The sequence below is a fragment of the Mirounga angustirostris genome, unplaced genomic scaffold, assembly GCF_029215605.1.
Source record: "Mirounga angustirostris isolate CCGP_5_RB_7025 unplaced genomic scaffold, mMirAng1.0.hap1 SCAF_8, whole genome shotgun sequence".
Taxonomy (NCBI): Eukaryota; Metazoa; Chordata; class Mammalia; order Carnivora; family Phocidae; genus Mirounga; species Mirounga angustirostris.
The window spans coordinates 24,613,909-24,685,997 of NW_026991716.1; the positions used below are offsets into that span (position 1 = coordinate 24,613,909).

General features: G+C 41.3%; 1 protein-coding gene across 11 annotated transcripts; it reads left to right on the top strand.

Moving 5' to 3' along the window:
- Nucleotides 1-3,584: 3,584 nt before the first annotated feature.
- SERPINB1 (serpin family B member 1) lies at nt 3,585-46,245 on the top strand. Of its 11 annotated transcripts, XM_064597274.1 has the most exons (11): nt 3,585-3,826; nt 24,513-24,559; nt 32,349-32,461; nt 32,848-32,889; nt 35,488-35,528; nt 38,650-38,825; nt 40,887-41,024; nt 41,667-41,784; nt 42,783-42,925; nt 43,031-43,198; nt 44,900-46,245. In XM_064597274.1, the coding sequence occupies exons 4-11, from the start codon at nt 32,861-32,863 to the stop codon at nt 45,299-45,301; spliced, it is 1,215 nt and encodes a 404-aa protein (XP_064453344.1). In that variant the 5' UTR covers nt 3,585-3,826; nt 24,513-24,559; nt 32,349-32,461; nt 32,848-32,860; the 3' UTR covers nt 45,302-46,245. The 11 variants fall into 11 exon arrangements, with proteins under 11 accessions (XP_064453344.1, XP_064453343.1, XP_064453345.1 ...); XM_064597273.1 differs by lacking the exons at nt 32,349-32,461; nt 32,848-32,889; XM_064597275.1 differs by lacking the exons at nt 24,513-24,559; nt 32,848-32,889.
- The last annotated feature ends 25,844 nt before the right edge of the window (nt 46,246-72,089 follow it).

Genomic DNA, 72,089 nt, shown 5'->3' on the forward strand with positions numbered 1-72,089 from the left:
GAAAAGATACACAAAATAAACAATTTCTGGAACTTTATGAATTTAGCCCCTAAATCAGCTAGTGATGTCCTACTTACACATTTCACTTAACTAAATATCACATACGCTTTGTTCAATGTCCATAAATACATTTCTATGGCAGCTTTTTATTTTCACAGTCAGTCTTAATCACCTTTTCTTTATACCTTCTCCCTCTCTTATACTGTCATGCATAGAAAGCCTTCTTGGCGCTAAAATTATATAAATATTCACCTATATTTTTCTTTAGAGTTTTAATAGTTTATTTTTTTTTAAAGAGTTTTTATTTTTTGACAGAGACATAGCGAGAGAGGGAACACAAGCAGGGGGGGTGGGAGAGGGAGAAGCAGGCTCCCCGCGGAGCAGGGAGCCAGATGCGGGGCTCGATCCCAGGACCCTGGGATCATGACCTGAGCCGAAGGCAGACGCTTAACGACTGAGTCACCCAGGTGCCCCATTAATAGTTTTATTTTTTATATTAATCTATTTTGGAATTTATTTCAGACTAACATGAGGAACCAAATTTTTAAGCTAATAGGTTTTTGTGTTTATTAAAAATAGTGACGATATTAGTTAATCCAGTTTTATTGGACAAAGACATGGTAGGAGTCCTCCAAAACACCTGCATCTGTAACTCTGTCTTGAGGAACAAGTCAATGTGCATGGCTAGAGCAAGGCGACCAGAAAGTGCTCCATATGTCCTTTTATTAATTAACCACAAAGGATTAATCCCAATATGTGAACATAACAGCTTTGATGATAGCTTGGGCTCAGAGCACTTCTGTCCACATGCAGATCAGATGTTGGAATCGTCATATTTGTTCACTGGTGATGAGTCAGTTACAGAACAAGTTTCAGCCCACGAAATATTAACACTGCTGCTTGGTCCCTTTCTAATTTTATACATGATTGTTCCCCGAATGTGTGAACCTCCCAGACAACGTCACCCCACCTTTCTGTTAAGACAGGAAAAGACCCAGTGGAGCTTAGTAGAAAGATTTTCCTTGAACACCCACTGTTCTTGGAAACAGAAGCGTAACACCTAAGGTAATTTATTTATTTATTTTTTGAAAAGTACTTTCTGTAAATAGAGGTAAAGACATTCGTCAAGGTTTGCATGTTAACCTTACTTCTCATTAACATCAACAAACTGGAAACTGAGTACTTGCTTAGAATGGCCAATAGGCTCGTTGGAGAGAAGACATGATTTCCTCTAAGTCATACCTAACGAGATCATGACTGACAAGGAAAAAATGGTTAGGAATTTAGCAACACTATTAGTAAGTAGGAGTCCTTGAGAGGTTTTTTCTCATATGACATTCTGTGACACCAACTGGCTGTCCAAAAATTCAGTTCAATTTTGTACACTAGCTACCCAGAGTTAGTGCAGACGTGACAAGTTGAAGAGCTTAGCCCCACCAGACTCCTCCCTGAAGTGGGGATGCTAGCTGCAAATGGGGTGCCCAGGAGACTTCTCTTTCTGCCCAGATTACTACAAATTGGAAGTTCACATGACCAACCCCTACATTCAATAATTTGACAGAATGTCTCACAGAACTCAGGAAGGCACTTACAGTTACTGGTTTCTTATAAGGGATGTCACTGCATAGGGCAATGTATGTGGGGAGGGGCACAGAATTTTCTGGGCACGCCACCGTCCCAAGCACTTTCATGTGTTTGTCAACCTGGAAGCTCTCCAAACCCCATTGTTTAGGGATTTCTATGTAAGTCCGACTGATTCATCATTGGCTTCATTACTGAACTCAATCTGTAGCACCTCTCCTTTCCCCAGAGGTCAGAGGGTGGAGCTGAGACTTCCTATCCTCTACTTGCCTGTTTTAGGAGCTCTGTGCTGGGAACTGGGAATGACGACTACTATTTTTTTTATTATGCTCCACCCCAAATGAAACTAATTTACTAGGAAGCCTGAAAAAGAATAGAATGACTGGTTATGAGTCAACTGCTGAGTGACATCTGCTAGATGTTGGAGAGCAGAGGAAGGGGTCACAAAAGTGTACAATAAAATGCCATCTTTAAGGACCTTAAAATTCAGCCATGAAACAAGATGGCAAATGGGCTGATTGTTGTAGGATTGAGCCTCTCTGCAACAGGCTGCCCCTCTCTCCATCTGTGCCTGGCTGGTTGTCGGGGTTAATGTAGAGCATGAAATCGGCCATAATACCTGGCTTGCTAAAATGTCACACGGAGGCCGCTGGGGACGAGGTACAGTTTCTGAGAAGGGCATAGACCTTTGGAATGCCAGGGCCCACGTGACCAATCTGCCGTTGGAATGCCTTGGGGAGTTGCCTTCTCCGAAGCTCTCTTAGCCCAAACAGCTGCCCTGTGATCTAAGAGATGTGTGCATTGTCCCTTAGGCTGTGTTTAGCAGAACACGCAGATTAGCATATCTTTTCTTTCCCGTAAATCCTCCCAGTTCCAGTAAGACCCTTTGTCACACATCATGTGCTTGAGAGACAGTGATAAGGATTTGTGATTATCCTGAAGGACCAATAAAAGCGGGAGCAAAGATGAGCAAAGGGTCTTCATCTCTGAGTGTGGACCGCCCTGTCTCCTCTTCTGTGTCATGGCGGAGTTTGGAGTCATCATTCATCCATCGGTGCAGGGTTTGCTGGCCATTCCCAGCAGCTGGTCAGTTACAGATCTCACTCTCTGTCCTCTGCCATGTAGTCCTGTATACATGGCCCCCTGGGGTTGTTGGGAGGAAGCTATCTCATCAGCATAATTTTTAGGATTTTCTTTTTTTTTTCTTTTTTTTTAAAGATTTTATTTATTTGACAGAGAGAGACACAGCAAGAGAGGGAACACAAGTAGGGGGAGTGGGAGAGGGATAAGCAGGCTTCCCACAGAGCAGGGAGCCCGATGTGGGACTCGATCCCAGGACCCTGGGATCATGACCTGAGCCAAAGGCAGTCGCTTAACCAACTGAGCCACCCAGGCGCCCAGGATTTTCATTTCTCAGAAAAGTTACTGGATATTTAGCAATGAGAAGAATTTAATTCTGGAATTTCCAGTAGGACTTTATCTTGCCAGCAGTGTTATGAGGCAGAACCAGAGGGGCTGACCTTTGCTGGGGCTGTCAGCGTATCCAGGCAACACATTGGCATGCCTGGGGGGCGGGGGGCCCACAAAGCACCTAAGGGGAGAGCTTGAATCGTTGTGGTCTTACTAGGATTTTCCATGGATATTTCTGCTACGTATAAATGGGTAACATTTTTACATTAAGGAAAAGTGCTCTACTTTTAATTATTCCGGAAGACTTATAAAAACAAACTTCATCACAATAGTCATCAGCAAATAATTTGTCCCTTTAGTTATCTCTGCACTTGGCACTCGAGCTACGGTATACCTCATAGCTCAGTAATGTGCTCATGGCAGCCAAAAAATGCAAGGTATCCGAGGCAGCTTCCTTTGGTTTGGCTTTGTTTAAGGAACACATATGAATGCTGACTTTGGCCCAGAAGCTGCGGAAACAACAGAGCACCCCTCCCCCCCAAACCCCACCTTGCCTGTGGGCTTTGGCATTACGAGTGGGAATGATTCCTGCATTCCTCAGCTCAACCCTACCTTCCATCGGGTGCTCTGCGAAGTCCCATTACTCTTAGCGTCCTGTGGGGGTCATGTTAGGACCTTCCTCCCAGGGATTATGCTGTGAGGATGAACCACTTTTATGTTTCTCATGTCCTTGGGGCAATGCCTGGGACATGATCGGTCCCAGTGAGGACGCCGGTGTCTCATCCCAGACACCCCCCTTCCACCACCGGCCACACTGCCATTCCAGTCAGACAAGGTACGTTTTCCTCATGCCGCCCTCCAATCCCACTCTGGATTTCTCCACACCCAGAGCAGCAGAATTCCCTTCACTCTTTCAGTTCTTCTTTCTTCACAAAGCCAGATACAGCTACAACTTCACTATCTTCAATCTGCTCATTTATTTTAGAACCATATCTCTGTTTATAAACGACTCAATATTGCTCTTCTGTTTCTTCCTCACGCCTTAAGAGAATTATAATTTGCCCTCTGGCAGAGACAACAGTCAGCACAAACTCTCTGCACTCCATTTTGTCCGGAATAGTTTCAGACACCCTGTGAAAAGTGCAGATTACTGTTTGATTAATTTGATTTCTAGGCATGATAACCATAACGCAGTTTGAGAAGTTGGTCCTCAGCTTATGATATATCCTTTATGTGCGTTATCATAGCATTACTTAGACCTGTCGTCTTCCTTTTTAAAAAAGACAAAATTGTAGACATATTGCCTGCCAATTCAACTGGTTTATTGACAAAACTGGCCCCTAATCAGTGCTGCATACTTCAAAGGAAAGCAGTCTTAGGCAGTTTGATGAAAAAATACACAGAAGAAACCTTTTTAAAATTAGCACGCTAAGCCTACGTCTACCTGTGCAGAAACTTGTCTGGAAACATTGGGATATTGCTACGAGTGGAATTGTGTCCCCTTGAATTCACGTGTTGAAGTCTTACCCCCCAACACCTGAGAGTATGTACTATATTTGGAGGTGGGATTTAGAGAGACCTTTCGAGAGGAATTAAATGAGGTCACGTGGGTGGGCCCTAACTCAGTAGGAAATTTGGCCACAGACACCGTGGGAAGATGATGTGTAGGCACGTGTACAAGTCAAGAAGAGGCAAAACTACTGACACCTTGATATTGGGCTTCCCGCCTGCGGCACTGGGAACTGATAAACTTCGGTTGTGTAAGCCCCCTCATCTATAGTAGTGGATTAAAGCAGCCACAAGAAAGTAATTCAGATTTTAAGAATCACTACGATTTCTTTTGGGTTGTTAAATGCAAATGAGTGCCTAAACGCCAGAGGTGGTTTTCTTTTGGTCTACGGTCATGTGAGTATTCTGAGTCAGTTTTTATGTTGAGTAAGACCTTTGGCCTTCCCCTTCAGTCCCCTGGTTGTGATTACCTAGTTAACACCTGCTTTGTTTTAGAATGAGAACAGATGGGGCACAGGGTGGACCAGCTGCTGGAGCTGCCCCACGTCCCTGGGGGGCTGAGCATGGCCATTCTGCTCCCTGATGTCAATGTCAACGGGGATCTAAATGCCGTGAGTCTTTGCTTGTTGTTGTGCTCTCTACACCCACTTCTAAAATATACCCTTTCCAGCACTGGTTCTTGGGTAAGAAATGGTTTAAAAATATCAATGCAACTTAAATTGTGGCAGAGCAAGGACAACTCATTTTCTGAGATGTTAGGATCCTCTCCTGGTTGGGGGTGGGGAGGGGAAGGGCCTCATTTGTTTGCAAAGCTCCAGAGCAAGGCATCCATGTTGAGTGTGACAGGTATGTTATCCCTGGAGCTGGGCAACCCTGTGGCCTGGACCTCTGGCAGAGGGCTGAAGCATTGTTGAAATGTGCTAGAAACTGTGAGAAACCTGGAGAGAATTCTGACATGGTCCTGTTCTGCAAGGGGTTAACCACATATGAAAGAAAAGCAAGTCTACATGTAATACAAGGTAGCACGTGATAATAGGATAGGTGTAGAGTACTTTAACAATTTAGACAACACTTTCGATCTATTTGTGTATTCGATTTTTACAACAGCTCTAGGCCACAGGCAAAGCCAGAAGCGAATGAAGAATTTAGGACAAAAAGGTTTAGAAACTTGGCTAAGATCTCACAGACAGTCAGTGGCAGAACTGGGACAGAGAGAGACAAACAAGAGAGGAGGAAAACCACAGGCCCCAGTGTCATCACTTAGCCTGAGTCCCCAAATTGAGGCTTAATACCTAATTTAGTTGCGGTCTCAACCTTCACCAGAAGTCTTACCAGGCTGGTCAGAAATTTTCCATCACCAGTGAGTCTGGCACAGGGGGCTCTCCATCCCCAAAGGAGGATGAGGTCATCTGCATGATAAAGACTTCTTGCTTTTCCCTCGAAGGGAAAGAGGCCTTGCCCAGAACAACCTTTTTCTTTTGCTAGTACTTTCTTGCCCCACCCTCTTTCTATAAAGACCTTCCATTTTGTAGAACTTCTCAGAGCACCTCTCTACATGCTAAATGGGGTGCTACTGATTCAGGAATTGTTTCATAAGGCCAATTAGATCTTCAAATTTCCTTGGTTGAATTTTTGTTATTTGACAAAGTTAAACTCAAAAACTCAAGGAAAAGGCTGATGAGCTGAACAGATAGGGCATTCTAAGCTACTTGATCAGCAGGGACAAAGGTGAGGAGAGAGAAAACCCATCCAATGGTCACAGAAGGGACGGACAGAGAAGAGACAGGGAATAGAGCGGTAAGGGCTGGAGCCATCTTTAACCTGTGCTTAATTCTAGGCCCTTGTTTAGGATCAGTGGAGTAACATAATCTTGAAGGCTTCTTCAAGTCTTCAAGTCTATGGACTCTGAGAAACAAACTGAAGGTTCTAGAGGGGAGGGGGGAGGGGGATGGGTTAGCCTGGTGATGGGTATTAAAGAGGGCATGTATTGAATGGAGCACTGGGTGTTACACGCAAACAATCATGGATCACTACATCAAAAACTAACTATGTAATGTATGGTGATTAACATAATAAAATAAAATAAAATAAAATTAGGTTCTTTCTTCCCTTCTAACCTGATCCCTGGCACTTTACTCAAAACTGCACTGTAAACCTTTATGGTAAAAATAACTGAAGGCCTAGGTCAGAGGATGATCTGGCAGCCAGACAGTGGCTAGTTGGGTTGTGGGAGGAGAGGCGGGGAGGCCTGAACCAGAGGTGGGCATGAGAAAGGGGGACTCCTGACAGGGAGCTGGACTGGGCTCTGTTTGTTCAAGAAGACAGTGTATTTTGATGTGTATTTTGAAGGTGCCTGCCGTCAATTGGAGAAAATGAAATGAAACCAAACTATTTTTTGCATACCTTGAGTGAGAACTCTCTCTTTTTCTAGCTGCATAATAAAAGAAAGGGAGGGAGGGAGAGTATACAGTTTGGTATCATTGAATACATCCACCCTGTTGTGCAACCATTACCACTATCCACCCATAGAACTTTCTCATTTTCCCAGAGACTCATTAAGCATTGTCCCCATTGAACACTCACTCTCCCTCCCCCACTGGCCCAGCCCCTGGCAGCCCCCATCCCACTTTCATTTCTCCATTCTACTGTTAATATGAATTTGACTACTCTAGGTCCCTCATATAAGTGGAATCATGCAGTCTTTGTCCTTTTGTGACTGGCTTTTTTCACTTATCATAATGTCCTCAAGGTCCAATCCATGTGATAGCATCTGTCAGAACTTCCTTCCTTTTTAAGCCTGAATAATATTCCACGGTTTATACACACCATATTTTGTCCAGTCCAAGGACACATGGGGTGCTTCCACTTTTTGGCTGGTGTGAATAATGCTGCTGTGAACATGGGTGTACAAATACCTTTTCAAGAGTCTGTTTTCAATTCTTGGGGTATGTACACAGATGTGAAATTCCTGGATCATAGGATAATTCTATATTGAATTTTTTGAGGAACCATCATACTGTTCCTCACAGTGTTGTACCAAAAGTGTACAAGGGTTCAACTTTCTCCACATCCTCACTCAGGAACCTTTTTTGAAAAGGCATTTGTGCTTCTCCTTTGCTCATTTTTTCAGTGATCACGGGTCCCTCCAGTCTGACTCAGGCTGCCTATCAGCAGACCCTCTCCATACCACCTTCCAGTCTCCTGCTTCCAGCAAGACAATTCCTCTCTTCTGCCTCCCCAAACATACCTCAGACCCTGCAATCCTCTCCCTTTGGTCAAATCATGGAGGCAGCACAACCCATGCCCTTTTCAGTGACATCCTGGGACCTGCCTTATGCCTCCTCTAGCCTGTCTTCCTCTGGTCCCACTGTCTGAGTTCTTTGAAGTACCTCTGTGCCCCAAGGGGGATTTCTTGCTTTCTGTCACAGGCTAATAGACACTGCTCAAGAACATCCTACTGCTTGTATTTTTTTGGTTTTAAAGTAGGCTCCATGCCCAGCATGGAGCCCAATTGCAGGGCTTGAACTCACGACCCTGAGATCAAAACCTGAGCTGAGATCAAGAGTTGATGCTTAACCTACTGAGCCACCCAGATGTCCCTCCTACTGCTTGTTTTATCCAAACCAGCTGGCCTCCCCACTAAGAGTACCCATGTAAGTAAAGTGAAAATAAGGCTTCTTACCCCTACTTCCATGGAAATGCCTTATGGGTTTAATTCATAACGGTTGGTTGCTCTTTTTCTGAAAATCCAATAGTACACAATTAGCTCTCTCCTTGTGGAAATTATTTGACTATTTTATCAAAGTACAAACTTTCTGGATCAAGTTTCATTTGCATTTTGAGATGAAAGAAAACAATACTTAGAACAAAATCTCTTAGCACTTCAAAATTACTCAAATAGACGCAAAACTGCAGACAGGTTCAAAGGGTTCAAAGGAATATATGCACCCTTTGCACGCTTATGCTTATTGCAGCATTATTTACAATAGCCAAACTACGGAAGCAACCCAAGTGTCCATCCATAGATGAGTGGATAAAGAGGAGGTGGCGTGTATATATATATATATATATATATTACACACACACATATTTACATTTATATTTATATATATTATATATATAAAGTGGCATTTTATTAAACCATAAAAAGAATGAAATCTTGCCATTTGCAACAACATGGATGGATCTAGAGAGTATAATGCTAAGTGAAATAAGCCAGTCAGAGAAAGACAAATACCATATGATTTTACTAATATATCAATTTAAAAAACAAATGAATAAAGGAGAAAAAAAGAAGAGACAAACCAAAACAGACTCCTAACTTTAGAGAACAAAGTGATGGTTCCTAGAGGGGAGATGGGTAGGGGGATGGTCGAAATAGGTGATGGGGATTAAGGACTGCGCTTGTCTTCATCATGAGCACTGGGTGACATATAGAAATGTTGAATCACTATATTGTACACCTGAAGCTAATACTATTTTAACTATACTAGAACTAAAATTAAAAAAAAATAACTGCAGGGGCGCCTGCGTGGCACAGCTGGTTAAGCGTCAGACTCTTGGTTTTGGCTCAGGTCATGATCGCGGGGTCCTGGGATTGAGCCCTGCTCAGCAGGGAGCCTACTTCTCCTTCTCCCTCTGCTGCTCCCCCTGCTTGTGCGCACACACTCTCTTTCTCCCTCTCTGTCAAATAAATAAATAAAATACTTAAAAAAAAAAAAAAACAACAACTGCAGATAGGCTCAAAGATGTAGGCTAAATTCTTTGCCAAGGAGATGAGAAACTCTTTACTGTCAGCTCTATAGCAATTCATGAATAGATTCGGAGTAGCCAATAAAACATAAAAATACAACCAATTAGTAATTAGTAACTAATCAGTCATTTGAAATCAACTTGACCAGCATCTTAAACCAGCTGTCGGGGATGGGAAACTCAAATATTTTTGAACTTTAACTCCAGTTTGACCTGTTGCACACAAACACCTCCCTCCAGGGCCCAGGTGACCGATCAGAGCTAATGTCAGGGTACTTGGGGATCTGGTACAGTTTCCAGGCCTTGGGATGCCAGGCAGCAGAGCCTGTGACTTACCTCAAAGTTCAACTGTTGACATTATTTTCTAATGTCAATTTATGTAGAGTCTAGAGATAGATACTGAAAAGATGGACAGACAATACTTTAATTATAAAATTTAGGCTCATGTCCCATAAAAGAAACCATGTAACAGTATCTTATTTATAAATCCTATAGTTAACTTGGGGATAGCACAACTATATTGCATTGCATTTTTAAAAACATCCATTTGTTAAATACAAAATTTTAAAACATACCATAATGCTTGCATTTCTTAATTTTTTTTTTTATTAAACTAGGAGACTCAAATCAAAAAGTGATACTGGTCTGGGCCTTGTCTGAATCTCCATGAAGCCCTACCTCATGGACAGAGGGCTTTGTGATGCCATGGTCCTGGGTAATTCCACGGGAAAGCAGTGTAGACCCAAGTGACTGGCCCACCATCTGAACCTTAGGGCTCTTTCCTCTTTTCTTCCAGGTGAAAAACGAGCTTACACATGGCCAACTCAGTGAGTGGACAAAGCCAGTAGCAATGGACAACAAAAAAAACTGCAGTGTGGAGTTTGTTCTTGGCAGTTAGGGAATTACCAATGCTTTTGATGATACCAAACCTGACTTTTCTGGAATGTTCTCCAAGACAGCGCTGTCTCTATCCAAGTTTGTGCACAGGTCCCCTGTGGAGGCCAATCAGGGAGGCACAGGAGTGGCTGTTGTGAGCACTGTTGTGGTTGAGGTGGCAAAATGCACAAACCCCAAACGTTGAATACAGATCACCCATTCTTTTCTTCATCTAGCACCACAGAACAAAGAGCATTCTGTGGAAGGTTCTCCTCTCCCTAAGCTGATTCCTGCTGGCTGCTGTGCTGCATGCTTCTCTTTCCCATTACAATATCTGTGTAGCTGACCTCAACCCCAGAGCAGGGAGAACACCCTAATAAAGGAGCTCATTTGAAATTCTGAGCTCAGAGCTTAATGATATGTGCACTTAAGCTTTATGCTGTGATTTTCAAACAACTTTAGAATGTCCTGAAGCTACATTGGAAATTAGAGCAGGAGTGGAATGAATGTTAATTTGGGTTTAGAAAGAAAATGCTTATCCTTGATTTAGAGGAGCAAATAGCTATTTGCAGTTTTCTCCACAAAGGGTACATCTCCAATCCCTGGATGTCTGTCTGTCTGTCCGCATTCACACCTTGACCCTTACAAAGGCTTCCAGTGCTTCAAGCCACCTACTCTCGTCTCAGTAGTGACAAATTTCTGTCCTCCGCTTTCAGGATAAAGATCCCAGATAAAGATGCCTCTGTTGTTCGACGCTTTTAAATAGCTTGAAAGTGCACTTGAAACATCTCTCCTTCTGAGAGATGATGTGGAAAGATAAAAGGGCTGATCTACTTGTGTGTTTTTTTTTTAAGATTTTATTTATTCATTCATGAGAGACAGAGAGAGAGAGAGGGGCAGAGGGAGAAGCAAGCTCCTCAAGGAGTAGGGAGCCCGATGCGGGACTCGATCCCAGGATGCCAGGATCATGACCTGAGCCAAAGGCAGACGCTCAACCATCTGAGCCACCCAGGCGCCCCTGATTTACTTGTTTTTGAGAATACTCTTACCTAAGAGAACTGTAAGAGCTAACAGAACTTCCTGACCTGTTGGTTCACTTGACTGGGCTCAGATTCTTCTCTCAGGAGTAGTTGTTAGAATCTGTCCCATGGGTATGCCTTATTTACCATCCTGGTTGGCAATGTGGTCATGCTGCATTACATTCTCAAGAGGGAAGCCCTTGGCCAAGATTCCTGTTTGGCATTGGTTATCTGTTCTGGTTCTCTTTAAGGCACAGGATCTTCAAACACAGCCTTACACAGAATAAGAAATAAGGGAATTTTAGGCCGTTTGGACACCCACATAAACACAATTGACTGTAAGTTTTAAGGAGAAACCACAAAGGTGATTTTACCCAGGGAGAGTAGCAGTTTGATTTCTTTTTTTTTTCTTTTTAAAGATTTTATTTATTTATTTGAGACAGAGAGAATGAGAGACAGAGAGCATGAGAGGGAGGAGGGTCAGAGGGAGAAGCAGACTCTCTGCCGAGCAGGGAGCCCGATGCGGGACTCGATCCCGGGACTCCAGGATCATGACCTGAGCCGAAGGCAGTCGCTTAACCAACTGAGCCCCAGGTGCCCGCAATTTGATTTCTTTAGAGTAAGTTTCAGACCAACTTTTATAACTGAACAGGAAATTGTGTGAATTTTTTGGAAATGTCAAAAATTTTTAATGTTGACCTCCACACAAACTTTCCAATTTCAACATTAGCTGTAAGTATGCTTACTCCCAAGGTTACTAAGCAGCCTCAGTTATTAGGCAGATTGAAGATAAAGAAATGAAACTGTGAGAAAATCAAGGGGGTTTCATTTGAGGAATTGTAACTAGACATTTCTTGCCTGGTTTTGTATCAAGGGGTCTGAGGGACTTTCTCCATGCTTCTCTTGATTAAAAATAATATTACTAATGAACAATTAAGTAGATGGATGGTGGGAACAGGTTTCTCATTGTTGGAGTGGGAGAGTTACAGCACAGTAACCTGACAAACATTACCTCGGTCAGGTGACCAAGGTCAACAACAACAGTAAATAATCATGTTGATATAGCCTGTATCTTTGATATGATTTGATGAGAATGGCAATTTACCTCTGTGATCTTTCTTCCAAAGCCCACAACCCCTGTTTAACCATGAGAAAAATGTCATACAAATCCCAATTGAGAGGTGTTCTACAAAATACCTGAACAGTACTCTTCCAGACTCTTATGGTCATCAAAAGCAAAGAAAGTCTGAAAAACTGTCACAGCTAAGATAAACCTGAGGACTACATGTGAGGACTGAATATAATGTTTTGTCCTGACTGGGATCCTGGAATAGAAAGAGAACGCTGGGTAAAAACTAAGAAAACATGAATCAATTATGGACTTTAATGGTGTATCAGTATCGATTCATTAGTTGTGACAAATGTACCACATTAATGTAAGATGTTAACAATAGGGGAAACTGTACTATCTCTGCAACTTTTCTTTAAATCTAAAACTATGCTAAAAAAAGTTTACTTTTCAAAAAAAAAGAGATGTAGGAGACATATCAACTACAAACAGTGATACTAGTTCTAGCTAGTGTAATAAGGAAAGAAAAAATAAAAGGCATATAGATTCGACTTGAGGGAATAAAACTGTTCTTTTTCAAAGATGACATGATTGTCTATGTAATAACTCTAAAGGAATCCACAAAAGAAAGCCCTCTTTGAATTAATAAATGAATTCAGTCACTTAAAGGTGAGTTAGAATCACTCCAAAGAAAATAATATATTTAGGTACAAGTGTAGTAAAACATGTACAGGATCTGTATGTTGAAAATTACAAAATGCTGATGAAAGAAAGAAGATCTAAATAGAGAGACATACCATGTTCATGAATTGGAAGACTCAACATAGTAAAGACTGAGTTCTCCTCAATGATCTATAGGTTTTGGATGATTCCTATCAAAATCCCAGCAGGGTTTTTTGTAGACACAGACAAGCTTATTTTAAAATTTGTATGGAAAGGCAAAGGACAGAGAATAACTTAAAAAGTTTTTGAAAAAGATTAAACTGGGAGGAATTACTCTATCCAGTGTTGAGGCTTACTGTCTAGCTACAATAATCAAGACAGCATGGTATCAGTGGGGGGTTAGATACATAGATCAATGGCACAGAATAGAGAACTAGAGAACTCAGAAATAGACCCACACAAATATGCCCAGATGATTTTTGACAAATATGCAAGAGCAATTTAATGGAGGAAGGATAGCCTTTTCAAGAAATGGTGCTGGAACAACCAGACATCCATAGTAAAAAAGAAAAAAAGGAACTTTGACTTAACTCTCACATCTCATACAAAAATTAACTCAAAATGGATTATGGACTAACACGTAAAATATAAAACTATAAAACTTTAGACCAAAAAAAAAAAAAAAAGGAAAAATCTTAAGGACCTAGGGTTAGATGAAGAGTTCTTAGACTTGACACTAAAAGCACAATCCATAAAAGGAAAACAATTGATAAATTGGATTTCACCAAAGGTAAAATGTTTTTCTCTGCAAAAGACTCTGGGAAAAGAATGAAAAGACAAGATACAGACTGGGAGAAAATATTTGCAAACTGTATATCTGAAATATGACTTGTATCTAGAATGTATAAAGAGCTCTGAAAATCCCACGCAAAACAAAAAGTCTAGTTAGAAAATGGGCAAAAGTCATGCTCAGCATTACAGTGGAGAGGATTAATAGATGGCAAATAAACACATGAAAAGATATTTAGTATCATTAGCCATTAGGAAAATGCTACCTAAAATCACAATGTGGTATCACTCCACACCTATTGGAATGACTAAAACAAAAAATTGTGGTAGCACCAAATGCTGGCAAGGATTTGGAGAAACTGGATCACTCAGACTTCATCGCTGGTAGGGTACAGACACTCTGGAAATAGTTGGTAGTTTCTTTAAAAAACGAGACCTGTACTTAGTATATGCCCCAACAACTGTGTCTTGGACATTTGTCCCAGAGTAAAGAAAACTTTTGTTCACAAATAAACATGAATACAAATGTTTGTAGTGGCTGTATTCATTATAGTCCCAGACTGGAAACCACCCAAATGTCCTCAATATATGAATTGTTTAAAAAGCCATTTACGGGCACCTGGGTGGCTCAGTTGTTAAGCATCTGCCTTCGGCTCCGGTCATGATCCCAGGGTCCTGGGATCGAGCCCCTCATCGGGCTCCTTGCTCAGCGGGAAGCCTGTTTCTCCCTCTCCCTCAACTTGCCGAACCCCCTGCTTGTGCTCTCTCTGTCTGTCAAATAAATAAAATCTTAAAAAAAAATAAAATAAAAAGCCATTTACCATGGGATACTTCTCAGCAATAAAAAGGAATGAACAATTGATACAATTTGGATGGATCTCAGAAGTATGCTGAGTGAGAAAAAGCCAATCTCTAAATGTTACATACTTTATAATATAATTCTATTTATATAATTTTCTTGAAATTATTTTCTTGAATATATTGGTGGTTGCCAGGGACTGGGGGAAGGGGACGGGTAGATTGGTGTAGCTAGAAAGGGGTGGCAAGAGGGAACTTTGTGGTGAAGGAGTGGTCACGTATCTTGATTGTGGTGATTAAACAAATCTGCACATGTGATCAAATTGCACAGAACCATACATTGTTAAAATCTCCTGTCAACACAGAAAACCTCTCTACAAAGGTAGAAGAGAAAACAATTTATGATTGAACCAGAATGTGATGTGCATCCCAGGCAATGCACTAAAACATTGCAAAGATAGAAAGAACTGTTAGCCTTTTATATCACCAGGCAGGTACAATCCATTACACACATGTTCTTGAGATAAACAATAACCAGCACTCAAATAAAAGGACCTGACAGTGCCATTTATTACACATAGTTCATTCTAAATTCATCTGATAGTTGAGGTGACCATCTGTGTTAGCTACAACCAGAGATAGGTTTGCAACTTGGAAGGAGATGCCCACTGAAGTTAGGCTTCTACTCTCCCATAGGGACTAGGAGACAGGAATGCTGTCTTCCTTGATGATTGCATTTCAAAGAGATGGTTCCCAAGTCCTTGAGAGAAATTTCATTTAGATTTCAAAAAGGTTTACAAGTGACTCAAAGGGATAGTGAAAGAATGTATAATTACATCTTTTCTTAAAAAGTGCTCTGAAAGAGAAGGGGGTGGGGGAAGAGTTTCTTTTCCTTTTTGTACCATGCAAAATTAATGTTTTGATTCTATTTGTATTTGCCCTTACAACAACAATAACAGCAAATGCATGCATGCATGAAATGGGTGAAATATGAATAAATCCTGAAGATTGTACCAATGTCAATTTCCTGGCCTTCCTATTGTACCTCAGTTGTGCAAGATGGGACCACAGTACCAGGAAGAAGCCTGGTGAAGGGTGCACAGGACATTCTTGTACATTTCTTACAACTTCCTATACATCTGTAGTCATTTCAAATAAAAGGCTTTTCAAAAACATGGTATTAGACTGGCATTGAGAGAACTGGACAGCAACATGCAAAAGAATGAAACTGGACCACTGGCTTACACCATACACAGAGAAAATAAAAATGGATTAAGCACCTAAATGTAAGACCTGAAACTATAAGAATCTTAGGAGAGAGCACAGGCAGTAATTTCTCCCACACTGGGTGTAGGAACTTCTTTCTAGGTATGTCTCCTGAGGCAAGGGAAACAAAAGCAAAAATAAACTATTGAGGCTACATCAAAATAAAAAGCTAATGCACAACGAGGAAACAATCAAAACTAAAAGACAACTTGGTGAATGGGAGAAGATATTTGCAAATAATATCTCTGATAAAGAGTATCTAAAATATATAAAGAACTTAAAAAACTCAACACCCCAAAAACAAATGATCCAGTTAAAAAATGAGCAGAAGACATGAACAGACATTTCTCCAAAGAAGACATACAAATGGCCAACAGACACATGAAAAGATGCTCAGCATCACTCATCATCAGGGAAATGTAAATCAAAACTACAATGAGATATCACCTAACACCTGTCAAATGGCTAAGATAAAAAACATAAACAATAAGTATTGGAGAAGATATTCTCCACATCCTCATGCACTGTTGGTGGGAGTGCAGACTGGTGCAGCCATTGTGAAAAACAGTATGAAGTTTCTTCAAAAAGTTAAAAATGGAACTACCCTATGATCCAGTAATCGCACTACTGGGTATTTACCCAAAGAATACAAAAACACTAATTCAAAGGGATACATCTACCCCTATGTTATATATATAACAAGATATTATTCAGCCATAAAAAAAGAATGAAATCTTGTCATTTGCAACAACAGGGATGGAGCTAGAGAGTATAATGCTAAGCAAAATAAGCCAATCAAAGACAAAAACCATATGATTTCACTCATATGTAGAATTTAAGAAACAAAACAAATGAAAAAGGGGGAAAAAGGAGAGAAAGACAAACCAAGAAACAGACTCTTAAGAGAACGAACTGATGATTACCAAGAGAACAAACTGAGGTGGTTGGGGGTTGGGTGAAATAGGTGATGGAGATTAAAGAGTACACTCATCATGATAAGCACTGAGTAATGTATAGAATTGTTGAATAATAAATAAAATCTTTAAAAAAATGTCAGCAATGTAGATGGAGATTTTTAAAATTATGTTCAATTAGCCACTGTATAGTACATCATTAGTTTTTTGTTTGTTTGTTTTTAAGATTTTATTTATTTATTTGTCAGAGAGAGACAGAGCACAAGCAGGGAGAGAGGCAGGCAGAGGGAGAAGCAGGCTTCCCGCTGAGCAAGGAGCCCGATGTGGGACTCGATCCCAGGACCCTGGGATCATGACCTGAGCCGAAGGCAGACGCTTAACCGACTGAGCCACCCAGGCATCCACATCATTAGTTTTTGATGTAGTGTTCAGTGATTCATTAGTTGCATATAACACCAAGTGCTCATCACAACATGTGCCCTCCTTAAGCACAGCAGTGGATTGAATCACCTAAGGAAGATAATAAAATGAGAAAATGCAAAGTCTAGGACAGAACCAGGAGAGACAAAGCATAAAATTAACTCTCAAAGACCTCTGACACCATTGGTTTACACTACCCTGTATTTAATGACCTCAACACAAAACTACCATAGATAAGATGAAATCTATCAGCAGTAGTTGAGCCATACACAAGATGAAAGTAGTATGCCAACAAAGATTTCTCAGAATGTGAAATGCAGATTTCAAGTCAGAATCACTGCCATTCTAAGATATATTACAATTAATATTCATGTATCTGTGTTCATGATATCTACTCAGCCAATGTAATGTCATTCATTCACATCTTTCGAGAAGATTACTCTTGTGTTAAATATGATATGCTGCAATTTGTTCTGTATAAACCGCGTGATTGGAAATAAACTACAAGGTTATGTATTTAAAAAAATTATTTACTTTTTGCACCTTAATAATAATATATATGAAAAAAAAAAAAACTATGCCAAGCCCACTGAAATATGCTGAGATGCTTGCTACAGGGCATATAGCCATTCCACCAAAATTAACCCAAAACTCTGTTAAGGTGAATGTGACAGCATGAAAGCCTCAGGGCAGAACTTCTACCTGATCTGGGGGAAATACAAGGGATAGTTTTATTCCAGAAAATGTGCTTATGTTCCAATATGTACGAGTTGATAGGTAATTCTACATTCTTTGTAACCTGACTTCATTTGTAAAATAATTTCAAAGTCAATAACATCTCATGTGCAGACAACATTATTGCAAAGGTATTCTTCAGGAGGATGATCGTCTTATTTACCTTCTGTTTGTAATTTAGTTGAGGATATTTTACTTCCATATATTTTCTTGTGGTTATCATTTGCTTTATATATCCTTGAACTTTTTATTGAAATATAAATTACATGCAGAAAATAATAGCATTCATAAGTATACAGTGCAATGAATTTTCACTTATTGAACTAACTCATATAAAAAAATACTCAGATCAAGTAATAGAACATTAACCACACCACAGAATTATCCTTCCAATCATTGTTACTCTTCCTTTCAGGGTTATGCTGATTTTGAACATTGTAAGTTAGCTTAGTCTGTTTGGGGACTTTTTATTTAAATGTAATCTTACTTTTTCACAAATTCATGGTTGGCTTTTCCCCTAAATATATTACACAAGAAATTCCTCTGTATTTTTTAGTTCAGTTGTAGTTTATTCTCATTGCAGCATGCCATTGTATTGTGTAAATATACCATTGTATTTGTCCATTCTACTGCTGATAGAAATTTGCATTGTTTCCCTTTGGGTCCATTATGAACAGGGATGTTACAAACACTCATTTAGTGAAACTATGAGAGGATTTTTATTAGAGACATCACCATTAAACATCCTGTAATTTCAAGGAATTACAGTACCCCCTCTGTGGCACATGAGGGCTTGCATTATCTTCAGGTGGTAGATTAAGAACCTGAGATTGCCTTTTGGTTTCACTGATTGTTTCCTTTGCTGTGCAGAAGCTTTTTATCCTGATGAAGTCCCAATAGTTCATTTTTGCTTTTGTTTCCCTTGCCTCCAGAGACATGTCTAGTAAGAAGTTGCTGTGGCCGATGTCAAAGAGGTTGCTGCCTGTGTTCTCCTCTAGGATTTTGATGGTTTCCTGTCTCACATTTAGCTCTTTCATCCATTTTGAATTTATTTTTATGTATGGTGTAGGAAAGTGGTCCAGTTTCATTCTTCTGTGTGTGGCTGTCCAGTTTTCCAGCACAATTTGTTGAAGAGACTGTTTTTTTTTTTTTCCATTGGACATTCTTTCCTGCTTTGTGGAAGATTAGTGGACCATAGAGTTGAGGGTCCATTTCTGGGTTCTCTGTTGTGTTCCATTGATCTATGTCTGTTTTTGTGCCAGTACCATGCTGTCTTGATGATGACAGCTTTGTAATACAGCTTGAAGTCCGGCATTCTGATGCCTCCAGCTTTGGTTTTCTTTTTCAAGATTACTTTGGCTATTTGGGGTCTTTTCTGGTTCCAAACAAATTTTAGAATTGTTTCTTCCAGCTCTGTGAAAAATGCTGGTGGTATTTTGATAGGGATTGCTCTTACACTGTTGGTGGGAATGCAAGCTGGTGCAACCACTCTGGAAAAGAGTATGGAGGTTCCTCAAAATGTTGAAAATAGAGCTACCCTATGACCCAGCAGTTACACTACTGGGTATTTACCCCAAAGATACGAATGTAGTTATCTGAAGGGGCACCTGCACCCCAATGTTTATAGCAGCAATGTCCACAATAGCCAAACTATGAAAAGAGCCCAGATGTCCACTGACAGATGAATGGATAAAGAAGATGTGGTATATATATATATATACACACAGTGGAAGAACTGTGAAACTGTTACCAACTGTGGACAGAGTTCCTATGCTGTGTTATTATGCTGTGTTATTAGCCAACTTGGCAACTTTGGGCAAGAGTCTCTGAGCTTCTCTGTTCACCTGGTGTCTCAAAAAAATGAGCTGAACTGGATGATGGGGAAGGACCTCTGCAATTCTATGATGGACCTGCAAGTCTCTGCTTTCCTGAGTTCTCAGCCCCTTCCCCAGACAGCGCCAGTCTGACACAGAAGATTAGTGCCTGGAAGAGCTATCTGTGAGTTTAGGTGTGATATAGCAAAACATATTTGGCCTACGTCCAGTTCCTGCCATAGAACTTCAAAAACCTGTGGAATTTCCTGGGTGTTAGGGGGTGTCTTTGGTTATTCAAAATAGTGTCTTTTTTATTCTAACGAGGTGATTCCTAATGGACTCTGGGTTGTTACTGTCAGAATGAAGTGAGGTGCAGGACCCCAGCTGGTGTTGGAGAGTTGTGTTGGAAGTTAATAGGTGGCAGGATGCCTCCATAGCTGGAAGAAGACGGAAGAAGCTTCCTCTGTGTAGATGACCTGTGGGCTGCAAAAAACTTTAAAATGATATCTTTCCTTTTTTTTGTTTTAAAGATTTATCTACTTATTTTAGAGAGAGAGAGAGAGAGAGTGGGAGGGGCAGAGGGGGAGGGAGAGAGAATTTCAAGCAGACTCCATGCTAAGTACAGAACCCCACTTGGGGCTCCATCCCAGGACCCTGAGATCATGACCTGAGCTGAATTCAAGAGTCTTAATCAACTGAGTCACCCAGATGCCCCTAAAATGATATCTTTCTGAGCACTGTAGGAAATACGGAAGTATGCTAAAAAGAGAGTGCTTAAGAAGATGAAAGGAGTTACATACTTTCCTCTACTTTTCCTGTGAAGGAAATGTCAGGAGAGGTGGGGGGAAGGGTGCCAAGGGCGTCAAGCTACAGGAAGGCAGGGAAGCCACCCTTCCAAGGCAACTCTCACAGAGAGCCCTACATGGCTGCTGATGTGGGAAACAAAGGAAAAAGAAAAATTAAATTTCCTTACTACTTAGAGCCCTCTGACAAGTCCTTGAAACTGGTGGAGTGACATTCCTCTAGGGATTCAGCTGCTTCCATGTAAATACTTCCCTAAGGGCAAAAGGCAGTCTTAGCCCGACCCCCAGGACCCTGTAAGTCAACTTTCACATATAAAAATTCCTTTGGAAACTTCCTTTATCTCTACCCCACAAGATACATGTTGGCAATCAACCCGCAAGCATACGACCCACCGATATACATCTGAAGGGTCTCATGACTGAGTTTTTGCTAAACAGTAATAAACAACTTTTTTCTAACAATAACTGGCCCCCTCAGGATCCTGGAAACCTTGTTTCCAAAAGACCTTGGAGGTTGTGATTCCTGGGACAGGCTCTCATCAGTGTTAAACTTCCTGTCAACACACCCTAAACACCCGTACACAGTCTTAGGTATCCTAACTCTTTTTTTTTTTTTTTAGATTTATTTATTTTATAGAGCGAGCGAGAGAGCACATGAGCGAGGGGGTGGGGGGGGAGGGGGAGGGGCAGAGGGAGAATTTTCAAGCAGATTCCACTCCGAGCCTGGAGCCTGATGCGGGGCTCGATCTATGAACCCTAAGATCATGACCTGAGCCGAAATCAAGAGCCAACCAGCTGAGCCACCGAGGCACCCCAGGTGTCCTAACTCTTAACAGTGATATCCAGTTATTATGCTGGCACAGTGGCACCACTCAGCCACCTTCCAGACCGTATCTGAATTGCTTCTAACATTTAGAGATGTTTCCCTGAATCCACCCCAAAACCTTAGGAGGTTGCGATGATTAATCTCAGTGTGTAGATGGCGCAGCTGGGACCCGGACAGTATGAGATATTGGCCTCAAGGACTCAGCCACAAAGGGGCAGTGTTGGCCCTCTTACCAGCGGGCTTCCTTCAAAGATGTCCTACTGAATTGCCTACAACACCATAATGGTTTCCTTCCTGCCCATTTCCTCTTTGAATTAAGCAAATCTAATTCCTTCCAAAATTCCTAGCAGAGCATCACCCTCGCCTTCCTCTGGATATCTGTGGCACCCACATCTGAAGGCTATTCTCTAGATAGATCAGGCCAGAGCATGAGGCAGGGGAGCTCCCCCCGACCCCCGGGCTGTGGACTATATGCTTCTACTAAGGCCCTCCTAACCATGTTGGTGAATACGGAGTTTGTGGTCAGTTCCAATTTCAGAATTTTCTTTCACATGAACTGCTACCACAACAGGCCTCCCACCTCTGGTATTTGCAAAAATTGTTTCTTAAAATCTAAATTTAAAACATCTATGTTCTCCTTATTACACTTTCATATTGGTTTGGGATGACTTATCAGTCATGGGAGTTCCTTTGAACCCACAATAGGTTTGTGCTTTTTTTAAAAAAATTTTTTATTGTTATGTTAATCCCCATACATTACATCATTAGTTTTAGATGTAGTGTTCCATAATTCATTGTTTGTGCATAACACCCAGTGCTCCATGCAGAATGTGCTCTCCTCAATACCCATCAGCAGGCTAACCCATCCTCCCACCCCCTCCCCTCTAGAACCCTCAGTTTGTTTTTCAGAGTCCATCATCTCTCAGAGGGGGTTCGTCTCCCCCTCCGATTTCCCCCCTTCATTCTTCCCCTCCTGCTATCTTCTTTTTTTTTTTTTCTTAACATATATTGCATTATTTGTTTCAGAGGTACAGATCTGAAATTCAACAGTCTCGCACAATTCACAGCGCTTACCAGAGCACATACCCTCCCCAGTGTCTATCACCCAGTCACCCCATCCCTCCCACCACAGCCCCCAACCAGCAACCCTCAGTTTGTTTCCTGAGATGAAGAATTCCTCATATCAGTGAGGTCATATGATACATGTCTTTCTCTGTTTGATTTATTTCGCTCAGCATAATATTCTCCAGTTCCATCCATGTCGTTGCAAATGGCAAGATCTCATTCCTTTTGATGGCTGCATAATATTCCATTGTAAATATATACCACATATCTTTATCCATTCATCTGTCGATGGACATCTTGGCTCTTTCCACAGTTTGGCTATTGCGGACATTGCTGCTATAAACATCGGGGTGCATGTACCCCTTCGGATCCCTACATTTGTATCTTTGGGGTAAATACCCAGTAGTGCAATTGCTGGATTGTATGGTAGCTCTATTTTCAACTTTTTGAGGAACCTCCATACTGTTTTCCAGAGTGGCTGCACCAGCTTGCATTCCCATCAACAGTGGAGGAGGGTTCCCCTTTCTCCGCATCCCCGCCAACATCTGTCATTTCCTGACTTGTGAATTCTAGCCATTCTGACTGGTGTGAGGTGGTAACTCATTGAGGTATTGATTTGGATTTCCCTGATGCCGAGTGATGTTGAGCACTTTTTCATGTGTCTGTTGGCCATTTGGATGTCTTCTTTGGAAAAATGTCTGTTCATGTCTTCTGTCCATTTCTTGATTGGATTCTTTGTTCTTTGGGTGTTGAGTTTGATGAGTTCTTTATAGATTTTGGATACTAGCCCTTTATCTGATATGTCATTTGCAAATATCTTCTCCCATTCTGTCGGTTGTCTTTTGGTTTTGTTGACTGTTTCCTTTGCTGTGCAAAAGCTTTTTATCTTGATGAAGTCCCAATAGTTCATTTTTGCCCTTGCTTCCCTTGCCTTTGGCGATGTTTCTAGGAAGAAGTTGCTTCGGCTGAGGTCGAAGAGGTTGCTGCCTGTGTTCTCCTTTAGGAGTTTGATGGACTCCTGTCTCACATTGAAGTCTTTCAACCATTTGGAGTCTATTTTTGTGTGTGGTGTAAGGAAATGGTCCAGTTTCATTCTTCTGCATGTGGCTGTCCAATTTTCCCAACACCATTTGTTGAAGAGACTGTCTTTTTTCCATTGGACATTCTTTCCTGCTTTGTCAAAGATGAGTTGACCATAGAGTTGAAGGTCCATTTCTGGGCTCTCTATTCTGTTCCACTGATCTATGTGTCTGTTTTTGTGCCAGTACCATACTGTCTTGATGATGACAGCTTTGTAATAGAGCTGGAAGTCCAGAATTGTGATGCCACCAGCTTTGCTTTTCTTTTTCAACATTCCTCTGGCTATGCGGGGTCTTTTCTGGTTCCATACAAATTTTAGGATTATTTGTTCCATTTCTTTGAAAAAAGTGGATGGTATTTTGATGGGGATTGCATTGAATGTGTAGATTGCTCTAGGTAGCATTGACATCTTCACAATATTTGTTCTTCCAATCCATGAGCATGGAACATTTTTCCATTTCTTTGTGTCTTCCTCAATTTCTTTCATGAATATTTTATAGTTTTCTGAGTACAGATCCTTTGCCTCTTTGGTTAGATTTATTCCTAGGTATCTTATGGTTTTGGATGCGATTGTAAATGGGATCGACTCCTTAATTTCTCTTTCTTCTGTCTTGTTGTTGGTGTATAGGAAAGCCACTAATTACTGTGCATTGATTTTATATCCTGCCACTTTACTGAATTCCTGTATGAGTTCTAGCAGTTTTGGGGTGGAGTCTTTTGGGTTTTCCACATAAAGTATCATATCATCTGCAAAGAGTGAGAGTTTGACTTCTTCTTTTCCAATTTGGATGCCTTTTATTTCTTTTTGTTGTCTGATTGCTGTGGCTAGGACTTCTAATACTATGTTGAATAGTAGTGGTGATAGTGGACGTCCCTCCTGCGTTCCCGACCTTAGGGGGAAAGCTCTCACTTTTTCCCCATTGAGAATGATATTCGCTGTGGGTTTTTCATAGATGGCTTTTATGATATTGAGGTATGTACCCTGTATCCTTATACTCTGAAGAGTTTTGATCAAGAAAGTTGTTGTACTTTGTCAAATGCTTTTTCTGCATCTATTGAGAGGATCATATGGTTCTTGTTCTTTCTTTTGTTAATGCATTGTATCACGTTGATTGATTTGCAGATGTTGAACCAACCTTGCAGCCCAGGGATAAATCGCACTTGGTCATGGTGAGTAATCCTTTTAATGTACTGTTGGATCCTATGGGCTAGTATTTTGGTGAGAATTTTTGCATCCATGTTCATCAGGGATATTGGTCTGTAATTCTCCTTTTTGATGGGGTCTTTGTCTGGTTTTGGGATCAAGGTAATGCTGGCCTCATAAAATGAGTTTGGAAGTTTTCCTTCCATTTCTATTTTTTGGAACAGTTTCAGAAGAATGGGTATTAATTCTTCTTGAAATGTTTGGTAGAATTCCCCTGGGAAGCCATCTGGCCCTGGGCAGTTGTTTTTTGGGAGATTTTTGATGACTGCTTCAATTTCCTTAGTGGTTATAGGTCTGTTCAGGTTTTCTATTTCTTCCTGGTTCAGTTTTGGTAGTTGATACATCTCTAGGAATGCATCCATTTCTCCCAGATTATCAAATTTGTTGGCATATATTTGCTCATAATATGTTCTTAGAATTGTTTGTATTTCTTTGGTGTTGGTTGTGATCTCTCCTCTTTCATTCATGATTTTATTTATTTAGGTTCTTTCTCTTTTCTTTTTAATAAGTCTGGCCAGGGGTTTATCAATCTTGTTAATTCTTTCGAAGAACCAGTCCTAGTTTCGTTGATCTGTTCTACTGTTCTTTTGGTTTCTATTTCATTGACTTCTGCTCTGATCTTTATTATTTCTCTTCTCCTGATGGGCTTAGGCTTTATTTGCTGTTCTTTCTCCAGCTCCTTTAGGTGTAGGGTTAGGTTGTGTATTTGAGACCTTTCTTGTTTCTTGAGAAAGGCTTGTATTGCTCTATACTTTCCTCTTAGGACTGCCTTTGCTGCATCCCAAAGATTTTGAACAGTTGTGTTTTCATTTTCATTGGTTTCCATGAATTTTTTAAATTCTTCTTTAATTTCCTGGTTGATCCATTCATTCTTTAGTAGGATGATCTTTAGCCTCCATGTATTTGAGTTCTTTCTGACTTTCCTCTTGTGACTGACTTCTAGTTTCAAAGCATTGTGGTCTGAAACTATGCAGGGAATGATCCCAATCTTTTGGTACCAGTTGAGACCTGATTTGTGACCTAGGATGTGATCTATTCTGGAGAATGCTCCATGGACACTAGAGAAGAATGTGTATTCTGTTGCTTTGGGATGGAATGTTCTGAATATATCTGTGAAGTCCATTTGGTCCAGTGTGTCATTTAAAGTCTTTATTTCCTTGTTGATCTTTTGCTTAGATGATCTGTCCATTTCTGTGAGGGGGGTGTTAAAGTCCCCCATTATTATTATATTGTTGTCGATGTGTTTCTTTGCTTTTGTTATTAACTGCCTTATATAATTGGCTGCTCCCATATTAGGGGCATAGATATTTACAATTGTTAGATCTTCTTGTTGGATAGACCCTTTAAGTAGGATATAGTGTCCTTCTTCATCTCTTATTACAGTCTTTGGTTTAAAATCTAATTTATCTGATATAAGGATTGCCACCCCAGCTTTCTTTTAGTGTCCATTAACATGGTAAATGGTTTTCCAACCCCTCACTTTCAATCTGGGGGTGTCTTTAGGTCTAAAATGAGTCTCTTGCAGACAGCATATCGATGGGTCTTGTTTTTTTTTTTTTTTTTTTTTTTTTTTTTTAAAGATTTTATTTATTTATTTGACAGAGAGACACAGCGAAAGAGGGAACACAAGCAGAGGGAGTGGGAGAGGGAGAAGCAGGCTCCCCGCAGAGCAGGGAGCCCGATGTGGGACTCGATCCCAGGACCCTGGGATCATGACCTGAGCCGAAGGCAGACGCTTAACGACTGAGCCACTCAGGCGCCCCGATGGGTCTTGTTTTTTAATCCAATCTGATAGCCTTTGTCTTTTGATTGGGGCATTGAGCCCATTTACATTCAGGGTAACGATTGAAAGATATGAATTTAGTGCCATTGTATTGCCTGTGAGGTGACTGTTACTGTATATTGTCTGTGTTCCTTTCTGGTCTATGTTGCTTTTAGGCTCTCTCTTTGCTTAGAGGACCCCTTTCAAGATTTCCTGTAGGGCTGGTTTCGTGTTTGCAAATTCCTTTAGTTTTTGTTTGTCCTGGAAGCTTTTTATCTCCCCTTCTATTTTCAATGACAGCCTAACTGGATATAGTATTCTTGGCTGCATATTTTTCTCATTTAGTGCTCTGAATATATCCTGCCAGTCCTTCCTGGCCTGCCAGGTCTCTGTGGATAGGTCTGTTGCCAATCTAATGTTTCTACCATTGTAGGTTACAGATCTCTTCTCCTGATCTGCTTTCAGGATTTTCTCTTTGTCTCTGAGACTCGTAAGTTTTACTATTAGATGTCGGGGTGTTGACCTATTTTTATTGGTTTTGAGAGGGGTTCTCTGTGCTTCCTGGATTTTGATGCCTGTTTCCTTCCCCAAATTAGGGAAGTTCTCTGCTATAATTTGCTCTATTATACCTTCTGCCCCTCTCTCTCTTTCTTCTTCTTCTGGGATCCCAATTATTCTAATGTTGTTTTGTCTTATGGTATCGCTTATCTCTCGAATTCTGCCCTCGTGATCCAGTAGTTGTTTATCTCTCTTTTTCTCAGCTTCTTTATTTTCCATCATTTGGTCTTCTGTATCACTGATTATCTCTTCTGCCTTATTTATCCTAGCAGTTAGTGCCCCCATATTTGATTGCACCTCATTAATAGCCTTTTTGATTTCGACTTGGTTAGATTTTAGTTCTTTTTTTTCTCCAGAAAGGGTTTCTCTAATAACTTCCATGCTTTTTTCAAGCCCACCTAGTATCTTTAAAGTGATGATTCTGAACTCTAGATCCGACATCATACTAATGTCCGTATTGAGTAGGTCCCTGGCAGTTGGTACTACCTCCTATTCTTTTTGTTGAGGTGATTTTTTCCATCTTGTCATTTTGTCCAGAGGAGAATAGATGAATGAGAGAACAAAATGCTAACAGGGTAACAACGTCCCCAGAAAATATACTCTAAACAAATCAGAAAAGACCTTCCAGAAGTGGTCGCTTTTCTGTTCAGAGAGTTGTTGCTATTCTTTTCTTCGATCTCCTGTTGAGTTTGTAGGTGTTCAGAATGGTTTGATCCCTATCCAGCTGAATTCCTGAGACCAGACGAAATCCAGGTCTCCTACTCCTCCCAGGTTTGTGCTTTTTGTGAACTTATTCTTTGTGCTCTTTGATGACTCCATCTAAGTTGTTTGTGAGGAGGTAAGACAGGACCACACCAAAGGCAGAGCCCTGCAGCATGCCTCGGGAGACCTCTGACCTCAAGTGAGCCACACTTCAGTCATTTCCATAAACAGCTAGCACTCCTTCGCTGTGCTCTCATCTTGCCCTTGGTGTGACAATGACAGGCTTTGGTAAATGCCTCTTTCTCAGTTGTGAGTTCCCAAGGCCAACTTCCTTGCACCATCCTATAGGCCATGTATATCATTTCCCTTCTGTGTTCCAGTTCATTGAGCTGGGACTTAAACTCCTTTGGTTTGGGCTCTGCTTCCACTTAAATTAGAGTTCCTCTAACTTTCAGTGTGAAAAGACTTTTCTTCCACTTACCATTCACCAAGAAACTTTACTAAATATCACATCACCTGTTCACACAGCTCAATTTGTCCTGGGCTTTAACTTTCATTCATTTATTGAGGCATTTTTTAAAAAAGATTTATTCATTTGAGAGAGAGAGAGCACGTGCACTCACACGTGGTGGCGGAGGGGCGGAGGGAGAGAGAGAATCTCAAGCAGACTCCCCGCTGAGCGTGGGGCCCCACAGGACTCGATCTCATGACCCTGAGATCATGACCTGAGCCAAAACCAAGGGTGGGACGCTTAACCGACCTAGCCACCCAGGCACCCCCAGGCATTTTTCAACAATACTTACTAAACATCTACTATGTGTTAGGTGTTGTTCTGGATACTGGGGATATGGCAGTGAAAAGCCCCATTGTTGCGATGGGATAGTTTGTTGAAAGAGACAGACGACACATTCATAAGCAGGATAATTTCTGCTGGTGACAGGTGCTGGAAAGCAAATAGAAAGTAACTTGGAACAAGAACAGAGGCCTAGTGGCCAGGGTCGGTCTCAGCAGAGGCGGCATCGAGCAAAGGCCAGACTTGTAAGGAGTCAGTCATTCCAGGGCCAGACAGTAGCAGGGACAAAGATCTGGAAGAAAGTGGGCCTTCTAATTTGAGATACTGAAAAAAGACCTATCAAATCAGGGAGAAAGAGAAGGAGGTGAGGTCAAAGAAAAATCCTGATTGACATGTACATATGTAAGAAGAAATTAATTTTCTGGAAATTTCAGGTATCCTAGAAAGGGGACTGGTCTTTTTGAAGAACTACAGGAGGGTTCCTGGTATTTGGACATCAGATCCCTGGTTATTTTACAATGAAGACATTTGGCCCTCTAGTGGATGAAACTGTGTTACGCAGCTGAAATTTTAATACTGGGTTTGTCCCATTTTTTTTGGTAGAAAATAAAGGGACTAGAAGAAACTTTGAGGGGTTATTTTATCCATTTCTATAACCTCAGTCATTAAGCTGCCCAAGATATGAGAATGTAACTGGTTTAGAATTTACCAGGACTGTCTAGTCACCTGCAGCTACCGACCAGGGCCAAAATTATTCATTGTCATGAAATTACTGTGTCTCACCTTAAACTCTCACACTATTGATAGGAAAACATTATTTGCAGAGTGATTTGAGTCATTTTTCTTGTTTTAACAAGCTAAAAATAAGTTATTGAAATAAGTTGAACAATTATTTACATAAATAGCAAGTAATTGTCAAATTTCTCTTTTAACTACAGGAAATACTGCTCTCGGTTTACAAAAATCACTTTTTAAGCTGAAAATATTTCCATGCTCATGGAATATTGTACATTTTGTTTATGTCTTGAGAGATTATCTAAAATAAAATATCTAGAGAGCACAATAACATGGAAATAAGTTACTCATAAGAACCACATTTAACATATTTACAAAACAGTATTGTGAAGCTTTTAACTCTGCCAAGCTTCAAGTTAATTAAAAGTATAACAGTTTGCTTAATAACAGTGTCTTAAACTGAATGGCAAAACAAACCAATTCAAAATGACTTTTGAAAAGAGAGGGAAGAAAAATGAAGATTTTTGTAGGGGTTCTGGATGATCAGTGATCAGCTTGTTTTGAAGGTCAAGGCAAATCTAAGAGTAACTCCCTCCTACCTTCAGGATGTAGGGCAGGAGGAATAATTCAAGTCCAGATGGAGGGTCACGAGGAAAACCCCGTGGAGGACTGATCCTCCTTATTGTTGGAGGTTGAGCTGGGCCAGGAAGACTAGGTGGGAAGTTACGTTGGTAGTGCCCAAGAAGAGAGGGATGAAGAGGAGGTCTTAGGAAGAGCTCTACCCACCAGCAATGAGTCCTCAGACTGGGAGAAAGGAGGGTGCACACAGCATTGCAGAGAGTCTGTGTGAACACGGGGGGAAGCTCTCCTTTCCAACCCAAACAAACCGATGAGGGAGTGGATGGGAATGTTTGCCGTCCCTTGCATTCTGTGTGGAAAAGGCACGTGTGGTTTGATGGACTTTGATTCCGTCTCAATGACGGTGTCCTTCTTACAATGCCTTTAATCAGTTCATATCATTTTGAACATCTGATTTTCACTTTTTTCAGTTCCTTTTTTAGAACTGAACTGCACGAACTGAGATAAGTACAAACGGAGTTTGGCGGAGTTAAAAGCTTCACAATACTGTTTTGTAAATATGTTAAATGTGGTTCTTAGGAGTAACTTATTTCCATGTTATTGTGCTCTCTAGATATTTTATTTTAGATAATCTCTCAAGACATAAACAAAATGTACAATATTCCATGAGCATGGAAATATTTTCAGCTTAAAAAGTGGTTTTTGTAAACCGAGAGCAGTATTTCCTGTAGTTAAAAGAGAAATATGATGGCTTTGCTTCAGAGCATCAAGTTGGGCGCACTCAGCTTTTCATATAGTGACTTGGCCTTTCAGATGACTTGACTCTAGTCTGGCAGTCTTGACACATGAGTCTTCATACTCTTTATAAGAATGCCAAGTTTGGGGATTCGTTTGTACTTATCTCAGTTCGTGCAGTAAGTGCCTAGCAAGCTCTTTCCCCCTGCGTAAGCCTGGCTTTCATCTGACTGGAAACTTCTGAACAAAATCAAAAGGTTTGTAAAAAATTCAGCTACTGCTGCATAGTACTTACCAACCCTGGAAGACAGCTCAGAGGGAGGGTCTGGTCTTGTCTTCAGGCGACGTGGCCACAGCCTGGCAAAGCCCCTCCATGTCTCGTCCAGCAGGCTGGGGATGCACTCCTTACAGCCCTCTGTTGTCAGTGCCACATCCCTCACGGAGCATTCCAGCAGGGGGCCACGCAGCACTGAGCACAGGGAGGAATCTCACCAGAGGGCTGTCAAGGGAGGTAGGGTTGGTACAGGAACCAGCTCACCTGCTCACGCACCTGCCCAATACTCCTTTATCTCTGGCTCCTATGTTCTACTCATTTCTTTTTCTTTTTTTTTAAAGATTTTATTTATTCATTTGAGAGACAATGAGAGAGAGAGCAAGAGAGGGGGGAAGGTCAGAGGGAGAAGCAGACTCCCTGCCGAGGAGGGAGCCCGATGCGGGACTCGATCCAGGGACTCCAGGATCATGACCTGAGCCGAAGGCAGTCGCCCAACCAACTGAGCCACCCAGGCGCCCCTGTTCTACTCATTTCTTAATTTAACTTGACAAGGTGCTGTATCTGTAATTACAAAGTTAAATTAAGAAATGTTCTACTCATTTCTTAATTTAACTTTGTAATTACAGATACAGCACCTTGTCAGGCATTTGGTTCTATGTCAGTCTGTTAGATCACTTGGTATGATTTTATCTCATTTATCGTAAAATGTACTGCACAGGTCATAAAAGTAATGGAACAGCTAATTATAAAGCATGCACTCAAGTAACCCAAGTCAAAAAAATCAAATACTCTTCCCTCCACGTGACCCCTCCAGATCACAGCCCCCACATCCCCCAACGGGTAACAACTCTTCTGACTTTTGCAATCATTTCCTTGCTTTCTCTAAAGCAGTACAGTTTGCTTTAGCTTGATTTTGAGATCTGTATAAATGAAATAAAGTTGAAATGTAGTTGTTGGAATGTAGCTTCTTTTGCTCAACTTATGTTTTGGAATTTCATCCATGTTGTGAATGCAGCAATAATTTGTGTCTTTTCATTTCTACCTAGTATTCCACTGAATGGATATATCACAGTTCATGTATCCATTCTTCTACTATTGACCTTTGCAGTTCACCAATAAAGCTACCTTGAACATTCTTGTACATGTCTTTTTTTTTTTTAAAGATTTTATTTATTTATTTGGCAGAGAGAAAGAAGAGCACAAGCAGAGGGAGTGGCAGAGGGAGAGGGAGAAGCAGGCTCTGCACTGAGCAGGGAACCCGATGCGGGACTCGATCCCAGGACCCTGAGATCATGACCTGAGCCGAAGGCAGACGCTTAACCATCTGAGCCACCCAGGCGCCCACATGTCTTTTTTTTTTTTTTTTAAGATTTTATTTATGCCAGAGAGAGAGAGAGAGAGAGTGAGAGCTCACCAGCAGGGGAAGAGGGAGAAGCAGGCTCCCCACTGAGCTGGGAACCCAATGCAGGGCTCAATCCCAGGATCTCAAGATCATGACCTGAGCCACCCAGGCGCCCCTCTTGTCTTTGTCTTTGATGTAAATGTGAACATATTTCTCTAGGAGAAGGAAGAATTGCTGGGCAACATTCTTAAATAACACTGAACTATTTTCCAAAGTGGTTTTACCAGTTCATAATCCTCCCAAGGAGTGAGAGAATGCCAGCGGCTCTGCATCTTTGTCCACACTTGGAATTGCCAGAATTTTAAGTTTTTGCCGGTGTGAGTATAAGGTATCTCATTAAAATTTGTACTTAACACCTTTTCATACATTATAAGCCATTTGGATTTTCTCTTTTGAAGTGTTTATTCAAATTGTTTGCCCTTTTTTAAGTTTTTAATGTGATGTGTGTAAGTTATATACATGCACGTACATGTGATAACAGTCTTTGTCCATCATATGCCATTCAGTTCTCATCTAACTGTGTGACTCATGTTTTTAACTCTTAATGGTGTCTTTGTAATAAACAGAAATTCTTATTTTTAAAGTAATCAGATTTATTAATTGCTTCCTTTATACCAAATGCTTTCTTTGTCTTCTTTGAAAACTCATGGAAATAGCTCCTACATTTTCTTCTAAAAGTTTATTTAGCTTTATTTTTCACATTGCTTTTCATAGATCTTAAATATCCATGGAATTGCTATTTTGGTATAATGTAAGGTAAGGATTTTTTCATCTTTCTCTCTCTCTTTTAAGATTTTTATTTTTATGTAATCTTGATACCCAACATGGGGCTTGAATTCACAACCCCAAGATCAAGAATTTCATGCTCTACTGACTGAGCCAGCCAGGCACCCTGCTCCCCCACCTCTCTCGTTACTTTTTGCATATAGATATTCAATTGTCTCTACCACTTATTAAGTATTCTATCCTCTCTCCGTTGGCATCTTGCCACTTTTGTCATATATCAAGGGTCAGTATATGCAAAGGTCTGTTCCTGGACCCTCCATTCTATTTCATTGACTTGTCGTCTCTCCCTGCACCAACACCATGCTATTTTAATTACTGCAGCTTTATAAGTTTTGATAGATAGCAGAACATGTCCTTTTGCTTTGTTCTCCTTTAAGAGTGTTTTGATCAATAATAAATAACAACAATAAAAAAGAGTGTTTTGATCATTTTCAACACCATGTAAATTCTATAATCAGCTTGCCTAGTTTCATGTGCGCGCGTGCACACACACACACATCCTTTGCAATACTGATTGGGATTGGGATTGATTTAAAAAATCAATTAGAGGTAAACAGCCATCTTTACAATAGTGACTTCCACTCAATGAACATGATATATTCCTTCATTTAGTTAGATTTCTAAAAAATTCTCTTGATGTTTAAGAGCTTGCTGTAGAGAGGTTTTTTTATTTATCTTGCTGGATATATTTCCACTTGCTTGATTTTCTTGATGCTCCTTTAAGTGGCATCTTTCTTTTCATTTTCCATCTGTTGCTAGTCAATGGAAATACTGATGTTTAGTTATTGTCTTGCTACATATGCTTGGTAGATCTAAGCAGAGAGCTGAGTAAAATGATTAATTGCCCTTATCCGAATGGCCACATATATAGAACACTGCCCCTAATGGATTTCGGATATATCTTTTCTTCTGATACACAGGAGTATTTACAAAAATTGACCATAAGGTGGACCATAAAGCAAATCTGAAAACACTTCTAAAGATGACAGCAATATAGAGTTCACGTTCTCTAACCACAGTACAGTTAACCCAGAAATCAATAACAAACGCAATTATTTCTCAAACACCTACTGGTGCTGCTTTGAGATTTTTCTCCTGGGTTTTATAAATCTGGCTGTGGGTCTTTGAAAAAATTATACTGCATCTCCTTTATTGTGCCCCTTGAGCCAGTGGTTGGTGTGTGCTCACATGCAGGGATAGATGGGAAGGGCTTCTCGCCTGGATTCGGAGTTGTGAGTTGCTGGATGTGGGGGAGCAGGAAGGGCATGGGACTCACCAGCTCATCTGGGTCCCTTGGGCACAAGCTGCTGACACGGTTAGGGGGTGGACATGCTGGATGACATGCCAGCCGGCTTCAAGCTGATTGATCCTGTGGCAGGAGAGAAAGGGGAGACAGGAAAAAAGATAATCACTAGCATTCAACATTTTTTTTGCTACTTTTTAATAACTTTTATTAATTTTTTTCAAAGATCCACAGCCAGATTTATAAAACCCAGGAGAAAAATCTCAAAGCAGCACCAGTAGGTGTTTGAGAACTAATTGTGTTTGTTAACATAACATAACATACACACAGAAAAGTACAAAAGTTATGTGTACAACTCAGTGCATTATCACAAAATGAATACATCTGTGTAACCACTACCCATGTCAAGAAATGCCACATTATCAGTACCCCAGAGCCCTCCCCACCCCATGCTGCTCCCACTTACGCCCCCTGTGTTAAAAATGAAACAGGGATGTGTTTTTGTCAGTTATGGTAGGACTGCTGACATGGACATGATAGTCATGAAGGAGGTTTATACTCACAGATCCCTAGAAGTAAAAGGCAAACCACGCCACACCATGCCAGACCATGCAGAACCTGGGGAGCACCCCAGGCAGAAGGCAAGAGGGCGGAGCATGGCCCAGAGCCTTTACTGGGGTTCTTGCAGGAAGACATGGGCAAGGCAAGGTAGGCACACTAAGAAAACTTACGATTGGGTAGTTGAAATAATTTTGCTGGGCTCTTCAGGTGGTCTCTAGCTGTTTGGTACCTGGCCCTGGGGTGATTTAGGGCAGGGGGAGTACTGGCTTGAGGTGTGAGAGTTTGATAAAAAAGATAGTCGAGAGTACAGTCACCGAGCTGGTTGGTTTGTATGCCACAGTTTCGTTATCAGGGGAATCACTATCTCTAGGAATTAGCTAGCCCTGGTAGGGGCAGTCTCTCCAGGATCAGGGCCCCAAATGCCAGAGCACCAAGAATACAGAAAACAAGAAAATTGAGTCAGTACAGTACTCCTTCCTCCCCAGAGAGAATGTCTTTCCTGACTTCAAACACCATGAATTAATTTTGTTTTTGAACTTTCCATAACTAGAACACTCTTTTGTGTCTGTGTTCTTTTGTTCAGCAGTGTGTTGGTGAGATTCAGCCATGTTGTTGCGTGTTGCCGTAGTGAGTTCATCTCCACTGTTGTATATTATTCTGTTGTATTAATTTATCTGTTCTTCTGTTGATGTGCATTTAGGTGGTTTCCAGTTTGGGTCTCATGTAAATAACGTTGTTGGAAACATTCTTTTACATATATCCAGGTGCACAATTCCTTGGGTGAAATTGCTGGATCACAGTGAGGGTAAGCATGCGTTTGAGTTCAGTAGATATGCCAAACATTGTCCAAGCTGACTGTGCGGTCACCAGTGTAAGAGGGTATCTCTGTATGACCTTTGATGTGGCCATGCACAGTTTAAAGCCACAAGTAGGACACTCCAGTGTCATTCAGCAGAACAGTTACTTTGTCTTGACTTGGCCACAAGTAGGACACTCCAGTGTCATTCAGCAAGCAGAACAGTTACTTTGTCTTGACAGTAAATGTATTGATTTAAGAAATGGTTTCATTTTATATTCGACTCAGATTACTAACTCCAGGTAAGCACAAATGCAAAATGTCAGGAGAAAAAAAGAAAAAGTCAGAACACTTTTCTTTTTTCGGTTTATGTGTCTCAGATTTTAACTTAACACATTTTCAGCACAGCTTTGTACCCTTGACTTTCTCACGTTGACCTCTTAGCAGAAGCTACCAACTAGTTCTCTAGCTCTATGAGAAGTGGTGGAGAGTTTACCAGATTTGATCAAACCGCTTCAAGTTAATTGTGATTGGCTTTCCGTAAGTGTTGATTTCTTTATTTTAATAAACTGTAAAGCCCTCTACAATCCTAGTTATTAAAACCTTGCTGCCTTTTTTTTTATAACTATGGAGAGTATTTTTATTACTCATTACTGTGATCTTTTTTGCTCCTTTTCATTATAAATAAGTAATCACAGTTGAAAGAAATCTACTAATCTATTCACACTATATTATCCATACTAATAAAACAATAGGATTTTTTCCTTTGTCCCCATTGCATGTTGAGATTTAAAAAAAAAAAACAAACAGGGGACAAGTTTTATGGACTAAGAATTATTTCATACCCTCGAACACCATAAATTTTGGTGAAATTACATACCTGGACCTTTAAAGGGAGAAACAGACAAAAAACCCACAGAAATAGTTATTGCCTTTATTATTCAACCACAGTCATTCTATTTCAAGAGTACAGGAAGAAAAACTGGTGAGTCTACATTTTTGTCTAGTGGGTAAGCAATTCTTCCTGGCTCACAGATGTGAGTTATCATGGTGTGTGGTGCGTGATTCTACTCAGCTGGTGGGGTCATCACCTGTGAGGGAGGTACTGGAGCGGAGTCCACTTTGGCACCTGAAAGACAGTGACGGCAAGGATGTGGTTTGGGACGGACTTTGTTTTCTCTTATTCTGGAGGCCCCTTTTGTGCCCTATGCAAGAGGTCCCAAATTAGTTTCCCCCACCAAAAGATAAACAAATAACCTCCGAGTTTGGAGTATATCATACATAGATGGGACTCGAAGGGGCTAGTTTGCCCTGTAAGAGGTGACACTATAATCATCGCAGTCATTCACATCTTAGTAAGAAATATTCCATCAGATCCTTGCCAGGGATCTGACTTTGCCTAGAACTCAAAAAGGGGCTGAAAGGAGGACGCTGCGCGGAGCCCCCATTCACCTCGGCTTCTACGAGGCCAAGCCTCCAAGCCCAGACTCCCAGGAAGTCCTGGGGGGAAGGGCCAAGGCCCTGCCCGCCGCCCGCCGGCGGCCTGCCTGGGCGACACTCCCCTTTCGCAGCTATAAGGGCCTCGGGCCGCAGCGCTTCTTCCCACACCTCGCGCCGCCCGGAGCCCGTCCAAGCGCGGAGCCGGTAAGGCGGGGCCCGGGCGCCGTGGGGAGGTGGGCCGGGCGGGACAGGCCAGCCGGGGCTCCATCGGCGGCGCCGAGCCCCGGGTGCCGAGAGATCACCGCAGCCCCGGCCGGTGCGCGCGGACTGCTGCCTGCGCGGCCCCCCTACCCTGCACAGCGCCCCCGCCGCCCCGCCCCGCGCCCCGGACGCCGCCGCCCCCGCCGTGCGCCCCGCGCCCCTGGGAGCCCCGGATCCCCCGGCACGGCGTCCGGGGCGCTAGGCCGGGCGGGCCTGCGCGGGAGCTAGGTTCCTCGGGGCGTGGAGCCTGGAATCGGTATGGCCCGGGATCAGAATGTTTTTCTTCCTGTTCTCCCTTCTTGCCTGAGCTGTTCGTGGCAGTTTCCAGGCATCCCAGGCCCGGGCCGGAGGAGCCCGCTTCTCCTTTCTGCGATTGGAGGAAGGGAAAGGAGGCCAGATGAGAGAGAGATTTATCAGCAACAATAATGTAGCTTATTCCTTACCCACTAGGCAGCCAGCCCAGCTAGTCGTCTTCCTGGCCTCTCTGTGGGGACATTAATTAAGGCTCTGGGAGAAGTCACGAGGGGTAAGTGGGTGGCTAAGCTGAGATCGAAGGCCAGGTGCACCCAACTGTTGCAGGGGTGACCGAGAGGATGCTGTCACCTTCTCCCTGTCGGGCTGCCCGGGCCTAACCCTGGGACCTGCGGTGGGTTCTTAAGCTCTCACATCCAACACTAGCTAGAGAGACTTGGGACTCTCAACCTCGGGAAGCGTTAGACTGAATCTCAATAATGAGGACAACTGCATTTACTTAAGTGGAATTTGCTTTAGTGCCTAGGTAGGTAGTTAGGATTTTCTAGTAGCAACATTTTTTTAAAATTTTTTTTAAAGATTTTATTTATTTATTTGAGAGAGAGAATGAGAGAGAGAGAGCACATGAGAGGGGAGAGGGTCAGAGGGAGAAGCAGACCCCCCGCCAAGCAAGGAGCCGGATATGGGACTCGATCCCGGGACTCCAGGATCATGACCTGAGCTGAAGGCAGTCGCTTAACCAACTGAGCCACCTAGGCGCCCCTAGAAACATTATTATTTCAGGTAAATATGGACAATGGATTCATTGCCCAGATGAATCAGAGACTTGAACCCAAGGCACACAGAAAGTCGTGTGCCCCTAAATTTAGCAGGAGAGGCTCAGTGTGGACTCCTCCTCAGACTCACCTGTCTGCGAGGTCAGAGCCCTTTAGGATGCCCTAGGTCCTGTGTCCCTGCTAAACCCCTGGCTGGTCATTCCCAGTCCCACATTCGTGTGCATGGGAAGTGTCTTGGCCCCCTGAAAAGAGAGAGAGAGAGAGAGACAGTACAAGTTCTAGGATGTTTCAGGGTGTTCCAGGGTGGCTGGCACCAGCTGAGGAAGAGATGGGGACATGCGGGTTGCCTCATTTGCTGGTGCGGGCGGTGGGCAGCTCAGGGCCTCTGTTCTGTGTTGTAGCCTTCACCATGGAGCAGCTGAGCACAGCCAACACCCATTTCGCCTTGGACCTGTTCCGCGCTTTGAGTAAGGACAATCCTACTGGGAACATCTTCATCTCTCCCTTCAGCATTTCATCAGCGCTGGCCATGATCTTTCTGGGGACTCGAGGCAATACTGCAGCGCAGGTGTCCAGGGTCAGTAGAAACGAACAAAAACAGCCTGCCTTCCCTTGCGTCTCCTTGCTAATGTCAAGTCTGTACTGAGAACTTGTGCCTTTGAGATTACAGTGTGTGTGTGTGTTTAAGATTTTATTTGAGAGAGAGTGAGTGAGGTTTGGGGGAGGGCAGAGGGAGAAGCAGGCTCCCCGCTGAGCAGGGAGCCGATGAACAATCCATTGGTATGCAGGCTTTCCTTCATGATCAAGTCTTTACTGAGCACCTGCTATGTGCCAGGCAGTTTTTTGTGTGGCTGAGGGTAGGGCAGTGAGGAAAGCTGACGAAACCCCTGGGTGTGCCTGTCGCTTGACAGCTTTCCTGTAAGCCATAGCATCTCCTTCCTGGACGAGGATTTTCCAGTATCTGCTTTGCATGTGATGACCCGCCGCTGGTAAATAAAGCCTGTCTATGGAATGCTACTTTTGAGCATAATGACACATAGGAAACGCACCACCGCGGAGAAGTTGGCGATGGCGCCCTTTGGAGGGGACAAAGCGGGTGTGTGATTGCGAATTGCCTCCGCCTAGCCCTGGGCCTGGCACTGAGTGTGGTTGTGAGGGCTGTGACACGGCGTGCCAGTGTGAGCGGGAGGGCCCCGCCAGGAGGGAGGGGTGAAGCCCGGCCGCTGCGGGGGCGGGGCCAGGCCCTTGGGGGTGTGGCGGCAGGAGGAGAAGCGGGATGCCCAGCCTTCCTCCTGTCCTTAGCGGGGGTGCAGGGCACTTCTGTGCTAGGTATTCTTTCCTTCTGAGAGGAGAACTCTGGCTTTCCTTGGAATCTAGGGAAAAGGAGTGCCAAGAGTGAAGGGCTTCCTAAGGTGCCAGTCATAAAGTACATGGCACCTGCCGCTAGGGAAGATCCAGCCCTGGATTCTAGTTTATGGACTGTTCCAGCTGCAGAGCTTCTATTACTGTACTTGGTGGAGAACCAGCCCTCTTCATCATTGCAGATATGAAAGCATTTTAAAATTTTCAAAAATCTACATTTTTTTTTTTTTTTTTTTTTTTTTTACCCCCTGGTACTAATTGTTAGTTGCTCCCTGCAGGGTAATACCAGCTTCTATTTATTTATTTATTTATTTATTTATTTATTTATTTATTTATTTATTTATTTATTTAAGAGAGAGAACGTGCAGGAGCAGGGGGAGATGCAGAGGGAGAGGGAGAAGCAGACCCCCGCTGAACAGGGAGCCCTACTCAGGGCTCAATCCCAGGACTCCAGGATCAGGGCCCAAGCCGAAAGCGGACACTTAACTGACTGAGCCACTCAGGGACCCCCTATCAGCTCCTATCTTGAGGCTTTCTTTATGCCTTCAGCAAAGAATAGTTTTAAGGTCCTCCCCCACCCCTATTTCCATTGAAGCAGATCGATCATGGCAACTAGGCAAACATTCCATATCTTGGTGAGTAACTGAACTTTGTACACGTATAGGTTTGTTTTTTGTGTCTTAAAAGCAAAGAACCAGCCCAGGCCTCATAAAACCATAAAGGGACTCTTGGTTTGTAACTGATACATGAGGAATTAAACTTTTGCCATATGTTAACTTTAAAGAAGTTATTTTCAAATAAGTGAGTTACTGATGCTAATAGTATAATAAAAAATCCCTCTACCTGTAATATCTTTGTGTTCCTGCATAGCTCATGATTCTTATTTTTACTGTTTATTTCTGAGAACTTTCAGTGAAATTATATTAGATGCAAGATAAGCCCACGAACATACCATTTATGATTTTCTGTGGGACAAAAGCAGACTTGTATAAACATTTAGTTTATTAACCACTCATACTGTAGAACTAGAATTATAACAAAAAGTGGTGTAAAAGCAGTTTCTAATGTTGTAATTATAGTGTCTCACAATGCTACACATTTTGGATTCTCTATTATTTGTTCACCCATGAGAAATTAATAAAATATTTGGCTATGGATCATGAATAATCGGTAAAAAAAAAAACACATTAGCTTAATTTGATGGAAGCAAATGCCAAGGAATCACCTTATAATTTCAAAGTAAGTGGTTATAGAAAGAATGTTTTCTTTATTTTAGACTCTTCATTTTGATATGGTTGAGGAGATTCATTCAAGATTTCAGAGTCTGAATGCTGATATCAACAAACATGGAGCTTCCTATATCCTGAAACTTGCTAATAGGTTATATGGAGAGAAGACGTATAATTTCCTCCCTGTAAGTACTTTGCACTTCCTGTTCAAAAACTCACTAGACAGCGCAGATTTTTTTTCTAGCATAACCAAGTCATAGAAATCAGTTTTAATTTTTATAGAAATTCAGAAAAATGTTACAGAATGAAAACATAAGACAGACAGGACTTCCATTAATTGACCTGGCTTCATTTTATAGTCTTCACAGTGAAAAGATCGATCCTGGCTGTTTTACCAAAGCAAGACTGAATTCCATAGTTCATTTCCAAGTACAATCAGTATTTGCTTATTTATGAAAATGTTAGCCAAACGTTGGAAAAGAATTGGTAAATTTTACACAAACACCCAAACTACTGAACTATACATTAAAAAATGGTTAGGATGGTAAATTTAATGTTATGTGGCTTTTTTACCATAATAAAAAAGCATAAAGTTAGAATTTTTTTTGTTATAGTGCAATTTGTACCTTTTAGGACCATTTCTGCTTTAAAAAAACTATCTCTGTGTGTAATAGGAGTTATTCATGATATTCCCCCCTTTTAAAAAAATTTTTATTGTTATGTTAATCACCATACATTACATCATTAATTTTTGATGTAGTGTTCCATGATTCATTGTTTGTACATAACACCCAGTGCTCCATCCCTCCCCCCTTTTTTTTAAACAGGAGTTCCTAACTTCAACTCAGAAAATGTATGGTGCTGAACTGGCCAGTGTGGATTTTCAGCAAGCCTCTGAAGATGCGAGGAAGGTGATTAATGAGTGGGTCAAAGGGCAGACGGAAGGTAAGAGACCAGGCAGAAAGTAATTATTACACACTGATGTTCGCCTGCCAGGTGCCCCACCTGCATCTGATTGCCTCTCCCTTTTTCCTGTTTCCTCATCCTGACCCTGGGAATCCTGGAGTTCACCCTGGGAATGAACTCTGCACCACCCAGTTGGACAGTGTTCACATGTAGAAATTCTTCACAGAGGAAACGTCCGCATGATTTAACTGAAGCAGCTAAATACATTTCCCCCCATAAGTTCCCAAAACTACATTGTAAAATGAAAGCTCACCTTGAATGTAGAATAAAAGGGATAAAAAATTTGAGGGAAATCCAGCCTGGCCCCGATTATTTCACATGCTCATGGAAAGAAAGACCCTAATACTTGCGAATGAATACTCATGAATCGCTGTGGTCATAAATAACTTTTGTCCACTTCTCGTCTAAGAAATCAGGGATGGTAGCTGGGACTGTCGAGCACAACTGTCTCTAACCTAGTCGTGGGAGGAGTCAGGGCAGCTGCAGAACATCTGTCTTCTCCACAAAGAATTGTTCATGGCCATGCTCTGGTCAAGGGTGGATCCCGTATTTCAGGGGAGTACTTGTCCTACCTTTTGCATATTTACTAAAATCTTTTTTTTTTTTTTTTTTTTTTTTGTGAGAGTAGGCTTCTACTTAGAGGATTTGAAAAAGTGATTTACTAGTGAGTAAAAATATTTTGTATTTTTACAGGATATTTTTTTTTCCTGAAAAAGAATGGTCATTCACAAAGTAAAGCTCATTGTTTACCATACACTCCAGAAAAGGAGAAATTTCCTGTTTTAGCCTGTTAGCCCTTTACTTGGATTATTTAAAGTAGAAACATGCTGATAGGGCTTTCCTAACTTAATACTATGTGAAAGGAAAATCAAGTACAGAATATGCTTTTGGATTGCATTTCAGTGCTAATCAAATGTCAGTTCCAATTTGGAATTCTGATGTGTGGATTTTTAAAAAAGCTAACTTTATCATTTTAGGGAAAATTCCAGAACTGTTGGCTGCGGGTACGGTTGACAGCATGACTAAACTCGTGCTGGTGAATGCCATCTATTTCAAAGGCAGCTGGGAGGATGAGTTCATAAAGGAAGCTACTGCCGATACACCATTCCGGTTGAATAAGGTAAGGTGAGGTAAATGCCTAAACTTACTCTTCGCTCGAAGAGAACGCAGATAAAAACGTGAGTGATTTGTTTTTTGTTTTGTTTTGTTTTTTTCAACTGTTCAGAAAAACAAAAAAACCGTGCAAATGATGTATCAGAAGACGAAATTCCCATTTGGCTACATCCAGGACCTTAAGTGCCGGGTGCTGGAACTGCCTTACCGGGGCAAGGAGCTCAGCATGATCATCCTGCTGCCAGATGACATTGAGGATGAGTCCACGGGTCTCAAGAAGGTAACAGCTCCCAGCTTCACGCTTCATGTCTCCTCCTGCTGTACCCATTCTGCCTTGCGTGGCAGTGGTTGGTGGTGCTGGCGGTCGGTGCTTCGTATGTGTTTACGGATGTTACCTCCCTTTCCAGTGCTCTGTCATTCTTTTGTCAAGTAGCTCATGGGCATTACTACTCCAAAGCCCTAAGTTTACATTTTCAGCTACTGTCAGGGAACAGTTGTGGTGGAGAACGTCTAAAGATGTGTGCTCCATGTAACATGGGTCAGTGGCAGCTCATGGACACTCTCTTAGAAGAACTTTAGGGGAAAGTGCAATAAAATGAAGCTGTTTTATTAAAACGAATTTTTTCAAAATTAAAAATCCCAAAACAGTATAGTACCTAAGTTTCATCGTGTACTATAAAGCCCTATTACACTGCTCATCCTTGCTGCAATTCATATAGGTTGTGAATTAAATTTCCAATAGCTACAAAATAGAAAAAGACTCATGTGACATGTTGGCTTGAGCGCTCAGGCTGTCTCCTAACAGGAGCCTCATATGAGGTTCCTATTCTGTGTTATTTAAGGGCTATGTCATGTCTTGCCAGGGCTCAGACTAGGCAAAACCGTGAAGATTACGGTTTGTCAGGGTGCCCGAGTGGCTCAGTTGGTGAAGCGTCCGACTCTTGATTTCAGCTCAGGTCACGATCTCAGGGTTGTGAGATCGAGCCCTGCGTCAGGCTCTCCGCTCAGTATGGAGTCTGCTTGAGATTCTCTCTCTCCCCCTCCACCCCAACCCTCTAAATAAATAAATAAAATCTTAAAAAAAAAAAAGATTATGGTTTTTCTTCAGCGTCTCTAGGCTGCTGAGTGGTTTTTCACTACCCTTTCCCTGATCAAACTTGCTTTTAGGAAGGGGTCTAATATTAGCCATTTCCACGTATAGAGTATGTATTAGAATCGACGTGTTCCTTCTATTTGTCTCTTTCTCTGATTATAAAAAGAAAGTCTGTAGCCTCCTGAAAAGAACACTCAGCATCAGTAGAGCAAGTGGGTAATGGTTCTGCTCTAGTCCAACAGCAGTAGTGGAAAGAGCATGAGAACAGCTTCTATTTATGTAGCACCCACTGGTGCCCAGCACTTTATGTATGTCAACTAAGTTAATACTTGCACAGTGCGATAAGGTGGGCGCTCATATTACTCCCTTTTTAATGAGGGACGAGGTCTTTTTCTATTTTTACCTAGAAGCTAAGTCTACTAGAGATTTCTTCTGCTCTGTGAGGTTCACAGATAACCACTGTGATCAGTGGGGTTCAGAATAAATAGAAGAAAGCTTTTAAATTCTCCCTTGTACCCCTTGACTAATTAGGTAATACAGTCATCCTGGCCTAGCACAGTAAGCTGGTGTGGTAGGGGCTTAGTAAGTCCTGGGAGGATGGATCAGTGGGGTGGATGAGTGTATGGTAGGGAGGAGGATGGTTACTTGATGGACCCAATGTCCAGAGTCCCTGCACTTGGGCCCTTGATGGCCTGGAACACAGCTCTGTTCTATTATCACCAATCCCTGGAAAGAAATGACATCTTCCAAATGGAATCTGTTTTGGCACAAGACACAGAGGAAACTAATTAGCAACTGATATAATGGGTCCATTCACTTCAATAATCCTTTTTAGTTTACTTACGTAAAATTGTTCTCACCTCTTCTTTCTGCCCATTGGCATTCCAGATCGAGGAAGAGTTGACTCTGGAAAAACTGCGTGAGTGGACCAAAGCTGAGAATCTGGACCGCGTTGAAGTCAACGTCCACTTGCCCAAGTTCAAGCTGGAGGAGAGCTACGACCTCAACTCCCACCTGGCCCACCTGGGTGTACAGGATCTCTTTAGTCGCAAGGCTGATCTGTCTGGCATGTCAGGAGCCAGGGATCTTTTCATATCAAAAATTGTCCACAAGTCCTTTGTGGAAGTGAATGAAGAGGGCACAGAGGCGGCGGCGGCCACCGCGGGTATAGCCACTTTTGCCATGCTGGTGCCCGAGGAGAACTTTGTGGCCGACCATCCGTTCATTTTCTTCATTCGGCACAATCCCTCATCTAACATCCTGTTCTTGGGCAGATTTTCTTCCCCTTAGAGACTGGAAATACAAGGTCAAGCTTAGAGCTTTATTACCTGCACTTTTAATGGTGGCGGTTTTCACATGTCTTTGCCAATACCACTACCATCCCTAAGCAGATCTTCCATTTCCCTTGTCAGTTCAGCTCTTTGCTGTTTACATACACCCATGAACTTTGGCACAAGTATCTATTTTCCTTTTTTTTTTTTATATTGACTAAGTCCAGTGATTACTTTTGAATGCAAGTCCCCCCCCCCAAAAAAAGCAAGAAATCAGATGTGTAGATTCTTGACAACATAGTAGTCTATGAAGTTGCTATGTTCTCCTGCTAGCCAAAGGAAACATGATAATTCTGTAATTTATTTTACAGATAGAATTTTGGAAGCCCAAATAGACACTGATTGTAGAAGGGAGGCTTAAAAATGGTTATTCAATTGAAATATAGAGCCTCAATTAAGGGCCTGGGTTATGAAGACAAACTTGCCTTGGCCAATATTTCTCATCCCTTATTCTACAAGATTAGTATTTTTGGTTGTTGTTCTTATTCTTTCAAACTGTTGAAGAGCCATATGGTGATAGCCTGCCTTCCCCTTTTTGTTCTCTTTTATCCTACCTGATGTGGCGTTTGTGTGGGATCACATGGAGTCAAGAAGTAGGTGTCCTATAATAAAAGATGCCAAGAGATGACAGAAAGAATAATGTAGTGGGAGAGACTGTTAAGCAAAGAGGGGGGTGTTAACCGTCTTCTTGCATGTTTTCTGATGAAGGTTCTTGACTTTCATCATGTGATGCAGGTTTTTGTGGCAATGGGATGGCTTTATGCAGTGCTGTGGGGGGAGGTGGGGGGTGGACTCTGATTAATATACATGTACTCCTTGGAATGAGGCTTGAAATGCTGCATTTTCTTGTTCCCACAAAACCAGTGGGTTGGTTAATAAATTTTCCTAAGATTCTACAAGCCAGACTGATCTCAGTCCTCTTCTTGTTCTCTTGGATCTTAGACAAGCCAAGAATAAAACAGGTAGTTCTTGGCCTGAAAGTACTGATGTCCGTGATGATAGTAAGATAGCCCTCAGAATAAAAACAACATTTGCCACTGGCAAATCTGTTGTGGGAAAGCTTTCCTTCCTTCTTTTCTTCTTCTGGAAGGAAATAGGGTAAGAACTCTAAAGTCCTTGCATTGTCTGGGAAGAGAATAAAAGTACAATTACAACTACATTCTATTTTGATAAGTCGAGGGTGCATGTTGCATAGTCTAAGGTAACCACTAGAAGAAGAGTGAGAGGATTTATAACTTTGAAAATAAACCAAAGAGAAAAAGGGAATACCAAAAAATAAACCATCAATCCAAAAAGAGGAAAGAAGACAGAGAGAAAGGTACACAAAGCAGGCATGACAAATACCAAGATGGTGTATTAAACTCCAAATATCTAAGTAACTACCTAAAATGCAAATTGGCTGACAGTGCCAGTTAAAAGACAAAGATGGTTAGGCTAGATTGGCAAAATACTATCTGGTATTTACAGGAAATATGTCTATAACATAAAAATAGAGTTTGAAAGGAAAAGAATGGAAAAGATATATGGTACAAATACCATAGAAATAGATATAAGCTACAGATATTTTTGGTGGAACATGGTAAGTGGTTCTAGTATTTATACAACAAAGTAAATGACCAAGAATATCCGAGACAGTCTTGCAGAAGAACGAGGTGAGAAGACATACCTCATTGAATTGAGACTTATTCTAATTAATATCAATGCCCTCTTTTACTCTGAAAATTGAATCGATTTGGATAATAATGAACGTGGCACTTCAAAGTTGAGAGTGAAGGGAGAAAATTTTCAATCAATCAGTTGTTCTGGGATATTTGGGAATGCACATGGAAAACAGTTCAAGTTGATTTCTGCCTTGAACTTAAATATTAATACCAGCTGGACTTAAACTGTGAGAGCAAAACAATAAAATTTTTAGAAGGTCATATACAAATACATGTTCGTGAACTTGTGATTTCCTAACAGGACACATAGACACACACAATATTTGGTTAAATTCATTTCTAGGCACTTGGACATTTTTTATGATGAATTGGGCCAAGAGAAAAGTAAAAACTTCAGTCCTGTATCACACACCACTGAGGGTGAAGAGCCAAGCCTCAGGATAGTTGATATAGGCCAGTGCCCCAAGGAGAGAACATCTTAGTAGTGGTCTGAGAGAATGTCTCCAGAGGCAGGGTTCCAAGTCTGGAGCCTTTCCCTCTTTATCTCCCAGGCTAGAACTAAAAAAATACTGTTAGGGCAGCCAGACCTTGTGAGGGTACCAGCTTCGGAGAACGGGCTTCCAAGTATCTTCAGAGTTTTTATATATCAGAAACGCTGTCTTAGATTACCCAAAGAAACTGGCAGCCCATCTGGAGGAAGGAAAGAAGGGGAATCTGGTTGGATATTACAGAATCAAGAGGGCTTTTAAGATCATCAAAAGTCAAATCGGTCAGGCGATTTCTACACTGGTCTGTTTCTTTAAACAGATTACCGCCCTGTTCTTGTCCTCCTCAATTCCTCCTCACTCAGAAACAAATCATAAGATTGTAACCTAGAACTCTCACCTGCCCATAACTACTCTTCTAGTTTAGGTCAGGGAGAGACTCGCTCAAACTTCATGAGGAATGACACGGGGCAGCCTCTGTGCTCCGTACATGACATTTGTATTAACACCAACCCCATGAGGTAGGTGTTACTTTGTTCTACAGACGAGATGCAGAATGGGGATTGTGGCTCAAAGCTCCACGGTGCTGAGATCACCCTGACTTATCATGAGCTGAAAAGTCCCATTGAGTCTCACCCAGAGGGATGAGAAATGCATTCTAAGCGAGGCTTAGAGATTCTGCCTTTCAATATTAATGTTACAAGTCCACTCTCAGCTGCCAACCTTAGCCACTGAAAAGGAAATCTCCAATAAGTTTACAATCTCAAATAAACTCGTTCTTGAAAAGGCAGAATATAACCTGGAATTGCTTGGAAACTGGAGGTAAAGGGCATTTCAGTAGAACGTGCTGAATTACCATTTTTCCATGGCAGGAATTCTGCACCCTGTTCACCTCCAATGTCACTGCCAAAAGCTGAGATCACTACAAAAAATGCTCTGGTTGGGGACAAGAAATATACTGGAGGAAGAATTTGTCATTTAAAAAGAACAATTAGGGACTGAAGAAGCATCTGTTACATTTCAACTTGGAGAGGTGGATGACTCATAAACATGTACAGCTATAAAGCATTTCTTCATCTAAACGCTCAGGTTCTAACTACATAGAACTTGATATCAGACACTTTCTGATCTGAAAAAGATAAAATGGTCAGCAGCTGCGGTGACAAGGGCCCAGTCTACAGGGTGTGAATGGAGAGATGTAGGGTGAATGAATCAGTTCAAAATTAGACTGCCAAAGAATAATTTGTAGTGTGAAACCGCATATGTGTCATGGAACAAAGGTTATTTTGTAGTACACAGGAGGGACAATAAAAAAAAAAAAAAGCAATGCATAGCAAGAACAAGAGGACGTTACTGAAAGAGGTTTTCAAAGAGTTCTTGCCCAAGAGCCCTTCCTTCATTTTGTAACTATGTTACAACAAATCCTGGCAATAAGATTTTTTCCTTCAGCAGATAAGTGAGTTTCCCTGTTAAGTGAACAATTTAAATATTTTATCGCTGTACAATATTTTAAAAGGTCAGTTTTCAAAGACTGAATATGCACTGCAAATTTTAGTTTTCTATGCAAAATTTGATACATTAGCTGAAATGTTTAGGTAACTGGGTAAGATTTTCCCCCTCTATTTTCAGGTAAACCCAGGTGTTTTCTATCAAGGCAAAATAAGAGATATTTAAAATTTTCAATTATTTTCACATGACATAACTATATTACTGTAAGGACTTACATACTTTTATTTTATTATTATTATTATTATTATTATTATTATTATTTTTAGAGAGGGAGAGAGTGCAAGTGGAGGGTTTGGGGCGGAGGGACAGGGAGAGAGAGCATCCTAAGCAGGCTCCATGCTGAGCATGGACACGGGGCTCGATCTCATGACCCTGAGATCATGACCTGAGCCGAAATCAAGAGTTGGATGCTTAACCGACTGAGCCACCCAGGTGCCCCAGGACGTTTATGCTTTTAAAACTCATTAATTTGTTATTATCATTCATGTCCTACATTACTTGCTGAACTACTTTTAAAAAAGTAATGTTTTTTAATCATTGTGGGTTTTTGTAAGTAAAAATATATTAACTCCAGAAAAATTATTAGTCTAAAACAGGTAAAGTCCTTCATATTCAAGGTTCACCATCTTCTACTGAACCATAGTAGCATGACATATCTCTTAAGAGTGTTTGAATCAATTCTCTTTGCTCTAATTTCATTCACTCATTTTTTGAATTAATTTTCCTTCTCTCTATATTATGTGCTGAGCTCTGGCCTAGGCTCTAAGGATGCAACAATGGACAATGAACCCAGTAAGACCCCTGCCCTAGGGTAGTTTATGTCTAGTTCATATAATAGTTCTCCAATAACTTATTTGGTTAACTGACCCACTGGATAGCAATGGTACCGATTTGGTTGCTCGCACCTTAGTCCTGTGCTTTTGCTCATATCTTTCCCCTTATTGCAACCCAAGGGGTTATCTTTGATATAGAGTGCCAACATTCTGGGAACCTTTTCCTCCAAATTATTTAGTAAACTGGTAATTAGCTGGTCTGTACTTATCTTGTTATCAGTGTATGTATTCTGGCACCTACTCCCCCTTCTGGATATACTTACCCCTGGGCGTACGGTTGAAACAGAGGTGTGAATACCCAAAGCACAGCTAATCCAGGACCAGGTAGGTGCTCCCCTTGCAAAGGGAAGAATGTGATCAAAGGCATAAGGTTAGGGAAACAAAATCAGGATGGTGTGACTGGAGATGAACAAGTAAAGGGAAGAGCAAGGGGGATGTGTCTAGGGAGTGGAGAGCCTGGATCATGCAGAGCATTGAAGGCAAGGTGGACCTGGGGATTTCTATCCTAAGTGCAACTACTCCATTCACCCCAGTAGGTCCCATACCCTGTTTTAGGTACTAAAGACAAAACGATTAAAAAACAGAATGAAAAGTCTATGCCCTCATGGCTATTGAGGTGTTTTAAAGCAGATAGGTCATGAGAAACATTTACTGTGCCTGGCATGTGAAGACATATTGGAGGGTAGCCAAGAGTGGGAATCTGAGGGCTATTTAGGGGCTCTCCCAGGAATGAGAGATGAGGGTGTCTTCTACCAGGGCCAGTGAACGTGGATATCAAGAGATGGATTTGAGACATACTTGGAAGAAGCCACTTCTCAGGAGGTAAATTGTGGAGGGTGAGAGAAAATGAATTATCAAAGTTTTCTTCCAGCTTTCTAGCAACTGGGTGAATGGACAGAGATGGGAAGATGGGAGGAAGAATAGTTCTGGTGAGAAAGCTGGGAGTCTAATCACGGAGGTTCAATCCATGTTTATCATGGATGGGGCTGTCTGGTGTGAAGCGAATGGAGAGGAGAGTGCCTGGGGTTGGGGGCGAGCCCAGAAGTGCTGACATTCAGGGCCAGCTGGCAAGTGAGGACGAACAGAGGATGCCTAAGAGAAGGAGCCTATGAGATGGGAAAGAACAGGAGAGGGAGTGGTCAGCAGACCCTCAGGAAGGGAGAGCTTCAAGGAGGAGCAAGTGGACAAACTGCATCCAATTCAGGAGAGGTCAGGGAGGTGAGGACTGAACTGCCCTTGTGATTAGCAACTTTGAGGTCACTGGGGACCCTAGCAAGGGAATGTTGACACAGTGGTGACAATGCAAGCCCAAAGGAAGTGGCTCAGGGAGCAAGCAGCACAACTTTTGGCTGCAAGACTGTGGCAATAGCATAGAGTTTTTTTCTTATTTATCAACCTACTGAAGCATAGTTTACATATAATCACCTGCTCAAAGCATAAAGTTCAAGGAATTTTGACAATGTATATATACATGAAACCACCACCCCTATCAATAGATAAAACACTTCTGCCACCTCAGGCATCCACTGATTTTTTTTTTTTTTTTATGTCACTATAGATTACTTTTGTCTGTTCTAGAATTTAAAATAAATGGAATCATACAAAAACGTGCTTTTGGTTCTTTGACTTTTCACCTGGCATGATTTGGGGATTCATCCATGTTGTCACATGTATCACTTCATTCCCTTTTAATGCCAACCAGTATTTCATTGTATAGATAAACTACAACTTAATTACCCACTAATTTTTTAATGTACATAACTAAGGTGGATCTATGCTGATGAAAGCAAGAACACTTCAGCATTAGATCATCTAGTAATACATGTCATAATGACTCACTAATCCCAAGAAGAAAAACAATATAAGAAGAAATATAGTAAAAATAATATTAAATAAGAATAAACAATTTAAGAGAAAACCTACAAGAATCCCAAAAAGAAAAAATATGTATACTTATTTTGATGAATAGAAAAAAGCATTTAGTAACATTTAACATCCTAACTTGATAAGAAATTTCTGCTAGAAACCCACAACATCATGCTTAGTGATAAAATATTATAAGCATTTCCATTAAAGTCAAGAGCAAAACAAGGATACCTACTACCACCAGTGTTATTGTACATTTTTCTAGATATTCCAGATAGTAAAATAGGTCAAGAAGGAGAACAAAAATATGATTAGAAAAAGAGAAAGAAAATATCTAGAAAATTAGAGAATCAATGAGCAAACCATTGTAACTTATTAGTTATAACGAGACCAACAGGATAGCAAGATTCCAGGTAAATTTACAAAAATTAGTAGGTTTCTATTTAGCCACAAGAGTAAGTTAGAAATTGTAATAAAAAATCCCATTTACCATACCAACAAAATTAGAAAATATCTAGAAATTAATAGAGGTGCAAGAGTAGAAAGAAAACTGGGATGCCTGGGTGGCTCAGTCAGTTAAGGGTCTGCCTTCAGCTCAGGTCATGATCCCAGGGTCCTGGGATCAAGCCCCGCATCATTCTCCTTGCTCAGCAGAGAGCTTGCTTCTCCCTCTGCCTTCTGCTCCCCCTGCTTGTGCTTTCCCTCTCTCTCTCTCTCATTCTGACAAATAAATAAATAAAAATATAATTATCTTTAAAAAAAAGAGTAGAAAGGAAACCATGAAACTTGAGTGAAAGACAGGAAAAGGATGACTTATAGCAACCATATTATAAGACAGAATTAATGTGGTAAATGCATGAATTTCCCCAAATTAACCCATAATTCTAATGTAATTCCAATCAAAACCCTAATTTGACAACTAAATCTAAGGTTTTCCTGGAGGAGTAAGTGAGTAAAACAGGAAAATTTTTTTTTGGAAAGAGGAAAAAATGAGAGAAAACTCGGCCTATAGTAAAGGGAACAGTGTGGCTCTGGCTCAGAAATAGATAAATAAATCAACAGAATAAAACAGAGTGTCGAATAATGAATCTGTGAGAATATGTGGGAGTTTGTTGTATGATTAATGTGGTGCCTTAAATCAAAAGGATGGACTAAATGGGTGTTGGGACAATCGGCTGACCTTTGGGAAAAAAATACATTTCCACTTCATACCTGAATGAATCTCAGATTAAAGGCCTAAACTGAAAAAATAAAGCTATAAATTAAGAAGATAAAGTAATAAAAGTACTGGAATAAAATATAAGAGAACATATTTAAAATCCTTGAGTGAGAAAAGACTTTGTAAGACAAAAGATCCAGAGTCATAAGGTAGAAATTTACATATTTGATTTCATAATTTTTTTCTACCTGTAGAAAGTATTTGCAACATATATGACTAAAGTAAAATATCCCTAAGATGTATGCTGCGAGAGGTGGTTACGACATGTCCAAGCATCAGGGACAGAAGCTGGGTGAAAGACCTCTCAGGTGCCATTGGCCCCATTCTCCTACAATTCTACCGGGGCTGGAAATCCCTCCCACCAGGACCCAAATGGAAAGTCCTCTGTCCTCACAACCATTCAACAGGTGGAAAATGAGCACCGTGTGTGTGTGTGTGTGTGTGTGTGTGTGATTGCCCTAGGTCCTAAAGATTAAAAGATAAATAAGACAAAATGATTCTTTTGGAAGGTGACTATCTATTTGGGAAGACAAGTACCAGAAGCAAATTACCACCATAAAGCATGAGAAGTGCAGGACAGAGGGAGGGACTAAGCATTTTCAAAGAAAGAACTGATTTATTTTGGCCCAGGGGGCCCGAAGGGGAGAGGGTGAGAGGAGGTCAGTTAATCCTGGAACTGGGTGATTTATCCACACATTACCATTCAGTTCTCTTTTGGATTATATATGTATATATATATAATATATTTTGGATTATATATATATCATATATATATATAAATATTTGTTCAATCATTGCAACCATCAAATTTCCTAATGAGGGATCACCTTTATTTGACTTTATAAAACTTATAAAACTCTTTAAAAAGCCTATATTTTGATAAATGACACTTTCTAAGAACTAACTAGTGTTTTATTTTTTTAAGATTTTATTTATTTATTTATTTATTTATTTATTTATTTATTTATTTATTTATTTATTTGAGAGAGAGAGTGCGGAGCAAGTGAGAGAGAGCGCGCGCTCAAGCATGAGTGGGGGGAGGGGCAGAAGGAGAGGGTGAAGCAGACTCCCTGCTAAGCAGGGAGCCCAATGACAGGACTCCAGGCTTGATCCCAGGACCCTGAGACCATGACCTGAGCCAAAGGCAGACGCTTAACTGACTGAGCCACCCGGGCGCCCCGATAAATCTATTTTGAATGACCAACTTATGACCAAAAATCCCTTAGGACTGAAGCTCTGTGTTTGGCTTTTATGTGCACAAGTGATAATAAAGATTTCTCACCCTATTTGTTCTTAGTCACGCTAGTGCATTCAGTAGAATATAGGGATGGGCATGTGTTGAAGACACCCTCTGGCTGATTATGATTAACTCCGTGTCTTGAAGATCATTGCTCAGGTTGATGTATTAATACTCCTTTGACATGATGTGTTAATGGCTGTGCCAGTGGCTGGTGACCAGGGATGAGTAGAGCAGAATCCCCTGTCAAAGAGTCCTTTCGTGGAGGAAAATGACAGGACGGACACATCTGCAGAGGACTCTAAACATAAAGACCAGGTTCTATTTGGAATGGTAGACTCAAAGAGCAAAAGGAGATGGCCATTAGTGTATCAATCATAGAAGCCACATTCCTCACCTGGGAAAGTGAAGAATGTGGTCCCAATGTCTTATAAATTTCCTTTAAACCCTAACATCCTACAGTCTTCATGCCTGGTCACGGTCCTGTTTATGAATGGGACTCAGTGGCCACATGTTGGTGGTCAAACCAGCAAGACTTTGCCAGGCTTGCAAAACAAGATATTGGGCACAGTTTGGGTGCATCTTGTAACTGCAGTTCATTATGCTGAGTAAAAATATTGCATACAGCTGGGGATACAACCATAGAGAAAAAGCCACAAAATGTTCCACTTACCAAGGACACTACACTCCTCAGATGTGCATAACCCCAGGGCCTTATATTTCCAGTATGGGTCTTATTATGGAATGGAATGGAATGGAATAGCTGGATGCTTTGGTTCTTTGGAAAAGTATTTGCCTTAACCCACTCATGACATCGACATTTTCTAGCTCAGAGATTTATGAGCCATTATTGAAGATTGCTCATGGGCTATTATTGAAGAATGTTCTCTCTCTTTGACAACCAAGCATGTTGCCTGGCAACAGTTCCCTTGTTGATTTCATATCTCCTCTTATCATTGTTTCTATAACTTCAGCAAATCTATCCCTATTTTGTTCCCTCCTACACAGAATAAAGTCCCTTTATGTTCCTGAATTACCAGGCAGCAGAAATAGAGTGATAGATCATCAGGGTTTATTATAAGATAAGGGGCTGGGTGTTTCACTGTTATAACTGCATCTCAACTTCGGTTTGCATTTGAAGTATTATGGGACAAATTACTATTGAATTTAAAAAATACAACCCGTGAGGCCTATGGCAGAGCATGTGGTTATATGGGGAGAAAGCACAGGTGAAAAATTTCAGATTCAGACTGATATGCTGTAAAGAATTTGGTCAGAATCAGGTTTTCCTGGAGAGCAGGAAGAGTGTGGTACTTTGAACACAAAGCAACAAGGCATGTTTCCTTTTTTAAGTTGTAAGAATGGTGGAAGATTCTTAAATAGTTGTAATTCAAACGTGGAAAACACTTAGCACTTACTGTACTTGAAACCAGGCTGGTGTAAGCCAAGTAGAAACGCTGATAGCCTACAGCTGTTCCTTGAATTCCAGCTCCTCAGACTCCAGAGAATTTGCTTATCCTCTGATTAATGCCTGAAATTCCATGACTAAGCTAAATCCTGTTACCTTAAAAATTTAAGTCCTCTTTAAAATAAAAATGCTTACTAAAGGAATAATAGTCTTTAGCTACTACCATTTACAGCTTAGTGAAGATCAGTCCTTTATATCTTTGTTGGATTGAGGACCTGAGAACAAGATAGGAGTGGGAGAGAGATCTTGGGAACACTGGGCTCTGAGTAAAATGAAAAGACAATGGACCTGAATCACAGACTTCAAAAAAACATTGGCCTGGGGTTGGTCCTGACTATGGTGCCCTTGTCCAGTGACTTACATAAATACGTGAATGTACAGATATCAGACAAGTACAGGCTTATTCCGATTCCTCCTTCTTCCTCACAAACTCTCCCATCTTGAATCGCCATAGAGTTGTAAAGAATTATAGATTTCTCCCCAAAACCCATTTCTGTTTATGCACATAACAGAAAATAAAAATACATAAACCAACTATTATAGTTAGAGGTTGTAATATATATTGCTCCATAAGTGATAGAATAAGTATGCAGAAAATCAGTAAAGATATAGAAGACTTGAATAACACTATGAGCCAAATTGACCTAGTTGACATTTATAGAACACTCCATTCAACAACAGCAGAATATACATCCTTTTCAAGACACAAGACACATCGATCAAGATAGAACATATTTGGGGCCATAAAACAAGGCTCAATATATTTAAAATGATATAAATCATATAAAGTTTTTTTTCTGACCACAACAGAATTAAATTAGAAGTCAATAACAAAAAGGGATGTGGGAAAATCTCTAAATATTTAGAAACTAAACAGTGCACTTGAAAGTAACCCATGTGTTAGAACAAAAATAAAAAGAGAAATAAAAATAGTATGTTGAACTGAATTTCATTTTGAAATGGAAAAAAATGATGTATTAAAATTTATGGTATGCAACTAAAGTGCTTAGAGGGATGTTAATAGCATCAAATGCCTATAATAGAAAAGAAAGTTCTCAAAATAATGACCTAAGCTTCCATCCTGAGAAACAAGAAAAAGAAAAACAAAATAAACCCAAAGTAAGCAGAAGAAAAGCAACACAAGAGCTGAAGTCAATCAAACAGAAAATAGAAACAAAAATAGAGGAGGGGTGCCTGGGTGGCTCAGTCAGTTGAGCATCTGCCTTTGGCTCAGGTCATGATCCCAGGGTCCTGGGATTGAGCCCCACATCAGGCTCCCTGCTCAGCCCCCTGCTTGTGCTCTTTCTCACTCTCTTTCTCAAGTAAAATAAAATAAAAATCTTTAAAAAAATAGAGGAAATCAATAGAGCTAAAAGATAACTCTCTGAGAATATAAATAAAATTGGCTGATTTTATTTATAATCAGCCAGGTTGATCAGCAAAAAAAGAGAAAAGATGCAAATTATAAATACCAATAATGAGCAGAAGACATCACAACAAGCTCTACAAATAATAAGGAAATATGACAAATATTGTATTAAAACATTCAATCACTTTGATGAGGTGAATAATTTATTGAAATTTTAAAACTACCAAAGCTCATCAATAACAAACTGATAACTTCACTACACTGTGTCAATGAAAGGAATTGAATTTGTAGCTCAATACTCTATCCCCAGATGGTTTTCATTGCTGAATTCCATCAAACAATTATGGAAAAATAATACTAATTATATACAAACTGCCCGAGAAAATTAGAAAGACTAAAACACTTCCCACTAGTTATATGGAACCAGAATTACCTTGATACTAAAATCAGAAAAGAAATTCCAAGAAAAGAAAATTAGACAAAAACATCCCTCATGATGTAAATGCAAAAATTATTCATCAAATTTTAGCAAATCAAATCCAGTAATATATTAAAAAGATAATATATCATAATCAAGTGGGGTTTATCCCAAAAATGTAAGGTTGGTTTAACATTAAAAAATTAATCAATGCACGGGGCACCTGGGTGGCTCAGTCGTTGGACGTCTGCCTTCTGCTCGGGTCATGATCCCAGGGTCCTGGGATTGAGCCCCGCGTCAGGCTCCCTGCTCGGCGGGAGGCCTGCTTCTCCCTCTCCCACTCCCCCTGCTTGTGTTCTTGCTCTCTCTATCTCTCTCTCTCTGTCAAATAAATAAAAATCTTAAAAAAAATTAATCAATGCAGAATAAAAAAATGTAATTCACCATATTATCAGATTAAAAACAAAATACTATGTTTGTGATCATCTCAATAGGTACAGAAAAGGCATTTAAAAATTAAATATCTATTCATAATAACACACAACTCTCAGAAAAATAGAAATGGAAGAAAACGTCTTCAACTTGATAAAGGGCATCTACAAAAAACAAAAACAAAAACAAAAACCTGTACAGGTAATATACTTAATAATGAAAGAGTGAATGCTTTCACCCTAACATTGAGAATAAGACGAGGATGCCTGTTTTTAATCACTTCTATTCAACATTTTACTGGAGGTTTTAACCCATGCAATAAAGCAAGAAAAAAGAATAAAGGCATCCAAATTGGACATAAAAGATGAAAATTGTCTTTATAGACAATATAACTATCTATGTAGAAAATCCTAAGGAGTATGCAAAAGCTACTTGGAACTAATACTTAGCAAAATTTCAGGGTACAAGGGCAACACACAAAAATCAATTGCATTTCTATATATTCACACTGAACAATCAAAAACAAAATTTTTAAAATACCACTTATAATAACCAATACAAATTACTTATGGATAAATTTGACAAAATATGTGTAAGATCTGTATATTGAAAACTACAAAACACAGCTCAAAGAAAGTAAAGAAAACCAAAATAAATGGGGAGACCTACTGTGCTTATGGATCAGAAGATTCGCTATTATTAACATGTCAATTCTCCCCACATTGATGTATTGATTCAATACAATCCCAGTAAAAACCCAAGCAGGTTTCCTTGTTTGAAAAGCTAGCCAAAATTTATATTGAGATGCAAAGGACCTAAAATAACCAAAATAACTGAAAAAGAAGTACAAAGTTGGAGAATTTAAACTACATTATTTTAAGACATGTAATAAAGCTCTAGTAATAATCAAGAAAGTATACTATTGAGATCAAGGAAGAAAAAATATATATTTATGTCATATATATATCATACCTGTATATATGTATATAATACATTTAAATAAATAATGTTATATGATATATACCATGTCTCTACATTATACACATATATGAAACAGAATAGAGTCTAAAAATAGACGTACACACACATATGATCAATTGATTTTCAATAGATGTGCCAAGGCATTTCATGGGAAAAGTATAATCTCTTCAACAAATTGTGCTGGAACAATTTGACAGTCATATTAAAAAATATGAATCTCAACACTTATTTCTTATATGTACTTTTTCAGCTTTATTGACATGTAATTGAACATACCATTGTGTTAAAGTATACAATGTGTTGATCTGATACACTTACATATGATTACCACAGGAGGATTAGTTAACACCTCCATCACATCACATAATTACCATTTCTCTTTTGTGGTCAGAACATTTGAGATCTGTCTTAGCAATTTTCAAGTATATTATACAGAATTATTAACTATAATCACCATGTTGTTCATTTGATCCCCAGGAATTATTTATCTTCTAACTAAAGGTGTGTACCCCTTAAACAGCATTTCCCATTTTCCCCACCCCCCAGGTCCTGGTAAGAACCACTCTTCTTTCTGTTTCTATGAGTTGAGCTTTTTTAGATTCTACATAAAAGTGATATCATACAGTACTTGTCTTCTCTGTCTGACTTATTTCACTTAGACCAATGTCCTCAAATTCAATTCATGTTGTCTCCAATGGCAGGATGACCTTCTTTCTCATGGCTGAATAATATTCCTATATATATATTTTATATATACACACACACACACACACACACTTTCTTTATCCATTCATCTTTTGACTGACACTTAGGTTGTTTCCATATCTTGGCTATTGTGAATATGCTACAGTAAACATGGGAGTACAGATATCTCTTCAAGATCCTGTTTTCACTTCCTTTGGATATATACTAAGAAGTGGGATTGCTGGATCATAGGGTAGTTCTATTTTTAATTTTTAAAGGAAACTCCATCCTGTTTTTTCATAGTGACTGCACCATTTTGCATTCCCACCAACAGTGCACAAGTGTTCCTTTTTCTCCACATCCTTACCAACACTTGTTATCTCTTGTCTTTTTGATGACAGCCACTCTAACAGGTATGAGGTGATTATCTCGTGTTTTTTTTTTTTTTTTAAGATTTTATTTATTTATTTGACAGAGAGAGAGACAGTGAGAGAGGGAACACAAGCAGGGGCAGAGGGAGAGGGAAAAGCAGACTCCCCACTGAGCAGGGAGCCCGATAAGGGACTCACTCCCAGGACTTCAGGATCATGACCTGAGCCAAAGGCAGACACTTAATGACTGAGCCACCCAGGCGCCCCGATTATTTCATGGTTTTGATTCGCATTTCCCCGATGATTAAGTGATGTAGAGCACCTTTTCATGTACCTACTTGGCCATTTATATATGTATATATATTTTTGAAAAATGTCTACTCAGTTTCCCCACCCATTTTTATATTAGATTGTATTTTGGTATTGAATTGCTTGAGTTTTTAAATATATTTTAGATATTAACCCCTTATCAGATATACGATTTTTCAAACATTTTCTCTCATTCCCTAGGTTGCCTTTCCATTTTGTTGTTTCTTTTTCTGTACAGACTTCTTACTTCTTTGTAGTCCTACTGACTTATTTTTGCTTTTGTTGCTTGTGCTTTGGTGTCATACCCAGGAAATCTCTGCAAAACCAATGTCAAGGAGATTTTCCCCTATGTTTTCTTCTATGAGTTTTATGGTTTCAGGTCTTATATTTAAGTGTTTAAATCCATTTTGAGTTGATTTTTGTGAGTGGTGTAAGATAGGGGTCCAATTTCATTCTTCTGCATGTGGTTACCCAGTTTTCCCAGTACCGTTTATTGAAGAGACTAACCTTTCTCTATTGAGTATTCTTGGCTCTCTTGTCAAATATTAGTTGACTGTATATGCAAGAGTTTGTTTCTGGGCTTTTGATTCTACTTCATTGGTCTATATGTCTGTTTTTATGCCAGTACCATACTGTTTTGATTATTACAGTTTTGTAGTATATTTTGAAATCAGGAAGTGTGATATGTCCAGATTTGTTCTTAATTTGTCAGGACTACTTTAGCAATTCTGGGTCTTTTGTGGTTCCACACATTTTTTTGTTTTTTGTTTTTTTTTTTCTATTTCTGTGAAATATGCCATTGGAATATTGAATTTTGATTGATCCAATGATCAAATCTATGGATGGCTTTGGCTATTATGACCATTTAACAATATAAATTCTTCTGATCCATGAACATGGATATCTTCCCATTTGTTTGTGTCTTCTTCAATTTTTTTCATCAAAGTCCTGTAATTTTCAGTGTATAGATTTTTCACTTCCTTGGTTAAATTTATTCCTAAGTATTTTATTGTTTTTGATGCCATTGTGAATGGGATTGTTTTCTTTATTTCTTTTTCAGATATTTTGTTGTTAGTGAATAGAAATGCAACTGGTTTTTGTATGTTGATTTTTAAAAAAATTTATTTATTTATTTGAAAGGGAGAGAGAGAGAGAGAGAGAGAGCACAAGCAGGGGGAGAAGCAGGCTCCCCGCTGAGCAAGGAGCCAGATGTGGGGCTCAATCCCAGGACTCCGGGATCATGACCGGAGCTGAAGGCAGCTGCTTAACCGACTGAGCCACCCAGGCTCCCCTGTTGATTCTTTATAACTACTGTAATCATTGATTAGTTCTAACACGTTTTTAGTTGAGTCTTTAGGATTTTCTCTAAATAAGATCATATCACCTGCAGACAAAGACAATTTTCCTTCTTCCTTTATGATTTGAATGGATTTTTTTTTCTTGTCTGGTAGCTCTGTCTATGACTTCCAGTAATATGTTGAATTGGAGGAGCTGAGAGTGGGCACCCTTGTCTTGTTCCTGATCTTAGAGGAAGATATTTGAACCTTTCACCTTTAGAGTGATATTAGCTATGGGTTTGTCATACATGGTGTTTATTATGTTGAAGTGTGTTCCTTCTATATCCAATTTATTGAATGTCTTTATTATGAAAGGATGTTGTATTTTGTGAAATGCTTTTTTTCATCTATTGAGATGATCATACGATTTTTACCTTTGATTCTATTAATGTGCTATATCACATTTATTGATTTGCAGATGTTGATCCCTCCTTTCATCCCAGAGATAAGACCTACTTGATCATTGTGTATGATCCTTTTAATATGCTCTTGAATTTGGTTTGCTAATATTTTGTTGGGAATATCTGCATCTATGTTCACCAGAGAAACTGGTCTGTAATTCTCTTTTCTATAAATTTTTTTAAAGATTTTATTTATTTATTTGAAAGAGACACAGTGAGAGAGGGAACACAAACAGGGGGAGTGGGAGAGGGAGAAGCAGGCTTCCCGCTGAGCAGGGAGCCCGACGTGGGGCTTGATCCCAGGACCCTAGGATGATGACCCGAGCCGAAGGCAGACACTTAACGACTGAGCCACCCAGGTGCCCCATCTTTTCTATAATTTTTTAAAAAAGATTTTATTTATTTATTTATTTGACAGAGAGAGAGAGAGAGAGAACAGCAGGGGGAGGGGCAGCGGGAGAGGGAGAAGCAGGCTCCCCGCTGAGCAGAGAGCCAGACACTGGACTTGATCCCAGGACGCTGGGATCATGACTTGAGCCCGAAGGCAGTTGCCTAACTGACTGAGCCACACAGGTGCCCCTGTAGTTCTCTTTTCTTATAGTGTTCTTATCAGGCTTTGGTATTAGGGTAATGCTTGCTTCATAAAATGAGCTTGGGAGTGTCTCCTTCTCTTCAATGTTTTGGAAGAGTTTGAGAAAAATTGGCGTTAATTCTTTAAATATTTGGTAGAACTCAGCAGTGAAAACTCCCAGTCTCATCTAAGACAGTGTTTTCCAGGATCCTGGACCATGACCAAGAAGGGCTGGAGCTGGTTCCTGGGCCATTTCAGGGTCAGCAGTAGAAACCAAGGTCTTGCTGCCTATTACTTAACTGACAGGTGGGTAGGACTTTTCCTGGGTCTAAGCTCCTACAAAGCCACTTTTGTTTGCGGATAGATTTTTTTGTTGTTGAGAGGGGAGCAAAATGAGGGTCAGCTTATGCTGCCATGATGCTTATGTCACTCCTCTCACATGTAATTTTAATGTACAAAAATTAACTACAAACAGAAACATAGACCCAAACATAAGAGCTAAAAAGAAAATAACATCTAGAGTAAGACATAGGAGAAAATCTTAGTGACATTGGGTTTGGTAAAGGTATCTTTAAAAATACATAAAAAGGGGCGCCTGGGTGGCTCAGTTGGTTAAGCGACTGCCTTCAGCTCAGGTCATGATCCCAGGGTCCTGGGATCGAGTCCCGCATCGGGCTCCCTGCTCCGCAGGAAGCCTGCTTCTCCCTCTCCCACTCCCCCTGCTTGTGTTCTCTCTCTCGCTGTGTCTCTCTCTGTCAAATAAATAAATAAAATCTTTAAAAAAAAAATACATAAAAAGACCACCCAAGTATAAAAGAAAAAAAATCAATATATTGGATCTTTTCAAAGCAAAACAAAACAGAAACACCTTGCTTTTTATTTTTTTTTAAAGATTTTATTTATTTGACAGAGACACAGCGAGAGAAGAAACATAAGCAGGGGGAGTGGGAGAGGGAGAAGCAGGCTTCCCGCTGAGTGGGGAGCCCGACGCGGGGCTCGATCCCAGGACCCCGGGATCATGACCTGAGCCAAAGGCAGATGCTTAACGACCGAGCCACCCAGGCGCCCCAACACCTTGCTTTTTAAAAGCAAGCCATGGACCAGGAGAAAATATCTGTAAGACACATATTTGACAAAAGACATTATCTAGAATATATAAAGAATACTTAATACATAATAAGAAGACAAAAACTCAATTTTTTAAAATAAAAGATTTATACAGATACTGCACCAGGATGATGTATGGATGCTAAATAAGCACATGAAAAGATGTTCAACATCATTAGTCATTAGGGAGATGCAGATTTAAACCACAATGAGGCACATATCCACTAGATTGGTTAAGTAAAAAAGATGGTTTGTACTAAGTATACCCTGCTGGTGGTGATGTAAACTATGACACCATTTTGGAAAACAATTTCTCAAAAGGTTAAATATGTACCTAACAGAGGACCCAGCCATTCCACTTCTAGGTATTTACCAGAAAAGAAAGCACGTGTCCACACAAAGATTGTATGCAAAAGTTCATAGCAGTTTTTTTTTTTTAAAGATTTTATTTATTCACCTGAGACAGAGATACAGAGAGAGAGAGAGAGCATGAGCAGGGAGAGAGGCAGAGAGAGAGGGAGAAGCAGGCTCCCTGCTGAGCCAGGAGCCCGATGTGGGCTCGATCCCAGGACCCTGGGATCATGACCTGAGCCGAAGGCAGATGCTTAACCATCTGAGCCACCCAGGTGCCCCAGTTCATAGCAGTTTTATTTGTAATAATCAAAACCTGAAAACAGCCCAAATGTCAATCAACAGGCAGATGAATGTACAAGTTGTGGTATATCCATATGACAGAATACTACTCAGCAAAAAAATATCAAATTATTGGTACAATCAATAACATGGATGAGTCTTAAAATGACTCTGTTGAATGAAAGAAGCCAGACCAAAATAAAAGCACACTCTACATGATCCCACTTCTATAACATTCTAGTAATTGTAAACTGATCTAAAGTGACAGAAAACAGATCAGTGGTTGCTTGGGGACTGGACTAGGGGTAGGGAGAGAGAGATTGCAGAGAGAATGAGGAAATTTTGGGGGCTAATGGATACATTCACTATCTTGATTGTGATGGTGATTTCCCAGGTGTATATGTACGTCAAACTCAGCAAATTATACCCTTTAAATAAGTGCAGTTTATTGTATGTCAATATAACTCAATAAAGCTGTTTAAAATCTCTCTCCCAGAGCCATTCCTTCTTTTCCACTCCCACGGAACCACCTATGGTCAAGCCCTTATTATATTTTGCCTGCTCTACAGTTAACACCGTCAGAGTTCTCCCTGCTTGGTACCCTCCAATCAACCCATTCTTTGATGCTAAAAATAATAATAAAAAAAAATCCAGCTAAGAACATACCAACTTCTGCTCTAAAATCCCATGACCAACTGACTTAAGGAACGAGAATAACGATGTGCCAGAGACTTGACATACATTATATAATCCCTGCAATAATCTTTTAATGTAAGCATTACTACCTTTATTCCCACTTTCAGACAAGTCGAAGGATGTGACTCAGTCCAAACAGCAGCATAGGATAAAAACTGTGTATGTGTGTACGGATGTGTGCATCTGCGTGTGTATATATTTCCTGTCAGGGTTCTCAACAGAGAGGATTTTGCCCCTCATCCCTGGGGATATGTGGCAATATCTGGACTCATTCTTGGTTGTCATGACTGGTGCTGCTGGCCTCTAGTGGGGGGAGGCCAGTGAGGCCGCTAAACGTCCCAGTCTGCACAGGACAGGCCCCACAACAAAGAGTTATCTGACCCCAAATGTCAATAGCGCTGAGGTTGAGAATCCCTTTTCTACACTGAAGCAGAATGAGTGTGCCCCTCCCTCTTTCTGGAATGCTGATTTCTACCCTTTGTACCTGCTGAAATACTACTTAACCTTCAAGTCTCCTGTCACCTTTGCCTCTGCTGCCTGAATCTTTTCCTGGTGATGCAGTGTTCTTGCTCACATCCTCTCTGTTGCTCTTTGTGCGGACCTCCTTTAACACTTACCAGATATGTCTTGGAATGATCGCCGGTGCCCTGTCTGAAAGCTGGCCATAGACTATAAACAACCTGAGAGCAAAGACCCACTTTCTACTTATTTCTTTTCATCTTCTTCAGATCATAGTCATTTCACTAACATACAAAACAGACCACAGAAATTACTATCATACCAAAGATGCTGTACCGGCCCTGTTAGAGCGTGAAGAAGAGAAAGATGAATGCAGATTAAGAGGCTTCCAGGAGAGGGCATCAAGCCAAACTTGCCTGTTCCTAGGAAATTTGCTATCCCACACAAAGTACCAACTCTTTTACAATGATACGTGAAAGTAATTTAGTTGTGTGTATATTTATTCTGCCAGCTTAACTTGGAAGTTCTCTCACTGATTTTTATATTCCCAACATTGAATCTTTGTTAAACCAGTGAGGGAGGAAATGAATGAATGAATGAGTGAGTGAGTGAATGAATACAATTAGGTAACCGTGTCCAGTGACCAGATAGGGATTTAAATGGAGATGCTATGCTGTCAGGTGGAGCTTCTGAAATGACATGCTGATCTCCCACTTCTTCCTTTTACATTCAATTCACAGGAAAGCTTTCTAGACTGTTCTCCAGCAAACCTGGAACATCCATAGAGACTAGAGAAACGGAATGATGTCATGGGCACTTGTCTAAGTGCACAGAGCCAGTAGGGGAGTTAACTTGGTCTGTTAAGCACATACTCACCGAAAGGAGTCAGGTCTCAAGTAAAACTCTCCGTAACGATAGCCTACTCTTTGTTTTTAATGTGTTATATTTTGCTTGCAGGAGCAAGTATTATCAAGATGATTAATTAGGGAATGGTGTTTACTAGGTATATTAATGGAAAAGTTATGATTGAACAAATGCTCCATCAAAATAACTGTGATTTTGATCTTTTCTTTTTCTACCAGTCAAGTGTCTGTCACATGGGCAGTGGGTGGTGCTGTAGGACCTGGATTAAATGACTCAGAAGTTCCTTTACAGTCCTATGATGCCATGTGAGACAGCATTGATTATCTATAAGTGATCTATCCTTTTTTAAAAAAAATATTTTATTTATTTGAGAGAAAGAGAGCACGAAGGGGCAGGAGGGAGGAGGGGTAGAGGGAGAAGCAGGCTCCTCGCTGAGCAGGGAGCCCAACTCGGGGCTCAATCCCAGGACCCTGGGATCATGACCGGAGCTGAAGGGAGATGCTTAACCTGAGCCACCCAGGCGCCCCATAAGTGATCTATTCTTAGGGCTGAATCCGGGACGGACATCCAGCTCAATTTATTTGCTCTAACAACACAAGGAAAAGGACCCCCAGGAGTAAATCACAGAGGGAATGTCTGGCATACCTGGCTTCACCGGTCGAAGGGAAAATCATATCTGGACTGGTCCCGGCACATGGAAACAATATTGGCCACTTTTGAAAATACCCAGGATCAGAAAAAAAAAAATCTTTACTTTCAGAAAGGGTATTACATAGGGGTCTTTCAAGATTGATAACAAAACACCTTCTATATGCCAGGCATTTTATAGGCATGATTTTGACTCCTCTCTGACCATAGAAGTAGGTGTCATTAGCCCAGTTATACCAGTGAAGAGACCAAAGTCCAGAACGTAGGTCTAATGAGCCAGGATTCGAACCAAGCTTGACTCCAAGCCCCAGGCTCTCCTCACCACCCCTGGGCACCTGCCAGTGAACAACTGTGGCAGCAGGGCATGGGCTAGGGACAGATGGACAGGCCCGGGTCGAAGAGGGGCAGGTGGGAGAGGGGAGCAGCCGACAACCCTGGCTGCTTTTGATCTCAAAGAATCATAAAGGACAAGGATGTTCCCACCAGACTTCGGTAGTTCTTGGGAGACAAAGGTCCTCTCCTTACCTCCATTTCAAAATAAAGTCGGAGCTTTTTCGATAGGAAATCTGACAGAGCAAGTTACCCATAAAAATGGGCATGAGGTTTCGAGAGCCGCCCTCGACCTGCCCATTGCCCGCTGCCTCGGGAGGTCCACTGAGTCACAGCTGAGTAAGGCCTCCACCCCTCGCTTCAGCGTCCCCAGCCCAGCGCTTGAGCCCGTGCAGTCCATTAGTCAGCAGGCTGTAGAGGCCCAACCTGAACCGGATGAAGAGGAGAGAAAGGGGGGATTACTGGGAGCGTGAAGCTGCCCCTGAAATGACAGAGGGGTGGGGGCGCTCAGGAACGTCCTCACCGAGGCCTCCGAGCCTCCGGGCTTGTCTCTGCTTGCATCTTTCCCTGGGTCAGCTTGATTTCCTCATACTGACTTGCTTCACCAAGCAGGAAACCCATTTTCACACCTCTGGGTGTCACGGCCGAGGAGGAACCCGGGCTCGGCCCTCTGGTCTCCGGGAAGAACCGGGGCCGAGCGGTCAGGGCCTGAAGGTCAGGCGCCCAGTGAAGCCAAGTGCACGCGGCTGGGCTCCCGGGCAGGGGCGGGGGCTCCTGGGCCTGTGGAAGCCTTAACTCCCCTGCACGTCCCACGCTCGGAGCCGAGCAGCAGGACGGCCCCGAAGAAAGCGACGGTCGGTCTGTATACACAAGATTCTAGGTGTCCCCCGTCACTGCCCAAGAAAACCTCTGCGAGGGGATCCCCGGCACTGCCAGGGAGAGGGGGCACGTGGCTGGAAATCCAGCCGGTAGCTCTCCCTACCGCGACTCCTTATACTCAAGGATTAGAAGCCAATCGAGGATTTTACGGGGAATTTTGTGTTCAAGATATTATTTACTTACACACAATCTCACAAGTGTGTCCTTACATCTTAACAAATATCTATGTAAAAGTATCTTTTTGATGCTGAAAAAACTGAAACAAGGATATTTAAACAAATTCGGATGTCGTGGGTGGGGTTCATTTGAAGAAAGTGGGATGCATTAGCTTGAAGTTGCAGTGGAATCCGATTTTTTAAAAGATTTATTTATTTTGGGGGGGGAGGGGCAGAGGGAGAGAGGGAGAATCCTGAAGCAGACTTCCTGCTGATTGCAGAGCCTGACTCGGGTCTCGATCCCAGGACCCTGAGATCATGACCTGAGCAGAAATCAAGAGCTGGTCACTTAACCCACTGAGCCACCCAGGCAACCCTGGAATCCGATTTTAAAGTGAAACACAGCTCTTTCCACTTCTCCTCCGAGAATTGCCTGCAGCAACTCAGGAAGGACCAGAAGACGACAGCCTGACTTTGATGAAACCGGGTGGTGACTGGAACGTGCACCGTGGGTTCAAGTTGATGGCTTCTTTGTGTAAATCTGAGCAAACCCCTCCCTGCTCCCTCAGGTGTAGATTGTCCCCTGGAGGCCTCCAGGGTGCGCTGGGTGCTGGGGACTGGGACTCGGAGGCAGAGGGCAGAGGATGGGCAGAAGGCAAGAACTGAGGACACACTCATTCTTGGTCCTAACATGCGGTTCCAGGGACACGTTTTAGCTCACTCCATCCCTGGGGGCCAGTTCCTTCTCTCCCACCCTCACCAGCATAGGGAGCCTCAGGGGCTTCTGTCACATAGAGAATGAACTCATGGATGAAGGGGGCCAGGGTGAAACCAGGTCTGCAAAACTGCAGGAATGGGTTTTGTGTTGGGCTTCTGGGCCCTACGGCCCCAGAGTCACACAGGGCCTGCCTCCTCTCACCTCCTTTTCTCTCCTCTGAGGGCCCATTTTATCAATTCACACATACCACTAATGGTTCCAACTGGGCTGCAGACACGGCCAGCCCTGTGCCAGCCTCGTGGGGCCCAGCATGGGGGCTATCCCATATAGTTCTTTCCTCTGCCAGGGCCTGCTGGTATCTTTCCCCCAAATCCAGAAGGTATGGGTGGGCCACAGTAAGTAATAGGGTGGGCTTTAGATATACCAACAGCTGAGTAAGATTCTTACTGTTGAGGCACATCCAGCCTTGGTGTGGCCCGGACATATCTTTCTAGGAAGAGATTTGGAGTTGTGGAAAAGGACGGATGAGACGGAGTGGATCTGCCAGGTTTCTGGCTGCTGATGGGAGGTGGGTGAGAGAGCCATCTGTCCTCTCCTTCTCCCTGTCCTTTAGGGCTTCCAGACTCTGCTCTGGAAGCTTTCTAGAACTGTGGGAAGATCCAGGTTCTAGGTAGACAGAAAGGGAAGTCCCAGGGAGGCTCCTGAGAAGATAGAGAAGAATCTGGAGAACCTGATTGGCAATTTGATATTATCTGACTGTTACTGAGCCACAATCCCTTTCCCTAGTATTACGGGGCCAAGGTCTCCTAGAATAACTTAGAACATTGTTTCTTAAATTTTAGCAGGCACAAAAATCCTTTGAGACTTTGTTAAAACACAGACTCCTGGACCCTAGCCCTTTGGCTCCCACACCCGGCATTTCTCACATGCTCGGGGGGCTGCTGCTGGGTTGGGAACCCCACTTTGAGTAGTGCTGACTGAGAAGACAGAGCTGGTTGTCCCGCAGAACCCTACAAGATTTATTGTCCACCCTGGAGTCAGATGACACTCCCAGTTCAAGCATGACTTGGGAAAACATTGGCAAAGATTTCCTAAACGTCAATGTTGTAACACCTGTGGTGTCTTCCCTGTTCTGTCCCTTGTGCCGCTGGGACACTCATATGACACAAGACACTCGAAGAGAGGTTCCTGATATGAGGCTCAGGTCTCATCTCCTTTGATCTTTCATGATTTCCACACCATCACCAGGTTCCGATTCTGGGAATGGGAAGGTGGAGGCAGATAGGCAAGGAGAGATTTGGCTCATGCTGTCAATGGGAGCAAGGACAAGGAAGAGCAGAAATTCATTCCCAACTGTGGCTGCTCAGGGCCGTTAGGGGGAGGAAGTGGTCGAGACCGCAGGGTGACAAGGAGCCGGGGACATGCGAGTGGGGGCGTATTTATCAGTTTTCCGGAGTTCCTTCCATTCCTGTGTGAGTATTAAGCAAGCTGATGAAAACAATCTGTCATGGCATTAGGCCTCTGAAACTTGCTAGTATTTCTTAACACTTTCATCTATCAGTGGCCAAAAAAATATAACAGTCCCTCATTTTTAGAGTTTACTGGCAGTTGATAAAGTACCCACGTGACATATGTTGTCTTAATGACTTTCGTGAGAAACAGGCAAGGTCAAAGTGAGCCTGGCAGCCACTGTTATCCTCACTCTAAAGCTGAGAAAACAGAGGCCCAAAGAATTTATGTGACTTGCCAGAGATTGGATAATGGCTTTGTCTCCAAATCTCATTTGCCCAGTATTGAAGAGTTCTAGAAAGATCTAAAATGTTCACTTTGTTTGAGTGACTCATCAGCAAAAGGGGGACTTTCCTTTAAGTGGTTTTATGATGTGAATAACAAGCACGTATCTGCAAACTGTATGAGTTTTTAGAGATTATTATAATCTACTCTCCTTCAAGAGATAAGGAGACAGAGGTTTAGAGAGGCTAATTAATATTCTGTGATTCTGGAAGTTGTCCAAATGTGTTTTATGATTTACCACCTTAATCATGTTAATTATATCGTTTTTATTCTGCTCCTTTAAGACATCATGGAAAGGTCAAGAAACACTGACTTTGCAATCAGGTTATTGCTTCAATAAAGATATTGCAAAAGGGACACACATTCTGTTTTTAGTGCAGAAATGGAAAATTCATACCTTATCCTAAACGACACCATCACTCCCAGGCATTCTTCAGGAGCCCAGCAAGCCGGACGCATTGCCCTGAGCTATAGGGCAAGTTCATACCTGCACCATTGGAGACAGGGAGATGTCTACTCTTGGATATCACCATCTTCTCTAGCAAGTACAGTCAACTAAACAAATGCTTGCTGAAAGCCTGCTAGGAGCCGGATGTTGTGAGGTTAACATGATTAGCACTCTGACTGCCCTCAGCAGGCTTCTCATCCATCATCCAAAAGACAGACTCTAGGCAATGTTGGTGGGCGGGTGTGATGTAAGCAGAGGAAAGAGCAATTTATTCTAACTGGTTGGTTTAGTGAAGACTTCACATTTTTGAGGGATCTTGGGGCAAGATTTCAAAAAATTGATAATGGAAGAGATGTAGGATTCCAACTCAAATGCTGTCTACTTCAGAAAATAGTTGTGTGGTCATTAGGCTGCCGGTTATGTAACTTCCACTCACAGTAAAGCAATACCAGCCCTACGACTTTGCAGGTTGCCCAAGCAGGTGGCCACATGGACCCTGGCTTCCTCAGAGCTGCTTTTAACCGGGGCACAACCCCTCCTGAGGCACAAGGCACCTTCCCCATGTGTGCACACTTCCCATATCCATGCTCAGTTCTGTCTCCACGTTCTCGGCCCGAGAGATTTTCTCATCACAATACCTGTTTCTGCTCATTGTAATAGTGAGGAGGTGGCCAGCCAGGTAGAGAATTTGCTGGCTGCAGGATGAAGTCCATACATGTCATTCCTCAGGAAGGAGCCAAGTCAGGGAAAAGCCGTGTTTTCGGTAGAAGCTAGAAGTTCATCAAGATAGGTAAGAAGCACAGCAGTCATCTTGCCCCAGAATCCATCTTCCTTCAAAGGCCTCACCAGCCCATGTGGTACCTCC

Excerpts from the sequence above, each read along its gene's own strand:
- SERPINB1 (XM_064597272.1), top strand. The coding sequence starts at position 3,657 with ATGTTAGGACCTTCCTCCCAGGGATTATGCTGTGAGGATGAACCACTT. Across the intron at positions 35,529-38,649 it reads ATTGCTGGATCACAGTGAGG|CCTTCACCATGGAGCAGCTG; the intron begins GTAAGCATGCGT and ends TCTGTGTTGTAG. Across the intron at positions 38,826-40,886 it reads CTGCAGCGCAGGTGTCCAGG|ACTCTTCATTTTGATATGGT; the intron begins GTCAGTAGAAAC and ends TCTTTATTTTAG.